Source organism: Dipteris shenzhenensis, chromosome 28, assembly GCF_047967505.1.
Source record: "Dipteris shenzhenensis isolate YYH24624 ecotype China chromosome 28, Dip_SZ_1.0, whole genome shotgun sequence".
Classification (NCBI taxonomy): domain Eukaryota; kingdom Viridiplantae; phylum Streptophyta; class Polypodiopsida; order Gleicheniales; family Dipteridaceae; genus Dipteris; species Dipteris shenzhenensis.
The window spans coordinates 40,199,189-40,271,277 of NC_141623.1; the positions used below are offsets into that span (position 1 = coordinate 40,199,189).

The window sequence follows — 72,089 nt, forward strand, 5'->3', positions numbered from 1 at the left end:
GATTGAGTGTAAGTTGCAGCTGAAGTAGGTGTAGATTATGGAAATACATCTCCTCTCATAGTGTTGAAGTATCAATGAAGACAAGGATCCTCATGGAATGGATATTGATCACAAAAATATATCTCTCTCAGAGTTAGTAACTAGACAGATGCTCTCTCACACTCTCAAGGAGAAGGAATCTCTCTCTTTCTCAATGAAATTGAAATTGCCTCTTAGAATGGATTTCTTTCTAAACAACTCTTAATAGAGACATGTCTATTTCTCCACAAAAATAGAATGGAAGGATCAATAAATGAATAGAAATATCACTTACATTTCCTCTACTCACACACGACTCAAAGAAGAAATCCTAATCCAAATGAGTTTCCTAATTCAACACAATCGTTTCCTAATGAATTGAACCTAAACTAGGAGAGCTAGACCTAAGCTTTGATACCATGTGGAAAACAAGGATCATATCTAGTCTAGACTAGATACATGAAAAGCAAGATGATCAAGGAGGATCAAAGCACCATGAGAGAGACATAAGGTGGGAAACACTTGATCTATTGCAATGTGTGTACTTCGACAATACAAGAAGGCTTCTTATATAGAGGGATCCTTTAGAATAGTCAACCCATGTGGGATCAAGGTTTGGTAGCATTTGTCTAGGGGACACATCTAGTCTTGCCCATGGTCTTAGGAGAAGTGGGAGCACCAGCCCATTCTCTAGCATTTATAGATTTTAAATGTTATAGGTTTGGCTCATCTAGCTCCTTTGGCTATGCATTATCCAACCTCTAGTCTAAGACCACACCAACCTGTATGACTTTGGCTATGTGTTATCCAACTCTAGTCCAACTCTAGCTTGTTTGACTCTGGCTAGGTATTATTTGACCTCTAGTCTAAGACACCACTGGACATGCCTTCATGGCCATACCACTACCAAAATAGCTAGGTAACTAGAAACCCTCGCCCCAGGTGCTTACGTTTTATTTAACATTCGAATGCCAGTTAGTTTGAATTCTTTGCATCATCACACAACATGGATGACCGTTGGTGGGAAAGGGCAGATTGCCCTATTGCAAAGGTTATTAAAGTCTCAGGCATTGAGTAGACCCGGGGGATTCACAGGGGGAGACTTATGATATCACGTGAGTGTACAATAGGGGTTTTTTTTGAAATGAGGCATAAGCTTATACATTAGGGGTGGGGGCCCTTTTTATTTTTTCCCAATATTGAATTGAAGTTAGGGGGCCATGCCATATTTAAGAGGGGGGGGACTTAGTATAGCCTACCTTACGTAACTAGTCCGAACAAGTTTGGTTTTGTTTATGGTTTTAAATAGTCATAGGGAAAGTAATCAAAATTTGCTTTTTGTGTAATCTAAATGCTTGAGAAATAATTTAGATTTAAGGAAAGGGGGGGACATAATAGAATTTTTGTGGTATCTTATAAGCTTAAATAGGGGTGTTTTATCATCCTACATGGATCTTAAATAGGGGGTTTTCTTGAAGTTCATGCACGCAGGTGATGCCCCCCTTTAATGAAGAGTGAATCCCCCGGGTGAGTAGAGAACTCTGCAAGAGAATGAGCCTTGCATTCTTCTGATGAATGTCTGGCATTTTGTTTTTCTTTTACTCTTTTTTTTCTACCATTTGTATATTTGAGTTTCAATGTTGTCTATCTATGTACTAATCCCAACTCATGGCTGTCCAATTAAGTACAACTATGCTCCTGATACATTCGATAGTTAATGTGGGAAAATAGTGTTAGCACTTTGGCAACCATTATTTTCACAAGAACCCGCATGGTATATGTCTCCATGAGATGCACATTATTATTGTCATGAGAAAATACATTTGGTTGAGCCCCTAGTTTACTCTTGACAAGACTTGTAGTGGCACTTTTAGTAATGCCAGTCATTTTGAGGGCTTATTATCCTCGTTTCCCCATCTTGGAACTTGGAAGTTAATCCCAATGTTAGCAAACTTACTAAGATGGAGGAGAATTATGAGCTCGAGCTCCTATAGTCCTAATGAGTCAAGGAAGATGACTTGTTTGTCCTCAAGCTTGGGATGGAGGCCAACCCATGGATTTTCCAACTTAATTCATGCCTCACCCTAGACTTCTAAATAGAATAATAGACCCTGCTCAGCTCCTTGTGGCTAAGCTCACCCTAGAGTTCCAATTAGAATAATAGACCCTGCTCAGCTCCTTGTGGCTATAACCATCTAGAGCTACATAGATATCCCATAGATATGAAGGGCATAGATATCCCATAGATATGAAGGGCTGTGATGATGGAACATCATTGGCATGGATAACTCTGCGAATGGTGCTCCTATTTTGCCCTGATGCTGACCGTGACAAGCAAGCGACTCTTATGATCTTCTATATCATCGATGGCTCGTTTTTTTGATGGTATGTGTGAGTTGTAATAAACTCCAACAAGCTCCATAGAATTGCGGAGATGCAGATGAATAAATGCCAATCATGCTTTTCTTCTTCCCTACTTCCTATGTTTCATGCTAATAATTCATTCATTATTCCATATGATAATCACTGCGATTAAATCGTGAATCACTTGCATACAATAGTTTAATTTGGTTGATTGAATGTACAGTGGAATTAGAGCAGCTTGGAGACCTACCTACGATGATGAAAAACAAGTTAGACCATACCATGAAGCTGATTGCATATATTGGAACTAATTTCTAACTTGGCACAGCTGATGCTTCGACTATACTCGATGAAGAAAGGATTTTGGTCACTCTTCTCAAGCTTGGAGAAAAATCCCATAGGAAAGAAGGCTCATGACTCACCCAAAGTAGTTGATCGATGGGAGGAAAGAAACGAGAAAGCGAGAAGGCTCTTGGAATTTTGGAGCGAGCACTTAGTGGAAGATAAAATCATCATCTCGATTTCTCAAAAACAGCATGCGAGAACGTCTACAGTGGTGTTAAACAATAAATATTTGTCTTGAAGATGGGAGATGACCTAACGCTTGGTGAGCATCTAAACCACATGCATTCGATCCTTCGATAACCATCAAATCTTGGTGTTCAAGTGGGGGATGATGATAAAAGGCTATACCACTCTCTAGTCTCCCTCCTACCTATGATGATATTGCCAAAATCTTGTGAGTAAACAACGAGATTAGTCTTGCAGAAATGGCTTCCATGTTACTGGATGAAGTGACATAAGGTGCTTACCATTGGCATAGAACATGCATATACAAGAAAAATGGACAAGGGTATGGCAAAGAAAGGTGAGCATAAGTGTGCTTACCGTGGAAATTAGGATACCATCAGGAATATTGCTTCAAGAGAAGAGACAAAATTAGTCGGAAGAACAAGGAGAAGGGCACTGACAATGCACATTTTGTCGAGAGACCACGCTCAACATCATGTGATTACATTTGCATAGCACTAACACATATAGAGTGCTATAAAGGATAGGGTTAGATGCCCTAACCCTAACCCTAAATGGGTTTGTATATATTCTACATTTTCAACTAAATCTAGTGTACATTTAGTCATTTTTTGTGTGCTCGCTTTTCCCTCTCTCCTCATCTCCACTCTTCTCCTCTCTCCTATATTTTGTCATGGTATTAGAGCTTGGTTCTACCTTCTACTAAGGCGCCATCCTTGTGAGAGATTGAGAGATTGAGATTTCTCTTGAGTGTTTTCCAGGATAGTCCACTTCTGGTGAGAGATCTTCATCCATTCTTTGATAGAAAATTTCCGTCCATTTGAGAGGAATTTCCGTCCATTTAATTATAAGAGATTTCCATTCTATCATTGTGAGATTGTGAGAGTTCTTTGAGAGAGAGAGTCTCTATTCTTTGATTGAGAGCTTACATTCTGTTGTTGAGAGATTGTGAGAGTGAGATGCTTTGAGATAAAAATAGGGAGAGTTTGAGAGTGATTCTCAGAGAGAATTTCTTCTTCTTCAAGTGAGAAAGAGAGAGATAAGGAGCCGACTCCTATCTCTAATGCACAAGCAATGTCTTCAAGCTCCAAATTTCTCCGTCATAGTCTAAGAAAGTCTCCTGCAACTCCAAAGCCTCCGTTGATGACCTATCTATCTAAACGACTACAACTCAAGCCCTACGACAGCAAGCATAGCGAGCTCTAGCGGCTCCTACAACTTCATCAATCATAGGTTTGCTACCTCTCCATACACAGGCTACCATAGACCTCCAACGACTCCTTCACAAAATCCATCTGTTGCATCGATTGTACCATAGCAACTCCTTGGAAAGTCTATGCTTGAGGTCTAGAGCCCCCAGCAACTCCTCCAAGCCTTCTCAAGACTGGCTATCAGCTCCAACTATGACACCCCAGCCACGAGTAAGGCCACTTTAACGCTCATGCAAGCCTCACGCAAGCAGATCTACAGACGAGCGATGCCCTTGACTCTACCCTGAGACCCAAGAACTTAGCCAACCACTAACTCTCGCAACAACCCGACCTCACAAATGTCTGCGACTCTCAATGTAACTTGCAATGTACACCGAAGCTCTAAGGCCAACCGCCATCAGCTGCAGCCCTTCAACTACAAAATGAGTTGCCTCCTATGTGCAGACACTGAGCTCTAGCTCCATGGCTAGATGACAAGCAACCTCTTGCACCAGATCTCATGGTACTCCCATCTGTCCATGCTCATCTCACCAACAAGGCTCAGTCACCAACAATAGCACCACATAGCGCCTTCATGGGATGGATCTCCAAGCTCCTCCATGAAATGTTCAGGCGGCTACTCCATGGGCAGCTTACAGGAGTAAATGGCACCATAGCCTTCTTCTACGTGGATGTCTGGCCAACTATTAGCCCACGAGCTCCACCTAAAGCTCTACAACCGCCCTCGCTAGCCCTTGTTAGATATGCTCAATGCCCCACCCTCCTGGTAACCACCAGTGGTCCAAGGTGCTCAAGTTGTAAAGCCCCCATATGAGGAGAAGCCATGTGTGAGCCCGAGACACTGGATGGATCCTGACTTGCATGTCAGATGAGGTCTATCAATGAGACTGTTAATAGATGTTTGACATGTTGGTCCCTCATCCTTGGAATCTTCCTTGATTGGAATGATTTCCTCTTTGTTGATTTTGATGTTGTTGAGGATGATGTTGATGCTGATTCTCACTTTGATGATGATTTTGCTGCTGATGATGACCACTTTGTTGAAATGATCTACCTCTTCCTCTGCTTCTATATGAAGTTGTGAATGCTTGATCATTGGAATGACCTTTGTGTGCATGAATGGCCTAAGTCCCGAGTTGTTCACAAGTAAAACTGACTGAAGTTCTTCCAGTGTCAGAATTTGCTATTTGATGGCAATACTCTGGACTAGATTCTCGTATCCCTTTCCTAGTCCATTCAAGATGACTTGAACCATTTCTACTGAATTCATGGTCTCTCATGCTGCTGCGAGTTGATTGTTGTAATCTTATTTCTTGAGTACATAAGCATGACCGGTTTCACTGCTGTTGCAAAAACTCTAGTTGATTTGGTTTCTCAGTGTGAGAATCCTGGAAGTGTTCTTGGACTCGTAGAGAGCTGCGAATATATCCCATGCTTCTTTTGATGTCTTGACTGTGTTGAGCTGTCATAGCATGACATCTTGCACATTCTTCTTGATCAGATGATATGCATACTTGTCTTTCTTGTCCTATTCTGCCTATGCTTAGGCAATGGCAGGATCTGCTACAGGTGCAAAAACTATTGGTGTAGCTGGAGATCCCGCTGTAGATCCTGCTGCTAGTGCTGTGACAAGAGGTGGAGTAGAGCTACTGCTGGCTAAATCATCCAATGGTCTAGGACTAGAAGTAGTATTCTCTTACTATGAGAAGCAAATCTGGTTTCCTCTCCTTGCTGCGTTTTCTTCTTCCCTACTTCCTCTGTTTCATGCTGATAATTCATTGTTATCAAAGATCTGATCTTCAATTTCAGCATTCGCAGCCTCTGTTTCAAGGTCCCAAGGAAAATCTGAGTCATCATTGGTATTGGTACCTTCTTCAGGTTAATTATCCCACTCGAGGTCAGCCATAAAGAATGGCACCTCTAGATCGATTGGTTCTTCATGTTGGAGTGGAGGATCTACCTGTAGTGCCTTAGCATCGATCTGTGAGAAGATGGGGTCTAATGAATGGCAGTTGTTGATGGTTGCCAATGTTTGTATCCAGTTATTGACATTGCTTTGTGAATCACCTGCTATGGCATGCTATTGCAAGGGAGCTGATTTGCTTGAGATTGTTGTTGAAGATGTGTCATCCAATGCTCTAGGCATAATTGGTTTAATAGCTCCTGTCCCCACATTCACCCTGACTGCAGTGTCTCGATTTTGGATTGTCAGTCTATCAGCTCCCCAGTCATGGAGGACTGATGCTTCCCGTAACCAAGGACGTCCCAGTAACATTTGATAGGATTTTTTGGGGAGATCCAAGATTGTGAATTGAAGGGAAAAGCGGACTCCTACGATCTTTATGGACATGCCATTCACTATTCCCAAGGGTTTAGCCTGTGAATCATCGGCAAGGCGTATGTTAAAAGAGTGTTAAAATTAGCCTTTTGCATTGGTGGGAGACCCCATTCTTCATAGAGCTCCTTGGATAGGACATTTACACCTGCTCCACCATCCACTATGGCTTGGACTTCATTATATGCCTTGTGGATGAAAGGCATAGTAATGTTGCGGATGTCATCTCTCTCACCCATCCGCACAGGGATATCTTTAATTTGATGTGATAATGACTTCGATTAATTTGTGAATCACTTGCATGCAGTAGTGTAATTTGGTTGATTGAATCTACAAATATTGCCTTTTAATCTTTCTTTATACAAGCATGCACTCAATCTATGGTAAGAAATCCTGGGATTTGCACTTGAGTGAGTTGTGCGATCTCCTCTTTGAGTGTTCCATATCTCTCTTGTCAATGAGCACTTGTGGTTTCATTGGTATAGCTTTCTTGATGACTTTGGATTTATAACTTCAAAGTACTTCATGTTGCAAGCACAATCACTACAAAAATTCTTAGAAAGATCACTTTGCTTTCTCAAGAGATAGCGACCTTGTTTTGCAAGCAAGGACAAATTCTTGAACCAAAAACTTGGTCCCCACATATCATTGAGCTTCACTTGAATAGACAAGTACTCTAACCTTGGTTGCTATTGTTTTCATTCAACTTCCTAATGTTAATCTAGATTATTATAGAATATAAACAAAACAAGAATATGTAATGATAAGAACAATGCCATTAATAATGAGACATAAGGAAAGGCCCATCCAAAGAGGAAGTGTACTACCTCTCCAATTGTATTCACAAGACATTAATGCTACATGCCAGTGTGTCTTTTATGGCTATTTAATTGGAGAAAAACATGAGCTAGACATTCATTAATTTCATCCATGAGTTGATATCGTGTGACTTCAAAATATTTCAAAAATCATTGGATGGCCTTTTTTAAATATGGTATGCATCAAACTAACATGGTCTCTATCCTTATGTATGATCTTAGATCGGCATTGATATTTGATCAACATGATGGGCATAAGATTGTGCAGGAAAGATGGCGGGGGCATCAAGCCTTGAATATGGCTTGGCAAAGAGTCGATTGAAGAGCAGCAACATGGCAGGGATGCTCCTGGTAGCAGGCGCCTTGATAGCGAGATTGTACAGTAGGGTATTGGGCAGACACATTGGCTGCAATAGGCCTTGAATGATGGCACAGCATACCAGGAATCTGTGGGCAGGTGTACGGCTTGCAAAAGGGACCCTGACATCAACACAAAAGGGGCTAGCAAAGGCCTTATATAGGGCATGGAGCTAGCCAACCAGGCCGACCAGCAAGTCGGCTAGTTAGGGTTGGTCTAGGCAACCAAGTTGGCCAGAGGGGGATTGGTTCATCCCCTTGTTGTGGATTGGCCTTTTTGTAGGGCCCTTTTGGCCTATAAAAGGGGACACTTGGGCCCCCATTACTCATCACTTAGAGCGGTCTTCCAAGGAGTAGTAAGGAGCAGCAGACCAGCATCTTCTAGGCCTACATCCAGGAGGAGAGAAGAGGGATGGAGAGATGCAGACTAAGCTTGAAGGAGTTGCCCACCTAGGCTGAGGTTCTAGATAGCAAGGTGGAGGGATCCTTTGGAGAAAGAGTCTACATATGCTCAATGGTGCATGAGGGCTCAGAGATCTAGAGGTGTTAGGCATTTAGTAGGAGAATCTTTTGGTATGGTATCTTGTCCAGTTTGTGGAAGGTGTTAGGCATTTAGTAGGAGAATCTTTTGGTATGGTATCTTGTCCAGTTTGTGGACAGATGAAAATATAAAGTGTTGCTTCTATAGTTTTCTCGGAGCACAGTTTATTTGCTAGTCTAAACACACACATGAATGTTGTAAAGTACACATACTCGATGAAGCATTGATTCCATAGTGAAACACTTCCACATGTAATTCATGGGCTAACTATCAATCTTCCCACTGTGGGATATCTGAGAGTCCACTTTTCCAACAAAGATTCACAAAAACATCCAAAATTTTCAATTGATCACAGTACCAAAAGTACATATTATAAGCTTATTTTGTCATGCCTTATTAATGTAATAATGAGATTTCTGTTACAGTGATTGCCCAAATTTGGCCTTTATTTATTCCATAATAAAACACCACCTTGACATTAGTAGGGGAAATTGGGTACTCATGGATCCTATGTAGTGCCTCATGATGTTGCTATTTTGGTTTAGGTTAATTGATCTTATGGACTCATCATTAATGATACACGAATATTATCGATCTTATGGGTGCATTATTATCAGTTTATGTTTATTGATCTTATGGGTGCATATTGATGACACACTAAATTTATTGCATATTTTAAGGTTGAATCTCTTAGAAACTTAGACATGATGATGCATAGATACTAAAGAAATTCATTGTGTATTTAAATTTGAATCTCTTTGAAACTTAGAGGTGAGATATAGATTTTGGTAGCATTAAAATAACTTGCATTATGCATGAATTGCCTTTTAGGCCTCATCTAATTAAAGTAAGCAATTGATTAGAATGGAGATCCAACAAGGTGCATGTGGGCATTGCCTCCTAATATATTCAGAAGTGTACATATCTTGCGTATATAGAGCACCTCCTAGTCTTATTTAGAGTTTTTGATTTAATTTAGCTTCACACAAACTTACCCTTATTTAGAAAATAATAATCAAAGGTGGAAATTCACAAAAGAGGAATTCTTTTTTGGGTGGGTAGTCTTCAATGGGAAGGGGGGTTAACACAACCAAAGTATAAAAAGGTAGCATCTAATGGGGAGAGATCCTCTACTTGAATTTGATCTATAGAGCAATGGGTGCCCAAACTTGGGCAACTTAGGTTGCCTGCCTAAGAAATCTCTTACGATGGGTAGGACATGGGAGTTGACTCAACTTTTGGAATCACCCAAATTTTTATTTTGTGTAAAAGTGGTTGCACCCATCCACCCCAATGGAGCATCCTGATTGGTTCCACCCATTAATGATGGGTTGCCCACAGTCCATGGTGTGTGAAGGGCAGTTTTTTTTTTTTTTGGGCTTGCCCTTGATGGGTAGGTGTTTTGCTCAGTTTACAAAAGGGAAAATTAGGAATTATTTTATTTTTATTTGATTTTTTATGATTGGGCTAAGTTGCACTTGCTATTTGTATCCCTTGGAATCCATCTCTCTCTCTCTCTCTCTCTCTCTCTCTCTCTCCTCCTTTTTCTTCATCTCTCTCTCTGTCTCTCCGCTTTCAATTCGCCCCCTTTTCCGTGCAACATCTTGGGGAGGTCACATGAATGAAATTCATCTTACTGAAATTGAAAGTGTCCCCATACAAGGTAGGCCAAAGATAAAACCAGCACATACACCCCCACACGTTTTTAGCCTTGGTCTAAACGGTCATTCTATAGAATCGCTAGGAAGTGCTTGGTAGCATGACATTTGAATCCATTTGATGACTCACAATAGCACGATCGAATAGCGAACGAAACCTATTTCTGTATCGGAGGAAAGAGAAAGAGCTCCTTGTTGTGAGTGGAAGTATGCAGCCATAGTAGAATTATCGTTATCGCTGGTACGGGTTTCCCCCTCCATTCTGTGAATGGTTTTTGGTTGCTTTTCTGACGCGCTAAGCGTGGGTAGTGGTATGAAGTATGTAGTTTCAATTTACAGTGAAGCGACACACGTGATATTACGTGACGCCATTAATTTGCAACGGAGACCTAACATCAAGATTGCAAGTGGAGCTGTATAGGGTACCTATGAACAACACGTACACCGTGTATTTATACGTATCTTGGTGCCTGATGAAGTGCTCTTTGTGAAATGCCATTTTGGCGCTATGTGGCTGCATCGACGCCACTCGAGTCCTCTAGATGTATACCTATTATTTTGGGGGGAGTTCGTCAATGGACATGCCCGGGAAAGGAACCATCTAAATGTATACATATTATTGTGGGGGGAGTCCATGGACATGCCCGGGAAAGGAACCATCTAGTGGCCCGCACATTCCAACATCCCTTATCTTCATCAGCTGCAAGTTCCATAGATGATGAGACAGACATCCACTGTGGTCTGTGTCTGCTTACATTGTTGTGGTCATACTGTCGAACCTTGTCAAGCTATGTGACGTGTGTGCGTGTGAGAGAGAGAGAGAGAGAGAGAGAGAGAGAGAGAGAGCGAGAGCCATTCTCATTCGGATGTGTACAAAGTTCTTTGGAAAGTCATAGCTATTTGATGTATCATCGTTGCACTATCAGATGGCAACATGTGGGTTTTTGAATGAACAATACTTTTTGATTTATTGGATTTGCCAAATTTGATTACAGCTATAGTTTGTTTGGCTGGTTAGAACAAAAATCAAGTTGCCTAGTTTTACTTGCATGGGTGTTACATTGACATCTTGTAGGCTCTCTTTCTTTTATGAGAATTCACTTGGGAAAATTCCCTTGCTTGGTTTGGTAGACTAGGTAATGGTGATAGCACTACAAACACAACAAGGTCAAAGACTTGAAACATAATCTAATCAGCGGTGGTGAAGATGTGAAAGGAAAGATCTCAATAGACTCGATGTATTATTTCATACTTTCTGACCTCATTGAGCATCTCTTTGTGAAGTAACTTCATCATTTTGTGAAGCTCACGAGCAAAGCATGGATACTTTTATTGGAAGGGGTCTTATTGTGGAGCTCATGGACCTTTCACTTTGGGAGGAGAGTGAAGAGTGGAGGATGAAGCTAGGATTCTCTACCTATTAAAAGAGATGTATGATTGGAAGATATAAAACAGCGAGTGTTATAGGCATACCTAGATCAGATACTCCAAAGAGTAGCTGACCTGTGTCGATGAAGCTGACTTTCCATTTCAACCAGCGTTCAAGTCTCATGTCAATTGTGAGCTCATGGTGTCAGAATTTCAAGTGCTGAAGCATGCACCTGTGCACAGTGGATAACAAAAACCAATTTTCCAATACACACTCAACAATAAATCTGAACCTACAAACTGTAAATAAATAAATAAATATAAATAAATAAATAAATAAATATAAATATATATATATAGAGAGAGAGAGAGATAGAGAGAGAGAGCAGCTCAGGTACTTCAAAAAATACTCAGTTTATATAACCACAAGAGTGGCAGAAATGCTTCAGGAAGAAGCAAACATCCAGCAGATTGCTGGACAAGAGACAGTCAGATTGATGTATGTAAGCCAAGGAAGACAGTGAGACACCCTATTTCTGTTCCTGCTTGCCTTCTAGGAAGGGCTTCGGTGGGATAAGAAATAGGAGCTGACTGCTCTCCTTTAAATAGAACCTGCCCTGACCAGTCCGACCTGGTGAGTAAATACCCCGACTAGGCCGACCCTGGTCTGTAAATACCCCTACCTGGCAGCAGGTCTGCCGACCTTTTGCCGAGCTCTTTTGCTGACCTGCTTGCTTCTCCAGGCCTATAGCTAGGGGCACTCCTTGCTGCTGCTGTCCTGCAGGGTCATGGGGATCTAGGCTGGTGTCCGTACATCAGCCTGATTTGGGTGGCTGAATGCTTAGCACAATCGCCACCACGAAAAGGCCTGCCCCAAAGACACATCTCCACAAGGGTATCATGAATGTGATCAGGATAGTTGGTGATGGCAAGCCTCCCATCTACTCAACCAAAGAGCGCACATCCTCTGTTGCACACTCCTCGTTTTCACCTAAATATGGTACACGTGCGCGCGCGCACACACACACACATACACATATATATGCTGTGACTCTGACTTTGCTGCAGCAAGAGAACTTGCTGCTGCATAGTCTGCATCTAGTGGAGCAACTTTTGCTGCACCTGAGCATTGATCTGGACAACCTGCACCTGAGGTGGTGCAGAAGTTTGAGGAGTATCGAAGGGCTGTGCTTACTCTCCAGGATTCATATTGATTTTTATAAGCTATTGCAAGCAAGAAACATCAAATAAACAAATAATTATGCAACGACAAATTTACAAAATCATACATACGAGAATTCACAATAAAAAATTGACAAAATCCAAGGTAAAAAGATCATGCATGAAATGATTGCATGTGTGTGTGACACATGCTTCTCCAATCATGCAAAGTGGCATGTTCCTGGACTCATCTAGGTATATAACTTCTGCTGTATTAGTGGACATGCAAATTTTACCTTGTGAAGTTTTCGTCCATGTTGTGGCTTGCTGGTTTTGCACTAATTCTTTCTATCTTAAGTGGTGCATTGCCCTATCAGCTAGATTTAGATCCTTTAGTGCTAGCCTTCGTCATGGCTGAGTCTCCCCTTCACCTCCGGATTGCTGACAAAAACTCAGTACGAAGACTTTGTATAAATGGATGCTCAAGTATGTGTGGGTGTGTGGATTTGTATGTGTGAGAGCATATGTTTATACTATGGTCTACACCCACTGTTGGGCGCTGATGACGTCAGTGGGAATGTCATAGTAGCTGGTTCCTACTATGCATGATGGAGTTTATGGTTTTCAACCTTATGAGTGACTATCATGAGTTTGAAACTGCACTATGTTGTGTTTTTAGAGGATGAGTTTGGGCATGTTCTTGGACTCATCTAGGTATATACATGAAGATTTTCACACGAGAGAGGATGAAAAGAGGAGAGTAGAGGGCTACTGTTGCTTCACGAGAGAGGATGAAACTAACTTTTTGAATAAGGGATACCAAAGGTTAGGCAAGAGCAATTTGCAGAGAGTAGAGGGCTATTGTTGCTTCATGAGAGAGAGGATGAAGCTAACTTTTTGAATAAGGGATACCAAAGGTTAGGCAAGACCAATTTGCAGAGGGCAAAAGCTTGACTAGAAGTTGTCAAAAGCAAGTAGGCTTGGTCAAGGATTAGGAGTTGTAGTACACAAGAGTAGTACACAAGCTAAGAGACCAGACAAAATAGCTAGCCGCTGAAATAGGCAAGGTTTGAATTCGAAAGAGGTGGCCAGCAGTTTTGGAAAGCACACATAGGGGTTGCATGTATACAAAGAGGGCTTTGGCACATGTAGGATAAGGTGGCATGCAAACCACGGAAGTATAGGGGCAGTCTTTATGAGTTGAAGTCCTCAAAAAGTACTCCTAGAGGTACTTGTAGAACTTGTGTTAGGTGTTAGAAAAGGAAAGTTAAAGTACTAATTCTTATGGATGGTTTAGAGCATGCATGTAACTGCATGGAACGTTGCATGCACACATGCAGGTCACAAGTGCTCCGTGCACACATGCATAGAGCCATCAAATTTTTACATTCTTCTGTCAAGAAGCACCCTTTCATTGATCTTTTGGTCATTCGCTTTCTCAGATGCTTCCTTTGGCGTAGTGGTCTCTTTCGGTTCCTTGAACTTGAGTCATCCCCTTATCTTCGCATATTTTTTAATACCATCGCCTTGAGCACCTTGTCCTTCGATTCTTGCACAGCCATGGTCCCGCTCGCCGGCATAGCCTACATAAATAGCAAGTGTCTGGAAATGTATTGAATTTGACTTCGACAAAGAGCTCCCACCCATTTGTTTTTTTTTTTTGAAAAAAAGGGTGTTAATATTATATATTGTTCAGAAGATATACATTCATGTCCAAAAATAGAGTCTTAAAAGCAGTAATGCTTATACAGAGTGTGACAACAAGGTAAGTAGCAACAAGAAAAGAGATCATTCTGAGTCTGACTCAGACTTGTAGTAGATGGTTCCTTTGAACTGGCATTCTTCATTGAACGACTAGAGGTGCTCTTGTTCATGATCGTGTATCTCCGAAAAGAACCGTTGCAGGTCACTCAGAGATTCGGGAGGCTTGCTATCCATTTAGTAAAAAATGTTATGCATTAGTAACATTCAGGTTTAACTGATAATCATTTTTGGAAATCCAAATAAACCACAAGGCGTGTGCCCGAGCAAGTGCATAGTGGGAGTGTTTGACTTTTGCTGCATCCCCAAACAGTATGGCTTTCCAATTCATTGGCTCTCCTAGCTGCATCTGCACCATTTTCTAGACTTTTCTAGCGGATGGGCATGCCATGAATAGATGGAAGACATCTTCTTGGGACCCTGGACAGCGTCGACATATGCCATCCCCTTTTCCAATCCTCAGCCCCCTTACGTTGGTTCACACTGCTTTATGCATGATAAGCCAAAGTAGTGTTGACATCTTCTCGAGGATAGATTTTGACCAAATGTAAAAAAACCTCTGCTTCCAGCACTGAGCGGAGTTAGAGGTATTCCATCTAGCATTCAGGATCGGGATCATGTCTCCTATATCCTCATACGGAGTGGGCATAGGAAGCAAGTGAGGGGAAAGGATCCAACTAAACTCTAAGGCGTAGTTAAGAACCGCTTCCTCCTTCCACTGTATGTCTTCTTCCCAAAAAGCTAATATATTAGTTACAAACTGCGCATCATGATTTGTAAGCCTGAATTCCCTTCTGATTTCAAGCATAGTTTTCCATCTGTAGTTATCCTTGCGCCACAGCTGTCCCCAAGATTGTAGACCTTTGTTAGATAGTAAACAAGCTCTGAGGAAGTATTCGTTGCTTAGGATAGCATTTCTGTGAATTGAAGAGGTCCAAATGGAGTCAAAGCGCATAAAAGAGCCTTTCCCGGTAAACTTGAGCTATGCTTTGATTGACTCAAGAGCAGTCCATAGAGAATTCCTCAAGGAGCTTCCCTTTGTAGAACATGGTTCTGGGCAAAAAACTGCAGATAGGATTGGGTATCTTTTCCAACCCTTGGCTCTGACTGGTCTGACGCATTTGAACTTCCTTGCTACCAGCATCGCCCAATCAAGATCAGGACTTAGGAGAACTTTGATTATCCACGTTGAAGCAAGCTTCGCTGCCGCCTGCTTGATGTTCACTAACCCCAGGCGTCCTTTACTCTTAGGTCTAGAACAGAAGCTCCATCTGACTTTTGCAATCCTGTTTGCGCCATCCCAAAGAAAGGATCTGCACTTGGAGAGCAGTTTATCCAACCCTGTTTGACTTGGGTGCCAACAAGATAGGTAAAAAATAGTAATTGGGTACAGGCAGTGATTAAGAACCATTGGTCTCCCAGCCAAGTTGACCTGAAATCCTCTCCATTTCTCGAGTTTGGAGTTCCTTCCACTGAGTGTGCAATATCCTGTTTTGCTATGGTTGATTAGAGACTCTGATGCTGTACTGAAGGTCTCCAGACACTCCACCACTGCACGAACATCTCGAGGGGAATTCGTAGGCGTGAGATTAGTGTCGTCCGCAAATTGCTACATGACAAGCTGCTTTCCAGAAGGCAATTCAATTCCTTTGACCGCGCCATCTCGCGTTTTATCAATGAGCAACCAGCCCAAAGCATCAATGGCGATAGCATACAATAGGGGGGCAATGGGGCAGCCTTGTCTAATAGATCTCTTCAAAGGGAAGGGTGAGGACATCTCAGCATTGATGCACACCTTGGCTGAGGCATTTGAAAGTAGAAGTTTGACAGAAGAAATGAAATTTGGGCCAAGTCCTATGTCTCTCATAGATTGGTTTAAGAATTCCCAATCAAGCCTGTCATAGGCTTTATCGAAATCTACTTTGATAAAGCAAATATCTTGTCTGGACTTCCTAGCATGTTCACAGCCCTCCCAGATGTTGACAATAGCCTCCAAAAGGTGCCTTCCTTTTATAAATCCCTTCTGTTTTTGCAAGATCCATCTATCCATCTTGTACTGAATCCTGAGGGCCAATGCTTTGGTGAAGATTTTGTAGATGCAGTTGAGCATGGTGAGAGGTCTCCAATTTTTTAACGCATCCTTCTTGCCTTCTTTGGGAATCAGTTTGATTTCATATGCTCAGGAAGAGACGAGGTAGATGTACTTTCCAGCCAAACCTCAAGGAGCCTAGGGCCAACCCAATCCCAAAAAGATTTGTAGAACTCAATAGGTAGACTGTCTTCTCCGGGGTTTTGCCGTTCTTCATGTCTAGAACAGCTTCTTTGAGTTCCTTCAGAGAAAGCGGGGCCTCCAAACTCTACAGATCTAGACCAATGACTACTCCTTGTCTGGCAGCATGGCATCTGATTCTCGCCCGTACCACTTTGTCATTTGACTTGTCTGGCAGCATGGCATCTGATTCTCGCCCGTACCACTTTGTCATTTGACCGCATAGTGTTGGACAGAAGGTTCTTAAAATGGCTGCAAACAAAATCATTATTTTCAGTGTCTGACTGTGCCCATCTGTTTTCACTGACTTCAAGAAAGGGGATTTCCTCAGCTGCTCTTTTCCTGTGAATGATCTTGAAAGTTTCTTTGGTTGGTCTATCCAATTTGCCTACCCACCATCTTCTGGTATACAGTCTAGCTGACGAGTATTTTATGTGAGCTCGAAAAGTTTCGGTGGTTCCCTATGTTTGTACCAAAGGTTACATGCTTTTGGCAATCCCTTGACCTTCCATCTCCTCCCCTTGCAAAGCCTCTTGTCTTTCCACCTCCGTTTGTCTATTTACCTCCTCCTTAAAGTCATCAAACTCCTTCTGACACTGGTGACTCTTCTCCTCCACCTCTCTCGTCAACGTGGGGAGATAGACCACTGGAGTGACGATAGCATTTGTCAGACAATAGGCCGATTGCTGAGGGATGGAACTGGACAAGGCCGATTGCCAGCAACGATCTATCACTAGCTTTCTTCCTTGACGCGTCACTAGATCTCAAGCCACTGTAAGACGAGCTCCTCTTGTCTCTCCTCTATCGTCTGGTGACGTTTGTCTCACAGATTGCAGACACAGGTCCCACCACTTGGATGGGCAGCTGACCGTTTGGTAGGTGGCCACATAGTTCCTAGTAACACTGTTTCAAGAGGCCGAAAGAGTACAGTGTTTCCGAACGATTTTTGAAACACAGAACGGCGTTTCGGATAGACTCTTTTTCTTCCCTTAATTTTTGTTGTGCAGTGCTTGATGGACCATTTTTCTATGTTGGCGAATTGTGACTTTTGCACCCGCCGTCTTTGCTTTGCTTCTTGCCCGCTCTCCTTCGCTTCTTCCTCCTCTACTTGTCCTTTTCCTTCATCTGCACCACTTCAGGCTTCTCCCATGTATTTTTTCCTTCACCTGCATCAAGCTTGGAAGCTGGTCCTTTTTCTTCTCTTGAATCCTTCCAAGCTCCTCTACTTCCTGAATCCTCTATTAGCGATCTTCCCATTCCTCGGCCTTGCTACGCTTTCCCTCGTTGAGCTTGATAAAGGATGTATCTTTCAAGCTTTTGTGACGCTTTCCTTAATGATATATTTATGTATAATATATAATCGATATACATTATTAACCCAAAAAACCAAAACTCCGTTTCCACTGTTTCTTTTGGTGGCCGAAACTCCGAAACACCGTTCTTGGCGTGCTCCATATGATGTTTCCGAAACTCTTGGAACGAACAGTGGCCAGGGGATTCCTCCTTGGCGTCTCCCCTTTTGGGTTTCTCTCATAGCTATAGCACGATGTATTACATTTTTCTCATCACATGCATCAGCCTTCCGTTTAGTGGCCCCATCCTTAGCTTTCATTGTATTTGGTTTTTTTAAAGTCTCATCGGCCTTTTGGTCTTTCATAGATGTTTAATAAACTTTCTTTCTTTATTTCATTTTTTCAATATATGCACGGGTACCTTTTCAATGCATGCAAATCTACTTCATGTATCCTTCAGAGTACATGGAAACAGATCAATTTGGTCCTTGTCAGTCATGACGCCGTTCATTGTGCAAACGAATTTAAGGAGAGCAATTCTCATCTTGTTCATCATGTCAAATGTGATCTAGCATTTGAATTGAGATGGAGGCCAAAAGGAGAGGCGAGGAAGAGGAATAAGATAAGAACACAACAAAAAGGAGCAAAATTGAAAGCAAAAAGGAAAAAGCAAAGCAATGAAAATAAAAGGCAAAAATGAAAAATGAAGCGAACAAAGACCATTGGGGAAGAAATACAAAAAACAGGACTGTGATCTCTTTTGAGGGGACGGGCAGTTTTTGTAGGGGTTACGCAACCATAGAAAGGTGCACCTGTGTGGACTGCATGCTGGAAATTGCAAATGGTGAGAGGACCTCAGGAAAGGAACAAAAGCTCAGACTGAGTGCAGCTTAGAAGAAAGAATGGTAGGAGATGAGAGTGAGTGAGGGGAAAGAAGAAAAGGAGGCACAGGGAGAGAGTGAGAGACGTGAGAATATGGGAGAGCAGGGAAAGAGGGAGCAGGTTGCAATGAAGGGGGGGAAGGATCTCTTGAACTGATTCTCACATCTCATGTTTGTACAAACTGTGAGCATTTCCCTGCTCTGTCTAAGCATTTTTTTTGTGGCCTTGCTAATGGTGTGGCTTTTTAACAATGTAGTCCAATGATCAAATACAAGGCATGGAAGAACAGAAGCAAGCAGTGAAATCGTTGCCAGATAAAGATACATGTACAGACGAGGAAGTAAAGGAGCATTTTCGAGGGCCTGACACTTCATCTCTGACAGCTTTTCTCCTATCATTGTTTTCACGCTCTGAATCTGGTCTGCAGTGTTTTAATGATCCTAGCACTTCGGATCTTCATAATGTCAGTGAGCAGCCTATGTCTTCAACTGCATGGCTTCTGGATAGGAAAAGTGAAAGACGAGTTAGGGATTCTGCTGCCCAAGGTTTTCTTTTGCAACAAGGACGCTACACTGCTCATTGTATGAATTTCGCATGTGCATGTGAGCCTGAGAATGATGAAAGTGAATGGCAGCTTATAACAGACAATGACCTTCAGGACTCAGGGAATGGTCCTTTTTCTGGTTTACAGAAGCAGGACATTGTACTTCCAGATACTTCTGACACATCTGTAATTTTGCCAGAAAGTATCCGAAGTTCACTCTATTTGAATCTTCCAACACTCGTTCGGGGACGTGAATGGGTTCTTCTTTACAGGTACAAGTCGAATCCCGATGCTTGTCTAACTTTGAAAGATGGGTTATATCTTTTTTTCTCGTTTCTGATGATATGTTGTGATGACCAGTACCTGGAAGCACGGGATATCCCTGCTTACCCTTTATCGGCGCAGCAGTTATCTCTCTGGTCCATGCTTATTGGTGAGTCCAATTGTCACGATAATAATCGGTTCTGGAGTGATTTGGTTTTTCACCTTCTGGGTTTGACATGGCCATTTCCCAGACTTGCAATTCCTTTCAACAAAGTCTGTGCTTTATTTAGCTTGTCTCACCCTGTTCTGGTTATGAGAGTTCAGCAAGCAACCATTTATGGCGCGTCAAATCTAGATTATGTACATTATAGAAGCTAATGGACTTCTAAAATGTTTTTCTATTGAGTTTGTGCTCCACAAGTGTAGTTTTTGCATTCCACACTACTAAGATATGTGATCATGCCAAGGATATTGGGTGTGCTGTTGCTGGAGGAAACCATAACAGACATGATAACAGTGTGGCACGTGCTTGTAAGGCAAATGAGGTGTCTCCTCAGCTCTCAATGTTTCTGACGTGTTGAAGCAAGGCCATGTCAAAAGTCATTCTAATGTGTTGTCCTGCTCCAAATAGGAAGATCTTTCTCCTTGTATCAGGTTGATTTCCTTACGTTCAGATAATGAAGATGCCTTACTGCCTCTATTGCATGTAACATTTATGCAAGGCCCTTTTTTATTATTCCAAGACAAGGACAACTCAATGACCACAGCATATGTGGGTTGACGGTTTTGAGCAGCCTTGCTATGAATGACTTCTGATAGTATTCATTAAAACTGAACCTGGTTTCCCCTTTCCTTTTTTATATTGGTGTAGATCATGAATACTTGCCATGGTCATATCTTTAAAACATGCAAAGTAAAATCATACATCAACCAGGAAGAGGTGAGCTCGAATCGCAGGGACTTAGAAGACAATGCGCATGAGTTTGAATCTTTGGAAATGTACAAGGCAAGGCTTGCTGTCAAATGCCATGTACAGGCCAAGGGAGTCAATTATGGGGAGACATTTGCTCCTACAGCAGGGGTGAATACCATACATGCGGTCATGGCTTTGGCTACCCACCATCAGTGGCCAATCTTTCAGATGGACATGAAGTTTGCCTTCCTAAATGGGGAGCTTTAAGAGGAAGTTTATGTTGAGGAGCTAGAGGGCTTCCACCATCGAAGAGAAGGAAAGAAGGTATACAGAGTTCGTAGGGCACTTTACAGACTGAAACAGTCTAGAAAAGGGGTAGGGGATTGAGGAGAAGAAGGGAGAGAGAGGAAGGGAGAGAAGGGAGGAGGAAGGGGTAGGAGAGAGAGGAAGAGATGGGAAGGAAGGAGAGAGAGAGAGAGAGAGAGAGAGAGAGAGAGAGAGAGAGAGAGAGGACGGGGAGAGAGAGTAGGCTGCAAGTAGGAGGAAGGAGGAGGGAGAGTCGATAGATTATATAGATGTCACGTCAAAAGTGTGTACAATGGAAGTGAGGTGGGCTTATATAGTCCCTCCCTCAGGTGGGCTTATATAGTCCCTCCCTCAAAATTACAATGGTGGCTGGAACAAAGGCTTCTTGCAGCCACAGAAAGGTCATGCATACCACCCGGCTCAAAATGGAAAAGTAAGATATGTCTTGTTCCCATAAGCTCTAGCACCACCGGGGTCATGTAAGTGTTGATCCCACCTAGCATGCTCATCATGAAGAAGCTCCAAAATCACATAGAGATTGGCTGTCCCCAAGGCAGTTATTTTGCGGACCTCTCTGTGCCATGCTGTCCACTTTTCCCCACGACAGAAGCATCCATTTGTTTTGCCATTTACCTTGCAAGGCAGCTTTGATGAGCTGTTGTTGCGTTGCATTTTGGTCTGTGCTCGCCTGCCCAAATGCTAAGAACTGAAAATCATTCTCATTATAGCTGCTGTATTTAGGCTCCAATGGCTCCAAAAGCACTCCATCATAAAGATTCTTGCCCATTTGATGTAATCTGAAATATCCTTCCAAAGCTGAGAGCCATTCTTCCTGGTTATTAGGATTCTTGGTTTCTCCTTTGAATTTGTGGTCCATCGAAATATCTTTTAAGTGTCTACCACACACTTGTCCAACCCGGCCCCTACCATAATGTAAGAAAGACAAGTCCTCCCTGATCACAAATGGTAGGCCCTACATAGGCATGGTGCTGATTTGACCAGGCAACATCAATGTCCCACTTGGCCCACAAACTCATGTGCGTATTGGGCATAAGACCGCCTCAAATGCAGCCTGGACAGATTTGTGTGGAAGGATGCCACAGGACATATTCTCACCCCCGCTGTCAGTGTAGAGAGTCAAGAGTTTGTTCCCACTTTCATTATCAGCCATGGCAAGAAAGTGCTTGAAACAAGAGAGACATCTGGCCTTCATGCCATAAACCCTAGTGAATCTAGTGAAGTCATTCACAAAAGTGGAGAAGTATAAGTCACCCCCAAGTGATGCTGTCCGCATCGGCTCGCATACATCACTACACACGAGATGCAACTTCCTGGATGCACCAACGGCCCCATCTTTGGGAAATGAGAACCGATGCATTTTGCACGATAAGCAGCCCTCATAGACATGTTGGGTTGGTGCATACATGGGTGGGAGGTCTACCACTATATCCTTTGAATGCATTTTTACCACACTTTTGTAATTCAGATGCCCCAATCTCTCATGCCACAAATGTGAATCTGATGGTGTGTAATAAAGCTGTTCCTTATGCTAATTGTATGCACGTGTGAATTCTTGTGTGTCTCATTGCTCGAAATGTGATGGGGAGGCTCGGAAGAAGGGTCTATGAACTAGGCTAGCTCCCTGTAGGATGGTTGCAATATGATAGATATGGTTGAAAAATGTTGATGTAGAAGTTTCAGAGAAAGGCCGACGAGGAGGCTTCGAAACGGAGCCCAAATGGCCCAAATGGGGTTGAGAAAGGCTCTCAAAAGAGGCTGGAAAAGCTCTCTTTCTCATCCACTTTTTTTTTCGTTTGGGGGGGGGGGGGTTAAAGGGGTCCTAAGTTGCTTGGGAGTCTTAGGACACTACCTTCTAGGACAATTAGTACGTTGAGTTAATCTAACTTAACGAGATCTACTACCTAACCTAATCTAATCTTAGGTGTTAACTTGACCAGCTAGCTAATCCTAAATGATACGCTAACCTAACTAGAATTAACTAGTTAATCCAAGCTAAAACCAACCTAGCCTAAGGTTTGGAAGATAGAAGGCAATGGAATGGTGGTGGCGATGGCGATGGTGGGCAAGAAATTAGCGCGGGTAAGGGGCGTTGGCGAAAATCAGAGATACACGGCGGCTGACGACGAGGGGGGGACCGAACCATGGCGGGGAGCAATGCACGCCGTTGATAGATGCAGGTCGTCTACTTCTGGTCGATGGACTTCTTTAGTCACAATCAAGGCAAGCAAAGTTGTTGGTGCTCAACTCAGCGCTAAAGGTCTAATTTGCCCTCAGCCACCACTCAGTCGACACCTAGTGTGGATATCCGTTGATGGAGGGCTCGAGGATCAAAGATTGTGGAGACAAAAAATGGTTCGACGTAGAAAAGTCTCTGCTTCAGCTCTGATATTGGAGAGAGCTATTGGAGCTACTTGTAGACCTGCGTTAGGGGGTGTGCATGCGTGCGTTGGTTGGAAGTTGTGGACACTAGTGATTTTTGATGGGATATCTCAAGGTGTATGCCCCAGGCACACCTTGGGTTCTATGTGTGTGTGCTAGAGGCACAGTTAGGTGCCCATAAGCACTGTTAGGTGGTGGTAGATGCCACATAGGATGATTGAGAGATCCTAGGAGCTGATTGAGGAGATGATTGTGGAGCTTGGTGGCTCATGTAGAGGTGCCTACATATGGACCTCACCTTTCTTCATTCCATAAGCAAGCAAGCATTCTCTCATTTTGTGTTCAGCTTCATGCCTTCCTTTCACTTCTTCAACATGGTATCAGAGCACTATGATCCTCCTTGAGCCCATTTATGCCATGTCATCTTCTTCTTCTTCTTCACCTTCCTCTCCATTTTGTCCCTTTCTACCCAAACACTTGGAGGGCTGAGTTCTCTACCTACAAGCAACCATTCCCAGGGTCCTTCTGGCTGGAGAGACCCTTCATATGGGCGGCCTTCCACGTCAGAGGAATTAGACAACAGTGCCCACAAAACCACGCAACAGTCACCTTCTTCCTGACGCTATTTCGTGCAATACGGCTTGCTGGAGCAGCCATTCCGAAATTCCTCTGAGCCACGCTTGCACAACAGCATGAGCTAGCCCCTGTCCAGATTTGAAGTGAAATGGTCCACCAGGGAGGGAGAAACAGACGAAAAACCAGTCAATATTCAAGCTGCTGGCTATGGCGACGTGACGCGGCATTTCGCCTCTCTTCTTCAGTGGCTCTTCTCTGGTATACCAGCTTTATTTCTACCTAGAAAGCCCTCTTTTCTTTGCTTTGAAGAGTGAGATACAATCCCTCCAAGATCAGGCCTCTGTTTTGGACAGTTTTGACAATGTTGTGAGTTTGGTGCTACATTAGATGCTACTTTAGCATTTCTGATGTTTTAAAGTGTTGAATAGCATCAGTACAACTGTGGCTACAACTTCCCTTTAGGTTGCTCTATCTGGATTTGCTTGGAATACTTTCATTTAGCCACCTCTATGAAGCATGCAAGTTGAAGTATCATTTCCATTATGATTTTTAGTATGGAATTTAGTTACAAGTCTTTGCTACACTAAATGCTTGTACTTTGAAGCTTTTCAACTCTTTCTAGCCTTGTAAGAGAGTAGACACTGCCCATTTTGGGTTAGACCCTCTCATGGCTACCTTCTTGAATATGGATAAGTTCAATGGTAAAGGCTTTCACACATGGCAGATGAAGGTTAAGTTTGCATTGATAAGGGAAAACCTCTGGGAGCTTGTCAAACCTGCTTCAACTTCTTCTTCAACAGCCTCTAATGCTGGAGAATCCTTAGCTCCTACACGCCCGGCACGAGATCCTGCTAGAGAGGAGAAAGCCTATGGCATTATTGCTCTTGGCTTAGGAGATGACTATATTCATCACATTTCTGATTTGGAGTCTCCTTCTGAAGCTTGGCAGAGGCTTGATATTATTTTTGGTGCTAGCTCTCACATCTCAAAATTATCACTTAAGATTGCTTTCTTTGAATTGAAGATGGCTAGTGGCACTCCCTTGGCTGCCCATGTCAATCACATGCGGAGTCTCATGACTCAACTTGCTTCTATCAACTCTCTAATCACTATAGATGATGCAATGGCAGTATTGCTCAAAAGTATGCCTGAAGATTATGATCATGTTGCGGAGAGGCAATGACACAGCCTATGCCATAAAAACTCAAATGGGCAAGTTTCAACCTTGCAAACATTGTGGGAAGACTAATCACCTCTCAAAAGATTGCTTCAAGATCAATCCTTGCAAATATTGTGGCAAAAACAATCACCATGAAAAGTTTTGTAAAGCCAAAAAGGACAACTACAAAACGAGAAACTGCCAATTTACTTTCAGTTGATGTGCCTCCACAAGATGAGGCCTCCTATGATGATTATGCTTTTTGAACCATCTCCATATATGCTCCAGATCTCTCTTTTATGTTGAGTCAAGGTACTCTGCCTGGATAGTCCTCCAAAATGAATGGAATAAACTATTGTGTTCTTTGTAAACACCTGTGGTCACCATATGATGTAGGCCATGTGTATGTGTTTTGCTCCATGGTACCTCCTGCAGACATTGTGTGCATGTACATGCAAGGGAGATAACCATTGGAAGGTCTTATGTATCCCTTTGTTTACTTCACACCCTTGGGAACCCTTGCTAGCATGAGATCCTAGCCATAGATTTATCCTTGACCACCATGAGATGGCTTGAGACACTATGTGACTAGATGTATCCTTGACATAGCCTGAGGCATTCCCTTGAGGGGGGGTTTGATGGGATATCTCAAGGTGTATGCCCCAGGCACACCTTGGGTTCTATGTGTGTGTGCTAGAGGCACAGTTAGGTGCCCATAAGCACTGTTAGGTGGTGGTAGATGCCACATAGGATGATTGAGAGATTCTAGGAGCTGATTGAGGAGATGATTGTGGAGCTTGGTGGCTCATGTAGAGGTGCCTACATATGGACCTCACCTTTCTTCATTCCATAAGCAAGCAAGCATTCTCTCATTTTGTGTTCAGCTTCATGCTTTCCTTTCACTTCTTCAACAATTTCCAGCTACCACTTTGGGAGAAGTGTCGTTGGAAATAAAGTCTTACGCATCATTTTGGGTTGCTAGTTCATCAGAACGACTGATTGTAAGATTGGCAGCGATGGAGCAACGCTGAAAAGTCTCGCGTGAGGATCTTCTGACATGGCTTATCAAGCATTGATACGTTTTCTGCAGTTGGCTGGTGCTCTCCCTCGTTGCGTGATCCTCGGCGTTGATTAGGATGAAGTGAAAGGGGAAAGCAATGGTGCCAGGTCGGAGCTCTGATAGCAATGTAGAACAGGGGGTAGGGGAAGATTAGAGGGCAAAGCATAGTTGAGGCAAGGGGAGTTGGTAGATCAACTCCACGTGGAGCTGCATGGAGGAATCTAAGTGTGGTCTTGCTATGACCTCGGCTCCCTTTGATGGCACGCTTGTGATCAGCTGCTGTAGTTTCTTCGTGATGGCCAGATCGTGATGAGCTTGGCAAGGTCTACCTTCAATCCTCCTCTATATTATATGGCTTGATGTCGAGTAGAGTATGTCGAGTTTGTAGTGTGTAGGTGATAGCTCTTGATATTCTCTCGTGTTGATAATTCTCTGATAACTGTTGTCTTACGTGCATGCAATAGTTTTGTATGATCCTTGGACTATCAGTGGTATCAGAGCGAAGGTTGAGAAGATGGAGAGCAAATTTGAACATGCGGTGAAGCTGGTTGCATACAACGGCATCAACTTTCCCATATGGCTCACGCTTCGGTTGTATCTGATGGAGCAGGGATTTTGATCAATTATTTAAGGCACTGAGAAGAAGCCGATTGGCAAAAAGGCTCATGACTCTCGATGGGAGGAAAGGAATGACAAGGCTCTTGGAATTCTTGGGAGAGCGCTCGGTGGAAGGTATAGTCATCATCTCGACTTCTCCAAGATGGCATGCGAAAACTAGACAACAATTCTTTGACTTGAAGATGACAGAGGATCAAACACTTGGAGAACACCTGAATCAAATGCGCTCCATTCTTCTACAACTCACTGATCTTGGTGTACGTATGGAAGATGATGACTCTAAAGCTGTACTTCTTTCCATCCTTACACCAGCATATGATGATCTTGTTAAAATCCTAGGAGTCAATAATGATGAAAGTCTTTCAGAGATGATCCATGCTACTAGACGAAGAGAGGCGCAAGATACTTACTGGCTGTCGATCAGGAACGTGCATTTGTAAGCAAAGTGTCGAAAGGTAAACACAAAGATGGACATAAATGTGAATATTGTGGTAAGCTTGGACACCGTGCAGAGTATTGTTTTAAAAGACAGGATGATATCACTCAGAAAAACAAAGACAAGTACAAAGAGAGTGCGAATGCAATCGAGGAGGTAGCTGAGCTTTGCATGGCAGATACCATTGATGACCAAGGATGAGCTTTTTAATCAAGCTCCATGCATGATCGATGAAGTAGAGTAGTTTTTTGTTTTATGCAAATAATGCCCTGAGTTAGTCCTATTCAATAGCATATGGACTGTCAGCATTTCGGCAATCTGCCTCAGAGGGTTCTTCTCTTGCTGTGAGAAGAGCATCTGGTTTTCTTTTCTTGCTTTGTAAAGGAAATGTTTTGGCGGTGTAGTTTGAATTCTTGTCTTGTTATGATAGGGAATATTTCGGATAGTTTATGCAGAGCCCTCTCTTTTTATGAGGGGGGTGTTGGAAGATGGGCTAACTCAAGTTAGGGCAAAGCATGGTTGAGGCAAGGGGAGTTGGTAGATCAAATCCACGTGGAGCTGCATGGCGAGTGCATGGAGGAATCATAGTGTGGTCTTGCTGTGACCTCAGCTCCCTCTAATGGCGCGTTTATGATCAGCTGCTGCAGTTTCTCCGTGATGGCCGGATCGTGATGAGCTTGGCGACGTCTATCTTCAATCCTCCTCTATATGATATGGCTCGATGTCGAGTTTGTAGTGTGTAGGTGATAGCTCTAATGTAATACTCCAACAAGCTCTATAGAGCTGAGGAGGTTGTCATGTTGCAGTTTGAATAAAGTGATCATGCTTTCTAGTTCATTTGATACTCTCTCGTGTTGATAATTCTCTGATATCTGTTGTCTTACGTGCATGCAATAGTTTTGTATGATCCTTGGGCTATCATAGAGAAGGGGGATAGAAGAGCGGAAGGGAGAGAGGATGAGGGGAAGCAAGAAGAAGGGGTAGGGGATATAAATATATATATATATATATATAGAGAGAGAGAGAGAGAGAGAGAGAGTAAGCTACAAGGAGGAGGGACGAGGGAGAGTAGATAGGATTAGATGTCACATCAAAAGTTAGTACAATGGGAGTGAGGTGGGCTTATATATTCCCTTCACTACTTAGACCTAACACACACTTAGGCTAGTTTTGGCATGATACCAATGTAGAAAAGGGGTAGGGGACAGATTAGATATGATGTGATATGATTGTAGTAAATTCCACTATGAGACCCTTCAGGATCTCTCGGATTGGCGATAACTATCAACTAATAGTGATCCCTTACAACCAGTGAAAGAAAATATAACAAACTTTACGTAGTGAGTACTTGTTGGGCTAGCTTGTGTGCTAGACCCTATACCTTGTTTTGATGTTCCAATACGTCTTTCAAGTAGATTCCTAGCTTTTTGACTGGCTGTACCAACAGATTTTTCAAATTGCCTTTGTTGCCTTCATATCTTTCTCTGATGTGAGTGTGGGCTCTACATCTTAGGAGTACATGCTGCTCATTTTATACCTCTCTTGTGGGGCTCTTTGGGGATCTTGGGTCTTGCCCACCTACCCCTCTCCACCTCGCGATCATGTGAACTAGTTTTAATTTTGCAGATTAAAGGTCTTTTAGATATTGATATGTCTTCCCCGAGGTATTTCTGCATTCCATAGCTGTCCATTGAGTTAATGTCCTAGCTTTAAAAATCATCTTAGTTAGCACCACTATCCATAGTACAAGGACTGCCATGCATCTAGAGGGTCTTGCCATAGCTTTTGTATCATTTTCTGCGTCACTATTTCCTTGATTTCACATGCATCTTCTGTTGGGATATGTGTGATGAAGGGCTTGCTAGGTGCATGTGTGCATCCACTAGCAGTCATATGATTGTGTGTGTGTGTGTGTAGGAGAGGCACACTTAGTGCCATAGACCATGACACAGGTGATGATGTAATGCAAAGGCCCCCACATGGGGTGGTGCCTATGATTGTGGAGTTCCTATGATTTAGAAGTTACCTCCATTGATGTAGGAGAGGTGCCACTGATTTAGGACACCCTCTCTCCATTTCTATAAAAGAGGGACTTCCCTCTCAAATCAATAGAACACCCATTGCAACATCTTATGTGTTCTCACTGAGTTTTGCCAAAATGCATCTATTCTTCCCCACGTTCCATCATGTGGTATCAGGGCAATGATCCTCCTTGAGCCCCTAGCCCATTCTAGCTTCAATATGCCACCTCATCACCTTCTTCTCCACCCTCCGCCTTCTTCTTCATTTCTGCCCCCTTTTCCATCAGTTTTTGCTTAGCTCTATTCTCCTCCATTACACGACCATTCCCAGAGCCCTCTGAACTAACGTTTCCTCCCCCTGGGGCGCACCTTTGGGTCCAAGTGTTTCTCGACATTTTGCCTTGTTTGCCCGTGCCGACACGTTCTTTGCTCGCCGATGTTTCACGTAATTTTGCCAATAGACTCGACCATTCGTCAATTCCTCTGAGCCACGACTCCAGCAAGCATTTGAGCTCAGATTTCATTAGGAGCAAGCTCATAGTGTCACCTACCGAGGAGAAACAAGCAAAACACCAGTTGAAGAAGGCGCACTTCTCCCAGACAAAATAGTGCATAATTCTGCCTAAGCTCTATGCTGGATTTTCTTTGATATTCAAGCTTTGATTTGACTCAGAAAGCCCTATCAAAAGCGACATATTCAGTAAGATAGAGCTCGTCCAAATCTGCAACTTTCTTTGGCAGTTATTTGACAAATGTTCTTGAAATGCTGAAGTTTTGATGATACTTGACGCTTGAGATACTTGCATTGAAGCTGAACTAAAGTACATAAACTCCTCTTTTAAAGTGCAAGATCAGTTGATGATTGCTTAACAAGAACATCAAGTTCTAGTTGTTCTTTCAACGAGGATTATGTAAAGAGAGTCAAATAAAAAGAGGACTAAAATTCAAGTCTTCAACAAGAGAGTTGAGTATCTTTTGATCAGATATAGCCTTACATTGCTTGCATACTTGTCTACATGCACTATGGAAATCTCTACATGAGAACAAGTATTTAATCAAGTGAGAATACAAAGCTTGATTTGTACAAGCCTAGAGAGTGATTCAGTAGCAGAATATTACTCCTAATCTTGGAGGATCAAAGTACTATTGTATTTTCTTATGCTAAGTCCAACCAATTATACTTGTGGAGAAGGAGACTTCTTTGTAAGGGACTAGACATTGCCACATTAGTGGTAAGATCTTCCTAATATGCCTTCATCATATTGTTTCTCTAACATTGATTATGTATCTCAGAGGAAAGCATTCCAAAAGAAGCCTAGAATGAGAGTAAAGCCCTGTAATGGTGAATATTTCATCAAGGTGAACACCAAGAAAAAGATATGTGCCTTCTGTGGAGTACCCAATCATACTACGGAGTATTGCTACCTAAAAAGGTTTTCTCTACAGTTGCTCTCCAAGAGTAAAGTCCAAGATGAGGAGAGGAATGACTCCCAAGTGAATGAAGCATTTCATGTGAAGAAGAGCTGCATCAACAACAAAGAAAATCTTGCTGAAGAAAAAATGAAGAATCAAACTATGTGGTAGAAGATAAAGGCTTTGCCTTTTGAGCACTTTGTCTTTTGAACTTTATTTATCATCACTTGGTCAAATTTTTGAGATTCTCTGCCTGAAATAGTACTCTAAAAAGAATGTTATGTGTTTTGTCTTTTGTAAATCACCTCTGGTCACCATATGATGTAGGTCATGTGATAAGTGTTTACCCCCATGGTACCTCTTGCAGACATGAGAAACTAGGTCCACACAAAGGCCTAAGATTAATCCTTGTATATGCAAGGGAGAACCATTTTGGGGGGTTTATCCCATTTTTGTAAACCTTGACCCTTGGGCACCTTTGCTAGCATGAGATCCTATCCATAGATTTATCCTTGACCATCATGAGATGGCATGTGAAACTATGTAACTAGATGTATCCTTGACATAGCAAGAGGCAAACCCTTGAGGGGGGGTATGTTGGGATATGTGTGATCAAGGGCTTGCTAGGAGCATGTGTGCATCCACTAGCAGTCATATAATTGTGTGTGTGTGTGTAGGAGAGGCACACTTAGTGCCTTGACTATGACATAAGTGATGATGTATTCAGCCCATCTTTCTTCTTCATTAGATCTGAGGTTTCTTTAGTAGTGTTGTGATTTCCATCCCATGATCTTCTTTGATTGGCACACCTAGTAGGAATATGCCCTAGTAGGATTGCCAAAACTGGTTGAGATGATAGATTTACGACTTCTTTGTACTTTCTTAAATAGAAGCTTGGCAGAAAAGAAATAGCATTGGCATTTGTCAAGAGAAGTATTTCAAGACGTGTTGAAGAGATTCAATATAAGGAAGCACCAACCCCATTGGAGGTTGGGAAAAGATCAGCAACAAGTACACATTTCAGGTTGTTGATGCAGCATTGTATCGAAGGTTGGTTGGAAGCTTATTGTATCTAACCAACACTTGATCGGATATAGCTTTTGCTATCGGGTTACTTTGTCAATTCTCATCGAAGCCAAGAGAGAATCGTATGAAGGTGGGATTCAAGGTTTTGAGATATATGAAGGGTACACATAGTTATGTACCTCATCGGAAGTGAACTCGGTGGGTTCCATGATTCAGATTGGGCTGGAGATTTGACTCGACATCAGGCTATTACTTAATGCACGTCTCAGTCATGGCTCAGGTAGAAGCAACCCACAATTGCACTCTCTTCTAGAGAGAAAGATTACAAAGTGGCATATTTGGCAGCTTGTCTCAGATGGAAACTGGAGGACATGGGAGTTCTTCAGAAGGAGGTGATTGTGATCATGTGTGACAAAAGGCGATTGCAGAGATCTTGGTTTAGGGTGTTTACACACCGAGTGCCACCCAATACGTGGCTATTGTGCATGAAAAAAAGGAGCGTCCGTCAAGTGGGGTAGGCGAAGGCCTCTGCCCAGCACTTGCCCATGCTCTAATAAGAAAATTAGAACCCACGACCTCAATCAGAAACTTCAAAGCCTATACCACGCAGGCAATTCCACATGCTTATCATTTTTACTATCTCATGTGTGTAATCCATAAATTGCCCATGCTTTCCCAAGCAGCTTGGGCGGGTCCTTAGGCCCCTCCCTCAAGCGTTCTATGTGGGGGAAAAAACCGGGTCAGGTTGGAAAGTGCTTTGAAATTTGGCTTGCCAGATTCTGACTCCTTTTGGAGTTGTATTGGAATTGAAAGTGCTCCCATATGGGGCGGCGCCTCTGAAGAAGCTGATGATTGTATGCTACTTTTATACCTGCCTTGATTTTTGTGGAGCTTCACCACCAGAGAAGTTGAGCTGGTGCAGGGGGTGGCTAGGGGCACCAATGATACCCACTCCGCGCTTTTCGTGCCAATTCGAGTATCTTCAACCATTGTAGTCAGTCCAAAAAATACCTCGCACTAACTCTTGTGCTCCCTACTCGGACAAAACATATCGAGGTTAGGTACCATTTCATCTATGAGTTGATTATGGACGAGATCGTGGAGCTGCTTTGTTTCCCTACAGAGGGTAATATTTCCTACATCTTCGCAAAGGATTTTCCTAGAGAGCAGTTGGAGCATCTCATTTGATGCATGGGTATTCGGCCACATATGCGTCCTTGAGAGGGGCTATTAGAAAAGGTCACTAACCCATTAGTGAGCCCCCATATGAGGAGGAAAAAAGGTTTAGATGACCTGGATAGGGATGATGGGCTGATTCAAGGCTTGTAGCATGGGCAGATACTGTCCGTGGGAGTCAGCTAAAGCTCGCGGGTGTTTTACGCAGGGCTGCAGCAGATTTGCAGTGCCAGGGAAGGTCTATTTGTAGACCTTGTTTTGCAACTTGCCTAGGAGCACGTTGGCATAAACAGGTCAGCACATTTGTTAGTTTGGTCACGTTCTACAGATCCAGGTTGGCCTGGTTCTGGTTGGTTTATTCTCCTGATAAGGTCGTACTGGTCAGGTGATTGCTGCCTATATAAAGTGGCCTTTGTTGGCTCAGTTCTCTCCCACAGAAGCCCTTCATACTGCATTTACACAGCACATCGCTGGATGTTTCTTGCTTTCTTTGTGAGCAGTTTTCTATGCCTATGGATGAATAAAATCTGAGCGTTTCTTTGCTATCTTCTGCTGAATTTCTGTGTGGGTTCAGCGTGGGTGTATGCACATCACCAGTGTGACAGAGATCTGTGAGATGTTCAGTTTTATTCTGCTGCGTAGGGTTACTTTTTCAGTAGGCCCTCAACTCTAATAGCATGATGGCTGTAGAGTTCAATGGGGAAATCTTCAGGAGCTGATTTGCTGACAAGGTTGACACAGTTAAATACTCATGCATGATGTTGGAGATTGGAAAGTTATAAGAAAATGAGAGTTTGCAATTGACCTTGGTGGACTGAGGATCTAGATTTAATGGGGCTTTGCAGGAGCTCAATGCCAAAGATAGTTGGATGTAGTTCCAGGGTTTTCACAGACACTTGGCGAAGGGAATCTGTGTGGGGCAGCCACGACGCACGTGGATTTCTCTATTCAATGGAGTTTATTGAGGGTGCCAGATGGTTGACAGGTTGAAGCAGACCCTTGATTCTTGGTGCATGGTAGGTTCCTAGTTCATGAGGGGGATCGTTGGATAGTCATCTATCATTTGGACAATGGCTCGTTCATTAGTGGGTGTGCATGATGGTGATTGATTAACCGTACTTAGGCATTTGGAAGATTCGTGCGGGCTCAAGGACTTTGTTTGGCAGTGATACATCCAATGTAATTCTATGATGCTTGTGATCCCAGTTGGCTTGGAGGGTTTGTGTGTTGGGGTAAAGGCACATTGCCAACCCTTAATTAAAGAATTAAAGATAGGACACCTATGACTGTCTTAAGACAGTCATAGGGTAAACCTAATCCTAATAAAACACAACTGAGTTTGTGGTGTGGCTCATCATTCTTCACACCCGCACTAGAGTGTCACTCTCTCTCACTCTCACTCTCTTGCTCTCTCTTCCACTACTCTCCCCCTCTCAACTGGTATCAGAGCCTCCTCTCCCAAGCCTCCTTTTCCTTGCCTACCCCTTTCCGTACGGACAGATCCGTACGGACGTACGTCGTCCGTACAACCGTACGGACGGACTGTGACAGCACAGGCGGCGCATTTTCGCCTGCAGGGCGACGAACAGTACGCAGGCGGCGGCGAACAGGGCGACAGCGCGGGCGCGGTCCAGATCGAGGTCACGGGCGTGGTCACGGTGGTGGTCGCTGGTCGCGGGTCTCCTTGCACAGGAGCTGCTAGCTACAGCTCGAGGCGCCGCATCTAGCTAGCAGCCAACAGCTGCTACTAGCTGCTAAGCCTCTCGAGGCATTGTGAGGGCGCAGTGTGAGGGCGCAGGGCAGCAGATCAGGGCAGGGTGAAGGCGCGGGCTGCAAGGCGACAGCAAGGGCGTGGGCGTCGTCGGGTTGCGACACTGCATCAGGTAGCTCCATAGCTGCTCGGCGCAGCTATTCCACAGTAGCAGCTGCTCGGCGCAGCTATTCCACGGCAGCCGTACGGACTGTCCGTACAGTCGTACGGACTGCCGTACAACTGTACGGACGACAGTCCTTCATCCACCTGCAGGTACAGTAAGGTTGGCGTCGATAGCAGGGTACAGTAAAGTACAGCAGGACTTGTTTGTTTTGCTGCAAAGACTCAACTCGATTTTTTTTTGGGGGGAAGCGTGCTGCTGCGAGGACAGAAGTACAGCAGGTACTCTGCAGGGACAGAAGTACGCATTTTTTTTTGGAAGAGAAATAGTGCTGAAGCACTCTGTTTTGTGCATGTGCGCGCAGTACATGAAGTATTTCTGATACATTCCTGAAGCATTTTAGCAGTATATTGTGCATTTGTTGAGGTACATCAGGTACTCTCGTGTCACTCACGCTTGAGGTGACTTGTGCCACAGTGGTGGTGTTTGCGCAGCTACTTGTCTTTCAGGAAGGTCAGATGCTTGTTTTGCAGAAGCTTCTATGCATTTACTGAGTGCAATTCTCAGTTTTGGGTGACCTTATCAAAGGGCTTTTGCCTGGATGTGTTTGCAGTATATGCCTTGAGGCAGTGTGTAGCCAGGGAGCACACATTTGCTTTGTTTCCGCAGTGCATTTGGTGACATTTGTTGCAGGTCACATTCTTTGTACGCACTTTGAAAATCTCAGTTGAGCCACGCTTGGTCAGGGCGCATCGAGTTTACTCGGTCCCTAACTGCCCATCGTTGACAGTGCTCAAAAGATTTTCTTCTTGGTGTCTGTACTTTGTGATTTGTGTTGTTACTGAGTACACAGGGGCAGTCTATGCATTGCACATTGTCAGGTACAAGTGTCAGAGAGATTTCATATTGCATGCTACCTCAGTGTTGAGGTGTTCTCCACTTGATTCAGGTGTCAGATCAAGGGGCTTTTGCCCAGACTTTGTTTGATAGCACTTGGGTTACCGACAGAGATCTTCAGATGCATTTTCTCCCCTTGGTATAAGGGTGATTGCTTGGGATTTATCCCATTTACTGTTGCAGGTTTTGTGACAGGCTGAAGGATCATTTACTGTTTTGGGGTGTTTGTCAAGTGGTTTCTGCAATTTAACTCAGTGCAAGACCTCATCTGAGGTGGGAGAAGTGATCAATACAGTCAGTACAGCAGTGTTTACAGCAGTATTGTTGGTTTTGTCAGATGATTATGCACTGTTAAGCACTTGTTGAGCAGCAGCAGCAGTCTGAAATTACTGTTTTTTATGCCTTTTTGAGCTCAGAACAGTTTGTCAGAAGGTACAGTATTTGCAGGGTCATTTACTGTTTTGCTGCAGATTTTACTGACAGTAAAAACAGCACCATTGAGAGTGCTTCTGGCTCTTGAATAGAGCAGGTTTTTTCTGAGAAATCAGAACTTTTATTCAGTCTTTTTACTTCCAGGGTGTCAGGTACTTTCCTCATCTGATATGGCATCAGGGGGAAGTGATTCTTCAATTCTGAACATAAAGAAACTGGAAGGAGCACACAACTATCCATTATGGGCAGAACAGTGCTTGAATGTACTTCTGTTAAAGAAGATTGCTAAGCCCATAAGGGTGAAGGGTGTCAAGCCATCTGACATGGCAGCTGATGACTGGGAAGAGCTTGATTTGTCCGCGAGGGCAGCTATCATGCTCACTATTTGAGACACTCTTGTGTTCAATGTACAGGCTGAAAAGACCTCTTATGGTCTATGGCAAAGACTAGAAGAATTGTATGCCCAAAAAGAGCTCAGCCAGTAAGGTTTATTGGCTGAAGAAGCTGGTTGATCTTCGCATGAAGGAAGGTACAGCTATGACCTCACACTTGAGTGAGTTCAATGCTATCTTTACACAGCTGATTGCACACAGGGGTTGAACCTTGATGAGGAGTTCAAGGCTACTTTCTTGCTGTGTACCCTCCCCGAGAGTTGGGACACTTTCAAGACCACCCTGTCAAACTCGAATGCCACTCTTATTTATGCTGATGTAGAGAGCTCTCTCCTTATGGAGGAGATGAGCAGGAAGAATAATGCGGGCAGCAAGTCTTCAAATGCTTTGCAGGTACAGGACAGAGGCAGGACTCAGCAGAAGGGGAGATCTGCTAGTAAGTCCAAATCCCGCAGTCAGTCCCGTGGCAAAAAGGACATTGAATGCTTTTATTGTGGCAAGAAGGGACATGTGAAGTCGAAGTGCTTCAAGTTCATACGGGATCAGAAAGCCAAGAAGGCTGAAACAAAGGATGCAGGAAATGCAAGCAAAGGCAAAGGCAAGGCCAAGGCAGATGACTTGGATGCAGTGAATGTTGCAGCAGAGGACAGTGACAGTGACATACATGATGTTTTATGCTCTTCTGCTGTAATAGCACATGCTTTGGTTATTGATGGCCATGACATGCACACCTGGCTCTTGGATTCAGGTGCTTCTTTTCATGTTACTCCTCATAGGGAGTGGTTTACTTCCTACACAGGTACTCATGGAGTTGTTCATCTTGGGAACAACTATGCATGTCAGATTGCAGGGATTGGCAGTATACAAATAGTATTTCTTGATGGACAGTCATTTATGCTTGATGGTGTTCGCCATGTGCCGCAAATCAAGAAAAATCTGATTAGCACTGGCTTATTAGATGACAGTGGTTACCACACCACATTTGGGGATTCCAAATGGGTGATTACTGATGGCCATACTGTAGTGGCTGAGGGTTTTAAGAGTGATACCTTGTACCCTCTTTATGTTTCCAGTGTGGGTAATCATGTTGTTGCCATAACCGAGCTGCCAAAGGTTTCATTGTGGCATAGCCGGTTGGGACACATGTCTGTTAAGGGAGTGCAAGAACTGTCACGTTTGGGTTATCTGCCGCCTCTCTCCTTTTCAGATTTGCCTACTTGTGATCATTGTATTTTTGGCAAGCATTCTGTGACTCCTCATAAGAGGAGAACTCCCCAGAATAGAGCACCACTTGATCTAGTGCACACTGATTTGTGTGAGATGCCACAGTTATCACTAGGGGGTGCAAAATATTTTATTACTTTCATTGATGATGCCACACGTAAGGTGTGGGTCTATTTCTTGAAGCATAAGGGAGATGCCTTAGATGCTTTCAAGAAGTTTGTCGCTCACGTTGAGAATCGGACAGGTCGTAGGCTGAAATGCCTCAGATCCGATAATGGGGGTGAGTATGTGTCACATGCTTTTGTGCAGTTTTGCCAAGCTAAGGGCATCAAACAGGAACTCACAGCCCCTCATAATGCATCTCAAAATGGTGCAAGTGAGCGGATGAATCGAACTGTTCAGGAGAAGGTTCGATGTATGTTGTCTTATGCTGCATTACCCCATGGCTTTTGGGCAGAAGCTGTGCAAACAGCAGTTCACATTATTAACAGGTCACCAAATAAGGCTTTGGAGTTGAAAGTGCCAGAGGAGGTGTGGTCTGGCAAGCCACCCTCATATAAGCACTTACGTGTATTTGGCTGCGAGTGCTTTGCTCATGTACGCAAAGAACTACGCACCAAACTGGATCCAAAGTCTATCAGATGCATCTTTATGGGTTATGGTGACGAAGGTGAAATGGGGTACAGGTTATGGGATCCCGTTAAACGGAAGATTATACGCAGCAATGATGTCATCTTTAAAGAAGATAGTGTACACAAGGAACCCTTGCAACCTGTGGAATACAGGAGGGTTATTTATGATGATGTTGGACAGCAAAGAATGCCCATTTATATGCAGCAGCAGGCTGCTGCAGATCACCCTGTTCAAGAGGGTATACAGGCTGGAAATCAGCCAGATAATTTTGCCAATGATGTACCACTGGATATGCCAGCAGATGGAGCTGTAGCACAGCCAGATATGGTGGTACAGCCACCTGTCATGCATGAAGAACAGGCTGGACAGCAGCCTAATCCGGAACATTTTGTTAGGAGGAGCTCCCGTGCACAACGGCCTCCTGCCAGGTTTGTTCCAGGAGCCAATAATGTGGCTGATTTTATCATGCTGACAGATTGTGGTGAGCCTTCCAGCTTCAAGGAAGCTATGGGAAGAGCAGAGAAAAAGAAGTGGGAGAAAGCCATGTTGTCAGAAATGGACTCCCTACTTCAGAATGATACATGGGACTTGGTGCAGTTACCTGCAGGCAGAAAAGTTTTGCCATGCAAGTGGGTTTACAAAGTCAAAGTGGATTCAAATGCTTTACCGAGGTATAAGGCCAGATTGGTTGCCAAGGGATTTAAGCAGGAGAAGGGCATTGACTTTGATGAGATTTTTTCCCCTGTAGTCAAAATGACTACTTTGAGAGCAGTGTTAGCTCTTGTTGCTCATGATGACATGGATTTATGTCAGATGGATGTGAAGACAGCTTTTCTTCACGCAGATCTCCATGATGAGATCTATATGAGTCAGCCAGAGGGATATGCTGTTAAAGGAAAAGAGCAGCTTGTGTGTAAGCTCAAAAGGAGCTTGTATGGACTCAAGCAGGCGCCAAGAGAATGGTACAAGAAGTTTGATGCCTTCATGCAGTCCCAAGGGTATCATCGGTGTGAGACCGATCATTGCTTGTACACCAAACGGGCAAAGGATGGCAGTTTGATGCTACTCATTCTATATGTGGATGACATGCTTATTGCCAGTAAATCTCAGCATGAGATTGGTGCTTTGAAGAAACAACTGCATAAGTCTTTTGACATGAAAGACTTGGGTGATGCAAATCATATTCTTGGCATGCGTATTACTCGTGACAGGTCCAAGGGACTTTTGTTTCTGTCACAGAAAGAGTACATTGACAAAGTACTGCAGAGGTTTAAAATGGAGGGGGGGAAGTCCATTAGTACCCCGTTGCCTCCACATTTAAAACTCAGCAGTAAGGACAGCCCCAGATCAGATGATGATAAGGCTGAAATGGCCAAGGTTCCATATGCATCTGCAGTTGGATCTTTGATGTATGCCATGGTTGCCACTCGTCCGGATATTGCTTTTGCGGTGGGAGTCATCAGCAGGTATATGGCAAATCCAGGCAAGCGGCATTGGGAAGCAGTGAAAGGTGTCTTGAGGTATCTCAAAGGTACCAAAGACTTGTGCATATGCTATGGTAGGTAGGATGCATTGGTGCATGGTTTCACAGATTCAGACTATGCAGGGAATGCAGATAACCGGAAGTCTACTACCGGTTATATTTTCACATTTGCAGGAGGTGCTATATCATGGGTGTCTCGGTTGCAGAAATGCGTTGCACTGTCAATCACAGAAGCTGAATATGTTGCAGCCACTGAGGCTTGCAAGGAAGCAATATGGCTTACTCGGCTGGTGGGAGATTTGGGCATTACAGGAGATATGCCAGTTTTGCATTGTGATAGTCAGAGTGCTATCATGTTGGCAAAGAATCCGGTCTTTCATCAGAAGACCAAGCACATAGAAGTGAAATATCATTTCATCAGGGAGGTACTGGAAGACAAGCGACTTGAGCTTGTGAAGGTACATACTGATGATAATCCTGCAGATTTGCTCACTAAGAGCTTGCCTACAGAGCGGTTTGCACATTGCCGCCACATCATGGGATTAGGATGAGACCATTCTTACTTTATGGTCTTGTATACAGTAACTGTATATTGCTGTAATTTTTATTCTTTTCTCCCCTTTAGGCACATTGGCCTGTAGGTGGGAGGTTGTTGGGGTAAAGGCACATTGCCAACCCTTAATTAAAGAATTAAAGATAGGACACCTATGACTGTCTTAAGACAATCATAGGGTAAACCTAATCCTAATAAAACACAACTGAGTTTGTGGTGTGGCTCATCATTCTTCACACCCGCACTAGAGTGTCACTCTCTCTCACTCTCACTCTCTTGCTCTCTCTTCCACTACTCTCCCCCTCTCATTGTGAACTTTGCTTGGAGGAGCAGTCCTTGGACCAGTAAGGGTGCCTTTGGTTTGTTCTCGTGAGCTTTGCTATCATCCCACACATAAACATGTATCGGATTTGTGGCACCCTCTTGACAATCCTGAGTGAGCACTCCCCATCCTCCTTGTCAAAGGGCAGATCTGTAAGTGGTGGGAGCTAGCCTTTTGATCTCTTCTCATGCAAGGTAGCATCCTTCCTCATCTGCTCTAGCCATGGCCCAATGAGGAGGCTACCATGCGCCACCAGCCAGAAGGAGTAGACCTTCCGTGGCTGAAGGCTGGTCCAGAGCAGAGACCAGAACCTAGTCATGTGGTATCTACTCCTCTAGCCAATGCCTCTCCCTTGACGGTGGCTAGCTACTGGTGTCTACCAATGCTGTGATGTCCTACCAATGCCTCGCCCTTGAGGGGTTCAGGAGGGAGGTCGCTAGCTATAGGTGTCTACCAATTTTGGTGGTGTACAAGAAGAAGGGCATTGCCTTCGTAGATTGCCTTGCCCAATGCTTGGGTGGGCCTAAACCACTCCCGTGGATCCCACTGTATCTGAAAAGGGTTTTGACAGTATATCCCTCAACCATCATTAAATGACAATATTTGAGCCCTTTTTAACATGGACCAATGTGGCTCTGATAATTGGTGAGAAAACACGATGTTAAGAAGCTTACATAGGTATCACAACTCTGAGACACACGAACAAAAAAGATTCCAAGATAAGTGAACTGAAAACTGATCCATGCAAGGCATCCCACAAAATCCTGCAGCTGCAAATTCCATCATGGATACTTATTCAAAGAACATATATCAAATCCTATACCTCTTTGGACTTTTCTTAGGTGGCAAATCTGGGCATCTAATAACTAACTTAATGAATGGTCATCTCCCTTCATCAAGGAGAAGGATCCATAGCGCAATGTTCATAATATGAAGGATAATTTTCAGAAAATTGGCTGGATAGGTTTCTCCCCAATATTTATAATGGTAAAGCTGCCCAGTGTCCAAGTCGTCTCGCAGAGTTCAATTCGGTTATAAAATATTTTCTAAACAGTAGTTGGGGTGAAGTCAAAGAAAAGTCTACAACTTTTTGGCTCTGCTGTTTAAATATATGTTTTTCCAAGGCATGCAATTATATTTATTTGGTATCAAAGTAGTAGTCGTGTTTATTTCATAAGGATCTTCTGCCTACTTATGGAGATTGACGATGTAGTAGAGATATGTGAGCATGCTGTCCACAGTGTCCACCATGATTCACATGATTTGAAGCATTGTGACTGCACTAAGTCATGGATGCAAACGTTTCTAAGATCTGCTGATTTTCAGTCTGGTTTTCTTTTCATACTTACGAAAACTCTTTTACAATCGTGACTTCTTTTCATAAGTTTTCCAAGGACAACACATTGGTCAATGAGCAATTATATATAACTATACAAAATTATCACATCTTCTTAGGTGGCTGAGGATATCAGAGGCACTATTTTTGGCGGCTTGTTATCATCGCCTTTGACTCCCACAACAAAAAGGAAGTTTCAGGTGGGACATCTTCAGTTAAGATGAGAAAGTCAAAGCGTATTATTTTAAAGTCTAACGATGTGCTATTTTGTGCATTTCCAGGGAACAACTGAAACATTTGTATTCACAAACATCTCCAGTGAGTTGAATATCTTTCGTCCAACAGGTAGCACATGATTGGAAACAATGCATATGAAGATGTACACTTATTCATTGTGAATGTATTGGTGAACCTTTTTCAATGTAACACTCTTGGTGTGGTATGTGGTGATGACAACATGCTAGGCCTGAATCGTTACTTTTTACTATGTACAAAGGATGCATTAGCATTCGGAGGTGGAAGCTCCTTTGCTTTGTACTTGGATGGGGACCTGTGAGTATTGCAGTCCCACTTTATGAACCAGATCATTACAAAAAGCATCTTAGTCTAAAACTTTCAGGATGTGTAACTCTTGTCATTTTTGTCCTGAAGTTTGCATGGATCAAGTGGTCGTAGTGAGACTTTTGGCAACTGCTGCTTGGCACATGCAGAAGAATTTACTGTAAGAAATGTAGAGGTACTATTCTTGGGCTCATATTGATTTGGTATTTTCTTGGCGTTGTAAAGGAGTCTACAAAAACATTGAAACCTGACATATCCAAATGTTGTTAATCAGCTTTGGGGTTTTGCGCACACTTCCAAATATGTGTCAAGGGAGGCTTCATTTAAGGAACCAGTGGAAGCCCCAGGCATTTGTAGATGGTAATGTAAGTACATAGTGTCTGCATGTGTGTCTGGTTTGAGGTTAAGATTGTAATTATTGATCAGATGCAAATAAAGTTAACCTAACTAATATGAGAACAGTAGTGCTTGGAAAGTAAGTGGAGGCTCTTTCCTAGTTAGAGGATAATGCTCCGCTCAAATTGGCAGACCATCCAAGAGTACTTTGTACCCTAGTTTTATGTAATGGATATTCTATTATTGTGGTGTTGCCATGTTATTGCTTTATTAGGAGACATTGAACGGTTACAGTTTCAAAATGAGCTGGTTTCAAATTGAGGAGAGTCATATTTCTGGCAGATTAATGCAGACATGCTCTGAACCCTCTAAATTTTCATTGTTTCTCTTGTATAACCCAATGTGCATAAGTATTGTTGTTGCTTTGCTGTTTCAGTGTTATTTACTACATCCTCTACAGCTAGAAGCCATTTAAAAAAGAAAGTGTCCTGATGTTTATATCACGTGGTAACACGAACTAGATTTCTATTGTCAAGTCGCTTGTATCCTCTCTTGAGATCATGAAAATAGATGGAATTTCTTTCTTGTTTCAACTGAAAGTAGTCTCCCTTTTGCCTTGCATGATCTTATCTTTTGAGTGGCTGTCTTTTCAAAGTTTTACAGATTTTATCTCCTTTTCACAATCAATCTCACATTATATCGGCGACTCCAATGGTCTCTCGTAAAGGATTTTGTTAAAGCCCACATTCATACAAGGATTGAAAGAAATGGCTAAGTCTTTATTTATATACTTTGTGGATTAATTTTCTAGCTTGTCCAATCTCTCTTTTGTGTAGGCTACCCTTTTACTGTTTGAGAAAGTTTTCAGACAATGAGAAGTGTGCTGATGTTTATTATTAGGGCACTTGTTACCGAACTTGTATTCCCATGTAAAGAAGTTAATACTTGCTCTCCATCCTATCGATGGAGAAAGGTGTTGATCCTTGTGCTATGCCTGAATCATGGTTGGATGCAGGTGCTTCATTTTGGTCTAGACGTGCAGTGGCTTTGCATTTTCTCTAGATGTGCGGGGTAGATGGCTATTTCCAGATGGTGCACTTCACCATGAACAAGTGCTAGTAGTATGCAGTGCAGAATGAAACATCGAGGCAAGGTGGAGCGTGTTACTTAGAAATGAAATGGCAAGCAAAATGAATTGGAAAGTTCTTCTTGCATTACTTAGCCTCTGTAGGCAAACATAATATACAATTTGCTCTTTAGTCGCACACTACGTATGGCAACAAGATGACTCTACTAATTGTATGACCTTATATATAAGATTTTGATGGTGTGTTGTGGTTACTATCCACCGCATTTACAACCATTCATACTTGCCTGTTAGAAGGGTAGGTGTCATTATTGGAGTGTCAAAAATCTTGACACTCCTGGCATGACCGTCGAATCTTTTGACAATTGCAGCCTCTACCATCTTGCCTTGTTTTTGTCTTGTCCTTTGTGAGTCAGTCTCCTACGTGTCATTTACTACCCGGCCTTTGTCCATTAATCCCTCGCATTAGTTAAAGCCGCATCACTTTGCCTTGGGGGTCCAACATTATTGCCAACTGATGCTCAAGCCATGCCTTGGTGGCTTGGATCTTCCTTTGCTCCATCATGTATGAGACAATCGATAAACTAAGCGGTGAAAAGCAAATGAAGCAAAAGAAGTCAACGGGGAAAGTGAGCAAGATCCTTTTACGTATTTCCAATATAAGCATACAGCAAGCAATCTATTATAGGAATCCAAGAGACAAAATCCATTAAAGAGGAATATCCATCCTTTCGAAAGGAATTTTTTTGCATCTTTTAAATCATAGAACTGTCGAGGAGTCGTCCTCAAAGAAGCCATGTCTTAATTATATATATTTTAATTTTTGAAGTACTTGATTCCACGCATGCATGTTACATGCTATGGTCATGTTTGTTTATCTTATATACACCTTGATTTAAAGTCCTCTAGTGACTTTTGCCTCCCTCAAATCTTTTTCTCTACCTCTTATACCTAAAGAGTGATAGTAAAGCCTCTTAATTCCTTGCATTGAAAGGACATCTAGAAAGCATAAAGGTCCTATCAGCTAATCATATCAATTTGAGAAAGCTGTAAGTTGACAAACGAATTCTTCATGGAGGTGATTTTTATAAATATTAGAATCAAAGTATATTTTTCTTTGTAAGTGAATACAAGCTTTGAATAAGTAATATTTGCGTAGTATAGATTATGGAGCTAAATCAATTATATTTCTTTGCTTTGCATTCGTGATCAAAACAAAAGGCGATGTCGAACAAGTACATGGATTGAAGACCCGAACGCATCCATCAACATAAAGGTTGAACTAATAGAAAGCTTGAAGCTGAAAGTTTATCATTGTTGCTTTGGTAACCAAGCTCATATAAATGAATCTCTTAGCACAAGGGATCAAAGACAAAGTCGAACATGTAGCGTTACAATGGGACATAAGTCAAGCTCTTTCTTAACTCGATGAGCAATCTTGACTAAGAGGACGTCAAAAAACCTTTCACCAATCTTGACTAGGAGGATGGCAAAAAACCTTTCACAATAGATAGAATGGATCTGTTTTCTCTCCTTCGGTCTTCTATCAAATTTCTCTCTCTACCATTTTCCTTGCCATTGCTTTAGCATAGCATGAAAGTTCACTACAAAGACAACACAAATCACAAAACAAATGCATTGTATGCTCGTTGTGATTCCAACATGTAATTTGAAACTTGATGCAACATGCTTATACTATTAAGGAATGTCACAAGCAACATAAACTTCGATTTTTCTCATACTTTTCAATTATTCATGTGTCATATTTAGCAAAGTATAAAACACCAACCACAAGCCCTTAAAGATCCTCTGGCATATCGTGCTAAGAATCACATGAAGAGTCATAATAAAAAGTCAAGCTACTATCTCACTATGAGTCGTATGGATTGCCGAGACAGGCGTAACCGCATACTTATCTCCCTCATGTCACTCCTTATCTAAAACATCTGCTTGAGCTCTCTTTGTAGCACCACTTTGCATAAGAGGCTTCGCAATAGTCTCGATAATGGAGTGTCACTATTAAAAGAGAAGAATGCGGACCCTCTAGCCAAGCATGCTCCCATGAGTGGTGCCACACTACAACTAAGCCACATGTAGGACATGGGGGCCGAAAATAGCCTCAACAAGACAAGATGACCACTCATGTTGAAGAATGCCATATTGTACTCTTGGCCACTAGCATGTAGTGATTCCAGTGGTCACACATGGGATGAATTTTCAACCTCTAAAAGAGAGGTTTACTATCTGCGTAGAATAATGGCGGTCTATGGGCTACCTGTTTGCAAAATACAAGCATGCACGACCACATCTAGAAGAACACGACATTCATATCAAAATCTTTTAATCACTCATGTGAATTGAATGAATGGAAAGATATCGTAATGCAACGCACCATGATAACAACCCCATCTTCTTTTTGGTGACCGTAAGGAAGTTTATTAAGTGAGAATATACGACGCGTCACCTCCAAACCTTGGACATGAACATACTGCTCCATCCAAGGAGTATACGGTCTTTCATTAACAAATCAAGTATTGATATTATATTTACACGAAGGGTGCAAAGACAAATAGTAAAGTTACATCTAAATTCATGCGACAAGGATAAAATAAAAAATGAAAGCTTGTGTTGTGTACTTGCCAATGGACAAACAAGAGCTAGCCACCCATCATCACCAGTGCGGCTTAGCTACATCTATGTCGTATCTCATATGCTTCTCTGTGAGCTTATTCCATGCAGGGATACCAACTTCCCCCTCCACCTTAAAGCTCGTCGAAAAGTCAAGTAGCACGAAGTTGGCCACCCACTTGATATTCTTGCCTATCCTCTTGTGGACCCTATCTTTGTTAGCAACCTTCAAGAAGAACTCATGTGCATACGTGTAAGAATCGTTCTTCTTTCTATAGCAATGAAGTCCATGCCCATAGAGAGACAGTCTCTAATAGCACAAGCACCTAACAAGGTATCTCGATGGCTAGCAATCTCATCCATAGGTGAAGAAGGATAATCAATAAAGGTAAATTGCTCCTTAACAACAATCTCCCTTCCTACGTTTTCAACAATTACAATACAATGAAGCTATTTAGTATTACTCACACACTTGGAATGACATGCATTAAAGGTGTAACACAACAACTATGGAGGAGAGCTTACCATGCCCTATCTTAGTAGAACCCTCATCCTTATCCAATGGGGGCATCTCATCTTTTGGTTCGTCTTTAATGGGTGGAGTCAAATCAACAACTGACAGTTTCATACAACCAATAAAATTTATAAGAGATAGATTCATGAGACTTTTTGACAGATCTTGTCATATAAACTTTTATGAGTTTACCTTCTTTTTCTTTGCTCAGAACATTTGTTCGTTTCACTCTTATACTCACAGGCTTGGGACTCCCTTTCTCCATTAGTTTTTAGACGTTGCCATACTGCATGTAGTTGTCCCTCTCTTTGGTCAGTACCTGCCCCTTGTTGTTGTGAAGTCGATCCACCAAGGACAATGTGCAAGCTCCCATTCTAATAACCTATTCATGGATTCGGTATACATGCATGTTGTAGGGTTACCAATCTCTAGCCACCCCTTACACAGCCTTGGCATGTCACGTAGTTTACCTTGAATAAAGGTGGGACAAATACCTTCAAGATAAACATTATGTTTTTTAACTCTTATCACATAGAAAAGCATGTGCAACCTAGTAAGACTATCAGTCAATAATACTTGTACACCACATGCTGAGATTCTTGGACTAGTTTAGTTACCTTCTTGTGCTCCATCCCACCATCTCCTAGTTTTTGGCTCTTCAGCTCGGCCCTACTGTCCCTAGTTCTGAGGGATGAGAACATGTGTTTTTGGCCTCCCACTTAATGTCTTCAATGTACAGCTACAGCATGTAGTCTATAGGCAACTCCAGTGGATGGTCTAATGCACAAAGTGCAGTCAAGTCCTCCAAAGCCATCATTGAAGAAACCTCCACTTTCTCAAGGAAGGCTTGCTTCAATAACCACCTAGAGGATGAACCACCAAATTAGTGACTTGATTATTATCACCACACTTAAGATCATTCTTACAACCATAAGACATGAAACATGCACCCTCTATACTCATTATCTTCGGATGGCATGTAATAGGTCTCTCGCATTCGCTTATTTGCATCCAGGAGAGCAAGGAACATAAGCTTCTTCTCATTCCTTGACTTAGCATTGGCAAGATATTTTAGCTTTGCTAATGTGACAATGGAGTCGTACTCATCATAGTGCAAAGACAAAACCTTGGATTTCCAAACATCCTATTTTTGGCATCAAGAATATTGAGAACCTTAAAGTCCATTGCAAAGACCAATATAAGTATGGTATGTAAAACAATAAACAATGAAACAAGATCACAAAAATAGACATGAATTCACCATTTCAATTTTGTCAACATACATGAGATTGGTAGTGTACTCCAACTAGAAAAAAAATCATTTGAAGAGTAAAACTTATTTTGAGAAGTTCAAGTAAAAGAGCATAGTTAAAGACTAACACAAAATAGCAGCACATAACCAGCCTAGTAAGAACCCCCCTACTCCATGGATACCACTTTTTTTTAATTTTAAAGTCATTTGATCTCGATTTTTCTATGACTTGGTAGTGGGATGTACTCAAAGTACTCATGAACACATTTACATCACACTCATAGATGTTGTTTGTATTGATGAGGTGTGTCTCGGAGACTTGCCTTGATATTTGCATGCTCATTCAATCCACAAATTCACTTTATGTTTCCAAATACCAAATACATACGCACCTCGTAATAAACAAAGGGAATTACGAGTTCATTCTTTGCAATCCCGCTAGCAATGCAAGTTTACAGGTGCACCGTGGGTCTATCACCATGCACATAAATCTTATGTGCCTTGACTTTGTCTCCATGTATGCTTGTGAAATCTGCTACATAGATCTAACCAGTGGTATGATGGTCACCTTCCCAGATGTAACAAATTATCCTAGACATAAAGTTGCACTCTTTTTATGGTTGCCACCTCCTTTTCAAATTCAATTTCCACCTCACTCCATATAGGATTCCTAAACTAAGCAACCTGCACTTACTGATCACATCACCCCCCTTCTCCATCTCTAAATCCACCTCTGCTAGACCAATGTCTAGCTCCTCATCCTCCTCCCTATGTGAAGGCTCTCCCTCTGACTTAATATTGTCCAAAAGGCAAAGGATTCTCAATATTTTCCAAGGGCACCTCATTATCACCACCTTCAATGTCTTGCACTGATCCTCCACTCTCAGGTTCTTTTCCTTTCCCCCTTGTCACCCTTGTAGGGATGACAAGAGAGGGCTTGTCTCTCTGAACCAGTTTGAGAACCCTCTTCACGAAATCCAAAAGTTCAGTAGTAGACACATGTATACTTAATGGAGGCCTTCATTTTAAACAAATCAAAAGTTCTACAAATTCAATTAAGTCCACCTAAAAGCTCTTGCAAGAAATGAGAAAATGAATTTCAACGAATAAGTAATGCTTATGCTCTCGCATAAGCCTCTTATTCTCTTGCAAGACCATCAAAATATTATTTTCCATGTCCATGTGAGATTTGGGTTATGCTCATACTTGAGCATACTGCCTTCACTCACATACCTACACCTTATGAGATAGACAATTTCAAAGGTCGACACAACTAGATAATTCCACTTGAAGAAATCATTGAAGAGTTTAGGAAAAAGATTTAAATGAATTGGTGCAGTACATGCTTGAACATAACCCTCCTATTCTCTTCCAAGACCACCCAACATATCCTTTTCCATGTACTTGAGATCTTACACATGCTCACATGCTCATAAATCTGCATAGCTCTCTCACTCACATACATACATCAAATAAACGAGGCTTAAATTTAATCAATTCAAACGTTACACAATGAAATCATTAAAGAGATTATGAAAAATAGTTAAATTAACGAACAAAGCCTGAGCTTGATCATGAGTCTCTTATTCTTTTGCAAGACCATTAAGAGATCCTTTTCTATGTTCATGTGATTTTGATTTATGCTCATAAATCCACATATCCCTCAACCTCACATACACACTGGCCAAAATTGATATTAAAAATTGAACAAATTAGTAGTTCCACAAAGCTAGATAACCTCATGAATAATACTAGCCCATGCTTGAACATAATCCTCTTATTGTCTTGCAAGACCATAAAGGAGATCCTCTCCCCGTCCATGCACGTTTTGTTCATGCCCATAAATGAGACTCTCTCACATAAATACACACAATTACAAACACCTAATACCCAAAAAGAAAAGCAAAAACTAGAAGTATAGATAGATTATCTACTCAATGTTCTAAGCATACATTGAGCCTCTATCAAAAGTCATGCTCAAAAGAATAGATAGATGATAAGTGAAAAAGAAATGGCAAGAAGAGAACCTACTTTGGATGCTGCCAGGAGTGCAGCCAAGAACCTGAAGTAGTAAATAGAGAGAATGTATTAGCCCTAAGTAGGAAAATCTAGATATGATTTTCTAGAACATAAAGTTCATCAAAATGAGCAAAGATAACTTAGCCAAAACTATAACCCAAAGATTGCGTTTCTTATTTGCCTACATATACAGAAAGGCTATTTCTTTATCAATGCATAGCATAAGGTCTTCTATGTAGCCCTACATTTCTATATGAATGCATATCTCCAGAAACATAAATTGAGAATATCTTTACAGATCTCAACAAGAGTACCAAAAATATCTATATAAATCCTAACATAGAAAGTATATTTAGCTATATATATTTTTTCATTATACATTTTATATTTATTTATTTTTTAATGTATATATGTATGTATGTATGCAACAATATTAAGGTATATACAAATCTCTATATAGACACACACAAATATCTATAGTTTTGGGTCATGAAACAAATGAATATGTTTGTCTCCATCATCAACAATTTGTATATGCCCAACATACAAATGCATACATCTCCATCTTATTAAAAAGAAAAATTTAATAGAATGAAAATTAATATAAATAAATAAATATGTATCGAAAAAAATGAACATAAATAAATATATTAAGATTAATAATATAATTAAATATATAAAATAAAATTGTTGAGTATTTTATCAAATAAGGAATTGAATGTGAAATATATTATTATTAAATATAGAGGCATCCCTATTGCAAAATTGTTCTATTTGTTTGACACTTTTTGGGCCCTCGTTTCAGGGGTTCATTCACATGGATGGAAATTTTCCAAGGTGTCCAAAATTGGTCCAAATAATCCCCCTAACATTGTTGGAGTAGCATGGAGACAAGATGGAGATACCAAGATGATGAAAAGGAGAGAGATTATTAATGATGTGTATGGATATACACCATACATATAGTGCTGTCTAATTGGACAAGCATGCAAGAGTCCTCTCGGGAAGCTTTTGCTAGGAGGGATACATTTTCTAGAGAATGGAGGGGCTCCCCCTTTGTCTCTGAGACTACTATAGGGCTGATATGCCCTTGATATGGAACTGTTAGCCTCAACCTTGGTTGCTCTATACCTTTGTTTTAGGAGTGCTTTTTTCATGCCTTGCATGATGTATTTCTGCTTTGATATTTATCTCAAGCAAATTTTTCATACTTAATAGAAGTCTTTTTTTTTCTCGCAAAAGAAAAAATCCAAAGATAGAATATATCATTTACAATGAAAGCCTTAGTTGGGCATGTTGCACATGTGCATGATCAGGAAAGGGTAGCATCTTTAAGCACCAAATAAAAGTGAAGATACTCAAGGGTTTTGAAGTACACACAATTGTGCAATGATCCTATCAATTATATGCAACGGAACTAGCCAAATAAAAACCTTCTATATTCACTCTGTGTACATTCACTTGTGATGGTTTTGCTATGTGTTCAAGTGTAAGGAATGATGACAGTATAATTCTTTGAGGTGCAATACCTCTCGATAAATTTTATGTTTTTTCAATTGAGAATCCTAATGATTTTCTTATGTTGCAATCGTGGGTCCTTGTGCTGCACTTGTGGGTCCTTGCCCTAACAAAGCACAAACTCAAATACAAAAGATCAAATTAGATTCCCAAGAGACCATATCACTAAGACTCAAATTCAATTCTTAGGTGGATTGAATTAGGTAGATTTCCCAATTAAGGTCCATTAGTAGCTCAACCAATCTACGATCATGAGAGAGAACTACCACTTCTTTGGAGACAGCTAGGAATAAGAACGGAATCAACTAAAGGTGGGACATAGTCTAAGGGTCTCTAAGAACAAGATCAACTAAAGGTGGGACATAGTCTAAGGGTGGAGACAAGGGTGGAGCCAGAGGAGGGTGGAGTTGTGTGAAGTCATCAAAGGTGGTAGAGATGAGGGTATATTAGTGTGAACTCAACAAAGGTGGTGGAGATGAAGGTGCGAGATGATGGAGGAGATGAGGGTGGAGCTATGTGAAGTCGACGAGGGTGGTAGAGATGAGGGTAAACTAGCATGAAGTTGACAAAGGTGGTGGAGATGAGGGTAGAGCAATGTAAAGTCGTTGAGGCTAGATGGCACTTAAATAGCCAGTATCCACCGAGCCACCTCGACGAGCTTGTCATTCTTCTAGTTAAGCAAATTGTTAGCAAATAATTGCCTAGTCACTTTTGAAGGGACATCATAAGAAATTTGTTCTAATGAGGCACTTCATTTTGATGACGGGAAAGCACAAAACACAAAACCCATTTGATTAGGTGGCCAAGCATGTGATTAATTGTCGGCAGCTCATATTTTGATTAATTGAAAATAGCTCATGATTATTTGGATGGCACCATTGGCCCTCCAGCCACTACGCTAGCTTGGATTTTGATTAATTTAAGGTGGCTTTATAGGATGGTTCATGATTATTTGGATGGCACCACTAGGCCTCCAGTCACCACGCTGGCTCAAATTTTGATTAATTTAAGGTGGCTTATCATGATTATTTGGATGGCAGCCAATCATCACACTAGCTTGAATTTTGATTAATTTAAGGTGGCTTATTAAGATGGCTCGTGAGATATGCCAGATGACAGACTGCCTCAAAGGCGACATCTGATTGTGAACAATAGCTATTTGCAACATGTTGCTTTCAAGGCAATGGTTACTGAAGCATATCAATCTCTGTCTTCTCAGAGCCACTTTGATATTGATAATGCATGGGATTCTTTTGTTTGCAAAATGCACGTTGTAATTAGATGTTATGGTAAGTCTTACATGAAGACTCTAAGGAGAACTGTTGCTCAGGCTAAACTGACTTGTCAACAAGACCTCATTGAACTCAGTCATTTTTGTCCTTTGTCCTTGCATGAGCAAACAACACTATGCCAAGCTAAACATTGTCTCCAAATCAATGATCACAAGAAACTTGCTAAATGGGAGACCAGAGCAAGACAAAGAGCTTTCACAAATAAAGGCTGCTCTTCATAAGAAATTTTTAAAATCTTGCATCAGAAGAGATTAAAAACAAACATTTGCAGGGTGCTTATGCCTGATGGGTCATGGACTACATCACGATCACAGCTTGCTTATGTCTGTGTACATCATTTCTCTCAGCAATTTGGTCATGCAGATCTTCCCTCACATTGGTCATGCAGATCTTCCCTCACAGCAGGTTTTGTCTACAAGAAATTTACTTTTACAGCATGTTTCTCCTATTATCTCCACTACTCAAGCTTTGGAATTGGAGGAACCTTTTACTGAAAGGGAATTTTCAGATGCAATCAAATCCTGTGGTAGATGGAAATCTCTAGGATGGGATGGTCTTATAGTTGAGTTTTTTTAAGAATATTGGCCCCTTTTGAAGCATACCTTGCTGCATATGGTGAATTCTGCTTGGCAAAATCAGAAAATGCCAGACACATGGAAGAGAGGTATTGTTAAACTCCTTCCAAAAAAGGAAATCTGTGAATCTTTGGCTGATTGGAGACCTATCATGCTTATGCCAGTCATTTACAAAATTACTACCAAAATGATTGTTGATCGGATAAAAGGCTATTCACCGCGTGAGCTTGGATTTTGAATAATTTAAGGTGGCTTATTAAGATGGCTCGTGATTATTTGGATGGCACCATTGGGCCTCCAATCATTGCAGTGGCTCAAGAGAGTTGCAAACTTTGCTGATCAGACAGTCATCCCATCATGCAACGGAGGTAGCTATTTAATTGGCTACAAGCCCGATGGCTAAAAAGCAGTGACATTAAGTCATCACACTTAATCCTAATTGATCTCTAAGGGTTGCCACTCAATCCTTACCATGCCATCATTTCGCTCTCCACTCCATCATTATTATAAGTCTCCATTTTTTGCCTATTGAAGGCTAGCATGGTGGCAATTTATGACCAGCTTAGTGGTGTTGTTTCCCAAGTAGTTAAAATTAGTTTAGTTTACAAGTAACTAAATTAGTTTAGTTTAATTTATGGACTATTTACTAGAAGTTAAATTAGTTTAGTAGTTTAGTTTCTGGGCTGTTTTGGGTCATACATGGAATGGCTTGGACTGTGATCATCCAAAACCAGCCTGACAGTTTTAACAATAATTTCTAATTCAATTGGTTAATGTGATTACCATCCAGGATACCACATCCTATTTGTTCATTCTCTCAATGTGACTTCCTCTACCACAAAAACTTGTAATGCATGTATTTCTTGGCTGTCTCAATTAAAAGGAAAACCAATATGGCATCAAACTTTACCTTTAAGCAATCGAAATGGTATGAACATAAGGGATGACAATTCTATTGTATCCGTACCAAAGAACAATTAGTGAGAACTAATTGTTCCTCTAGTCTCATGTTCCCTTTGTGTAATGCTGCTACTCTTGAGCCACATTTAAATAAATGAAAAGTAATTGTTTCCAAAACCAGCATTATATACTGAGACAAGATGTGGGCATTATTTGCTTCAAAAAATCACAATCAAAATGCATTGAACCATAAAACATCTCCATCCACAACATCAGTTACATGCTATGGCTTCATGCCCCAAGTACGTAAAGATCACAAGAATAGAGTTGATTAAGGCACTTGTTCCTTTAGTACAAATAAACAAAGCATGTGGGAGAGGGAGGAAGAGAGGAAGGGACCGACTTATTAGTTGGCCATGAGGAGCTAGCCAGATCTAGCACCATAGAAGGGGCATGAGGAGGTTCCTAGCAGTCATTCTAGCACTCGTCTCAAATTGCTTGGGACACTACGGATTATTTGAATGCTAGTGTTATGATTGCTCTTATTTCAATATGCCTTTATGACCATTCAACCAATTGAACCATCAGGCTAGACTTAGTTCTACCACCCCCACTTTGTTATATGCACAATGTGCTTGCCAATGTGATTCCCACACTCCAATGCTTCCATAATGCCATGCCATGTATGGTGCATGAGCATATAAAATGTGATGTCCAACAAGAAAATAAATTGGGAAGTACAGGACCATTCAAAATGTACATCTTAGTATGCAAATTAGAGATTACCATGTACTGTGTCACAAGCAATCCCCATATTCTGGCTAAAGCCATTCAAGGCATTGATGAAACACTCTGCATCACCATCTTCAAACCTTTTCTTTTGTAGCAAGCTATCAATAACTGACCAAACTTGAGTTTTTTCCCATCTTTTTTTCCCCTTCCCCCCTCATTCACAACATGCATTGTGTAACTTTATCCATGCATCAAATTCATCAACACATTTGAGCTTGTCATTCTTTTTCTTTGCATAAAGAAAGTTTAAAGCCTTGACACTACCAAAGCTTGGATCACAAGGAACATTTCTTGTTTTTTCAGATCTTTTCTCATCTTTTGTAATCTTAACGTGCCTAGAGTGTAGACCCATATCTAAAAGGACCTCTCCAATTCTTGCAATCATCCTCTCACTCTCTTGTTGGGACTTCAAGTTATATGCATCAATGATGTACAAGTATACCAGCTTTTTAATTATTTTGACAATAGTATGAAGGGCACAAATGTGTACTCTCTCAAGAGAAAATTTAAGAATTAAGTCTTTAGTTTTATCATCATACCACATGTCTAGCAGCATGCACTCAAACTACCTTGATATCAGATAACTTCATCAACAACATCATTCCGCTAAGTCTAAGACACCAACATCATCAAGCAACAAGCAAAAGGCTCCAAATTCCTTTCCATGAGAACTCCCTCTCTTTCTGTCCAAAAGGATTTCACTCTCCACCTGGACAAGCGTTCACTTGAATTCAACATCAATGAGAGAACATTCCTTGGTTCTCTTTATTCCTGTTGCTTGCTATTGCAATAACCTAGGACCTCTCTGAAGTACCCACCAAATCAACATGAATCTCTTAGCTCTTCATTAGTCGAATTGCTAGTTGCCACACTTTGCCTCATAGTGGCCTTGCACACCCTCATCCGCCTTCGTGGAGTTGGCCTGGTTCTCGGTGCAATATGAGTAACCTTCCAACTATTCCAACGTCCTTGTTTTAAGGGTGGGAACTTGTTTTCTTGACAGTGCATGCACTAATCATCCCTTCTCTTCTCTATTTAATTGAAAAAAACATGTACACCTCCCATGGTTGCCCATGTCAAGCGTCAAAATCACTGTGAGTTGTCATGTGCTTGCCAAAAAATCCATGTAATAATTATACATCAATATTGTTTTTTGAGGTTTCAACTATACACATACATGCAACTATGCATGAGAAATTAATGTCGATGATCTAATCATGAAGAACCAAGATTTTCTATCAAGCTTACGCCCAACTATATGTCTCTCAAGTGCTTTATTCACAACAAATAGCCCAAGAAAATTCAAAGTCTTATGTATTGGATGTAGTTGGCTTCACCTAAAAGCACTTGAAAGGGAGCTCAATAGTTACTCAACAAAGCTGATGTTTCTGTGAGTTTATATGTCACCTCGATTTCTTGCATTCTATGGCATGGCTCCTTTCTTAAATAACGTCTACTGCAGCTTTGAATATCTACAATTACATTGGAAAATTGCAAAGAGTTTAGCTTTACAAAATTCCTATTGGAATAGAGGGTCTCATTGTCTGACCTATAAGCCCTCAATACAAGGAGAGCATTGGGCCATGGTACCTACATAGGATTGGCAGGCATTAGAGACATCCATGTGGGCATGAGGTATGCATGCGACATGGGCAAATGATCATGGAGCTATTCCAACTCAAGTACTTCCATGTGAGCAGCTAAAGGGTGGACATATGGGCAGTCACATGGGCTATTTACAGCAGCACTGCGAGACATGATCCACATGGGGAGGTTAGAAGATCTAGAGAGGAGGTGAGGAACATCAACCCATGTTATAGTGGAGGAGGTCCAATGTGTGGACAGAGAGAGACTCAGCATGTGGCACACAAAGTGGCTAAAATGGGCTATTTACAGGCACATAACGGGTGGGCAGTTTGGCTAGTCTATAGCATCATCAATGGGATTAAAAAGGGCTGCCAAACTAATCCAAAAAAGGTTAACACCTCGTTGGCAGCAATACATTGATAAGGCACTTACAATCTATTGGGATTCAAAGCAGTCTTCTGGAATAGGGATTTCTTCCACTAAGAACACATGGGAGGGGGGCATCACTCCTGTAGAAGTTTGAGATGGTTCAACATCCTTATGTCTAGTAGGCAAGCATGTCTTTTAGTAGGGAAGAGGTAGAATGTTATATAGAAGGTACGGCCATAGAGGACAGGAGAAGTGTAGGGGGTGATCAAGGGCACAGGGATCATGAGGGTGGAATGTGGAGGTTAAATTATTCAACTCAACATATCGCAACAAAAGAGCACACCAGCATTGAATTATTGCACAAGGAACACAGACTGTAAACCATTGCAAAAGAACACAGATTGTAGACCATTGTAGATTAGCATAAGAAAGAATCTCTGAGCTCTCCATCACCACACTTTGCCTCAGAGTGGCCTTCCACACCCTCATCATCCTTCATGGAGTTGACCTCGTTCTTAGTGCAATATGAGTAACATTCCAACTATTCCCGCGTCCTTGTTTTAAGGGTGGAGGCTTGTTTTCTTGATAGTGCATGCACTCATCATCCCTTCTCTTCTCTATAAAATTCAAAATAATATGTACACCTCCCATGGTTGCCCATATCAAGCGTCAAAATTACTATCGGTTTTCGCATGCTTGCCAAAAAATATAGGTAATAATTAAACCTCAATATTGTTTTTTGAGGTTTCAACTATACACACACATGCAACTATGCATGAGAAATTAATGTCGATGGCACGTTGATAAATCTATAGAAAAAGTCCTTTTGTTTAAGTCTTACATAATCCTTTAGTGTTGATGCCTATATAACAAAGGCATTTTTTCTTCAAGATGATGAAAGTGCAACACTTGGTGACTTCATTTATTTGCATATTATAGTAATAAAAATTAGTCATTTTTTAATGGACCATAACTCACTATCTTCATAAGCTCTCATAAAAATGGTTTCCTATATACATTTGGATAGCTTTCCACAAAATTTGCATTGGAATTCAAGTATTTGTTGCATGTTGTTGTTCGATTGTTGTATTCATTGCATGACATAAGTCACTATATTCTTTGGTTGTCATAACAATGGTTCCCTATATACATTTGAATAGCTTTCCACAAAGTTTGCATTGCATGTTGTTGTTCAAATGCTTTCTTGAGTGCGAAAGTGTCTTGAGCATCTAGAATATGAAAACAAGTCATGAATAATCCACATAGCCTCATGGCCAAGCTTTTCTGTCAAGCTTATGCCCAACCAAGCTTTTCTATCAAGCTTACGCCCAACTATATGTCTCTCAAGTGCTTTATTCACAACGATTAGCCCAAGAAAATTCAAAGCCTTATGTATTGGCTGTAGTTAGCTTCACCTAGAAGCACGTGGAAGGGAGCTCCATAGTTACTCAACAAAGTTGATGTTTCTATGAGTTTATCTATCACCTCAATTTCTTGCATTCTATAACATGTCTCCCTTCTTAAATAACGTCTACTGCATCTTTGAATATCTACATATTATTTTTTGAGGTTTCAACTATACACATACATAGTTGCTATGCATGAGAAATTAATGTCAATGATCTTTGACAATATGAAAACGAGCCATGAAGAACCATCACAGCCCCATGGGCCAAGCTTTTCTATCAAGCTTATGCCCAACTGCATGTCTCTCAAGTGCTTTATTCACAACAATTAGCCCAAGAAAATTCAAAGTCTTATGTATTGGCCGTAGTTGGCTTCACCTAGAAGCACCTAAAAGGGAGCTCAATAGTTACTCAACAAAACTGATGTTTCTGTGAGTTTATCTGTCACCTCGATTTCTTGCATTCTATGACATGGATCCCTTCTTAAATAACGTCTACTGCAACTTTGAATATTTACAATTACGTTGGAAAATTGCAAAGAGGTTAGCTTTACAAAATTCATGTTGGAATAGAGGGTTTCATTGTCTGACCTAGTAGCCCGTAATACGAGGAGAGCATTATTGTTTTTTGAGGTTTCATTGATACACAAACATAAGCTATCCTTTTAAAAATCTACTTGAAACAGGTCCAAGACCACTCACCAAAAGGGTCGACCAGCAAGTAAAGGAAGACATAAATCTTCCAGCGCCTCTCACAGTGGAGTCTAGAATCTTCCGTTGGTGTGTCTTTCAAACCCTAAATTTTTGCGTTGCCTCTCACTAGGAAGACATAATATTCCATCGCCTCTCACAGTGGTGTCTAGAATCTTCTGCCCTAGCTATAAAAGCTTTAGGAGTAGGGTAGAGGCAGTATGCTACAGAGAAGGAATGGCCAGAGAGGACAAGAGTGAGGCAAGGGCACAGGGATCGAGGGGATGGAGAGTGTAGGTTAATTTATTCAACTCAACATATTGCAACAAGAGAGCACATCGGCTTTGTTGCACAAGGAACACAGGTTGTAGATCATTGCAAAAGAACACATCCACGCAAAGATGCGAGCCTCCAATCGAACAAGAGATCCTATCAAATTGCTGTCTAAGGATTCATATGAATGCAAAAGCACAGAAGAAAGATAGGGAGAATTCGAACCTAGAATATAAATGAAGATTACAATGCGATAGATTATGATGCCTCCTAAAGATTACGATGCGATAGATTATGATGCCTCCATCAAACATGGAATATGAATGAAGATTATGACGCTATAGATTACCTGCCTCCATCCAATGCAAAGCAGCATCTTCTCATCCATGTCTATCAAGAAAGGACTATAGTGTATTTGACAAGAAGATGTATGTGGTGTTTTCAGTAGCCATTGATAATTGTTTGGAACAAAATTTTCTTTACTCCTTTACGAGTTTGAATCCAAGATTTATAGAAGGACAAAGCGAGATGGAGATAGATGGAGACTAGCTAAAGCGAGATGAAATGCAAGACAAGTAGAGAGGAGACGTTTTGACGATTTAGCATCTTCTTGTCATTCCCAACAGAATTAGATTTAATAATATAATTTGAATTTACATGGCTCAATGAGAGGAGAGAATTTCTTTTCATGGCACAATGCTACCTGCCTAAAAATTGAGTCCACACCCATGGGCACTCCCTTTACACATCGCCCAATGACGGTTTTGTCATTTGTGGGACTTTGAGAACAAATATGATTGGCAGATTTGAAGGGCGCCCATCAAGCTTGACTGCCCATGAAAACTTGGAGAAGCCAGGACGTGGAGTCCATGTAGGATCGGAAGGCTTGATCATAGGCAGTGTGTGTAATAAGATGGCTACCCATGAAAAGGCTTGGAGAGGGCAAGATGCGGAGTCCATGTAAGACTAGAAGGTTTGGTCATAGGCAGTGTGTGTAACAAGATGTATACCCATCCTTCGCCTGAGGCTATCTACCACACCGCCTCAAAACATTCATGGGCAGACTGAAAATTTCACTATCCTTGCGTGGGCGCCCAAAAACATTCATGAGCGGGTTGGAATGGGCGCCCTCAATTACACACCAGATGCCCATCGTGAGATCATTAAAGAAATGAGTGCCCATGGATGTGCACCCCTTTTATACGAGAGTAGGCCTTCTCTTTGAACCAATGGCAATGTAATGTTGATTGATGGGCTATGATGCCTTTGGTTCAAAGGAGTCAGCCTACTCTCACTGTAATGTTGATTGATGAGAAAAATTCAAAAGATGAGAAATGTTCAACAGCTAGATGTATGCAATTTAATCGATGATAGTGGAGGGAGTCCATTGCCGAATTGTGGGAGGATGGATTTTCTCAAAGTACTGTAAAATAAATAGGAAGAAGAGTTGGGGAATGAATCGGGAAGGAGGAGAAGAGTAGAAACTTGGCATTCTATCAAAGCATATCATAGGAAAGACGTTGAAGTAGAGAGAGAGAGAGAGAGAGAGAGAGACCCTAAGCCCATCCTAGGTTGCAAGGAGTCTTCTTTCTTCTCGTTGTTTCTCCCTCCGCAAATGTTGCAAAAGTGTCTTCCATTGCTCTTTCAAAATTGTGCCATTTCTTTCCTTGCTAATCTATTCCTTGTTTCTTGACCAAGGTTTTCAACTTTCCTATCTTGCAGCCTTTGTCTAGTTCTCTTGCAAGCCATGACGAGCTGCATCTTGCCGTTGACGCCATGGAGACGATCAATGAACCACCAACCGAATTGATACTAGCTAGCTTGTGAGGCGAGCAAAGAATAGAAGATGACTAACCCGAGTAAAGACGATAATGTCAAACCAAAAGAATGAGGTCACGTCGAGCTAACTCTTCATGGGGCACGTTGCACGGCAGTAAGAGGAGAATGTACTTTGCAAGGTGGCAGGAGGTTAATGTTCGAAGATTTGAAGGGTGGTAGGAGGAGATGTACTTTATAGGGTGGCATGAGGTTAATGTTTGAAGATTTACAGGGTGGGAGGTGAAAAAATTTGAAAGTGCAAGGGGATAGTGAAATTTTCAACTGCTATGATTTTCCCCCTCCGACGATACACGTCAGCAAAATTAGATTTACAAGTTGCCCTCAAGCAAGTGCAATGTGGCCCAAATTGCTTCAAAATACAAATAGGTCGAAGGGGCATGCTGTTGGGTTTGATGCTGTATATTATGAAATGCAATGACCTTTAACATGCTTATGAGCCATATAGCAAGGAATTACATGGAAAAAGAACCAATATAAATAGTGTTGGATTTATTAAAAGATCTTTACATATGCACAAATTGCACATTTTCAAATTCCTCCATTCTAGAGTGAATCTAGATACCAATATCACCAATTATCAATGTTTTAAGACCACCATGCGCTAGTCCCACTAGTTTGGCTTCTATTTTTTCAATTGGTTTTGGTTTTCAACAAAACATGAAAAAGTGAGGCCCCTTAAACCACATCTAAGGTTCTCAATTAGGTGTGTCCTTTGGTTGAGGAGAAGCTCACGTAGTGTACTTTTGAATGATTACTTGGTTGCATGTATCTGTAGAACATAATTTTGATGTTTTTGAATAATTTGTTATATCCTATACACTTTAGGATGCATGCTTCACATGCAACATAGCACTTGTAATGCTTTAATAGTCTTGTTCCAAATCTTTATTCCATGTGCTTTTGGTCTCATGTTCAAGATTGGAATGTGTACTCCAACTTGAAGACAAAGTTTGTCGAATTCTATTGAGTAATGCATAAGTTATGGATCAGGCATGCAAAAAATGCCTTAAACCTCACCAAAAATGGATACACCTAAGCAAACATTGACCCATTCCCCCAAAAGAAGGGTTTGACTCTATGCTATCGTGTAGAAGATAGTAATCGGTCCAATGTAGTTCTTTATTTCTTCTTATGCAAAACTTAATAGTAAAAAATATGTGCAAATATCTTATGCTCATGTTGCAGGTAGACTAAATTCTTGTCTAGACTAGGTGTTGATTTAGAGTAATGGTGCAATGGTAATCATTTTTATGTTCAAGGAGCTCTTGATTATGCGTTACAATGTAAAGCAAGGTATGGTTTTTAAAAGCTATGTTTACATCTTGATTAGTTAGAGGAGAGATGGTGGCTCATTTAGTTTATTATAAAAGGTAGTTGAGAGTCCAAATTGTCCTTGAGCATACATTATACATGTAACCGACACACAAGTTATGGGATAGTAGGATAAGTTGGGGGAGACCTCCTCCATTAGAGGCATTGCTTCGCTCTATAAGGATCCATTGTCTATAAGCCTCTTGCGAAGTGAGGTAGCCATCATTTGAGAGGTATAGCCTCTCCATTGATTCTTTGTAGTGGGGAAATAAGTGTAAAGGGTAAGTAGATTCCAATATCGATTTCCTCTCCTCTATCTACTTTCATATTCAAAAGGTAAAAGTTTTTGTGCTTCATTCATACATTCCTTTTAATTTTTTACTTAGGTCCATATTTCTAAAGTTATGAGTGGGCTCATAAACCCTCCCTTTGCATAACGACTCCTTAAAAGCTCCTTCCTTCTTACGACACTTACAAGTTCTTGTTGAAACGGAGACTCATGGTGGTAAAAGTACTATCTCTTGCCTTCAAGCTAGACAATAATCAATCTTATTTATGTATTGAAAACTATGTCCCCAAATATTTTGTCCCTCCATGTGGACCATTAAGTAGGAGGGACAAAAGTGTGTTGGTTTCCAAAAGTGGTATGAATCCATTGTGAGAGGATTGTTTGAATTGCTGAGCGCCCACCACTAGTTGCATTCTTTGCCGATGGGCACACACAACCATGGGTGATGGCATAGCTGGGCCCTGGTGTGAACCCATCCCTCATCATAGACACCCCACCTCCTCTTCATCCTCCTCATCATCTTGCTCACTTTGTGAACTAAGGTTGTTTACACGCCGCCAAAGGTTGCTCAAGTAGAGCCCAATGTGTGGGCGCCCAAAAAGAGTTTTGGGCGACACAACTCATTACACACTACTACCCATCGTGGGTTTATAAAAACTGAGTCCCCACCCATGGGCACCCCCTTTACACAATGCCCAATGATGGTTTTGTAATTTGTGGGACATTGAAACCAATGTGATTGGCAAACCTTGAAGGGGGAGTCCACGTAGGATTGGAAGGCTTGGTGATGGGTGGTGTGTGTAAAAAGACATAAGGGCCTCTTTCCACACCACCTAGGTGTGTGATAACGACAGATTGGCCATGTGGGCAGGCACAGGTGCACGTGTCGTTATCACGCGGGGCAACTGGGGGGGTGTGGGAAGAGGCCCTAAGCGGAATGTGAAGAGGCGAGCCTACCATGGGGTGAAAGAGGGGGCCTAAGAAAGAGTGAGTGATGAGCTAAGGGGTGTTTTGATTTGAAAAGAGAGAAGAAGAAAATAGATGAGAAAAGTGGAAGGGGGTAAGGAGGGGGATACTAGAGGGGGAGGAAGGATTTGGTACAGGAAAGACTGTTGAAGCAGAAAGAGAGAGAGGTGAATTCTAAGCTTTCGTGCAGCAGCCGCATCAGGAACAGCAGCAGAATGGAGCTCGGAAGCATCCATGGCCTCGTTTCCCATTCACAATTTTGCTCTCGTAGTTTTGGTCTCCTCATCATCCGCCTTCGCTCTGCTTCCTTCCCCATCCTCATCCTCATCCTCCAAGCCTTTCGATGCTTCCCTCGCATCGCCTTTTGCTTCCAGATCGTGACTCGCCATCCACCCATATCCATCGGATTATATCCACGCTCCTGCATCTCCCTCTGCACTTTTGTCCTCTCTCTCTCTTAATATATTTCTTCCCTGTTTCTTCGTGAACCTCGCCTCCCCCAGCTCTACTCCATCCGCCTCCCCATCTCACTCACCTCCCCCCATCGCACCTTCGCACTCCTCAGCCTCCCTCCTTCTCCTCCTCCACCTCCAGACTCGGGCCTCAGTGCAGCTTCTTTTTGAATTTTTCACGGCTTGAACATGGATGATGTCAAGGACAAGCTCAAAGGTTTTGTGAAAAAAATCAACAACCCGTTCGTGCCTTCTACGCGATTCAAGGGAGAAGGGCACAAGTTGGGTTCCGCCCAAGATCTTCCTTCGTCCACCGCCTCGTCCAGCTCGGTGAACGGTGCAGATAAGAAGCAAGGGAAGACGCAGGCTGGTGATCAAAAGCAGCAGCAAGGCGATTGGAAAAGATTGCAGCAAGAAAGATGGGAGAGAGAGAGAGGAAGTGGTCCGCGATCTGCACCTTCTGGATCTCAGCGACCCAAGGCTAGCAGCGGCAACGTCACTACTTTGCCTTCCGGATCGTCGAACGTCTCTGTGAATCTTCCGAAGGACGGGCAGGTTCGTAATGGGTCTTACGACGGGGGCATAACACACGCTTTGCAAGAGCAAAACCTTGGACACGAAGAAGCATCCGCAAGTAATCTGCATACCGTACTAGATGGGATGGAAATCGCAACCGGCTTCGATCCATTCCGCTCACATATTGGAAAATCGTCTGATCGGAACGTCGGGGCATTGGAGATGTTTCAGTGTCCAGTTTGTGGAAGCTGGTGGAAATCCGAGAAAGAAGTTACCGCTCACGTGGAGGATTGTCTGAACCAAGCAGACTCTGCAACATCTGAGGATAAGAGAGAGACCTCTTGCGAGAAGAATGTCGAAGAATTGACGAAGGTGTCACTGGGAATACTCTTGTCTGGTGGTCCGTCCAATGCGACTTTGGATGTGATGGTGCGGATACTTCGCAATATAGTAAACAATCCAGAATCGGAGAAGTTCAGGAAGATTAGAATGAATAATCCGAAAATACATGATACGGTTGGGATGGCACTCGGAGGAGTGGAATTGCTGGAGGCTGTGGGTTTTCAATTTGAGACCAAGGAGGATGAGATCTGGGCAGTGACGGAACCACCATCGGTTGATCAAATTAGAGCAATGAAAGCCGTGATCACTGAGCTAGAGACCCAGGCCCTTGGGCCTGCCTTGGCAGGTGGATCAAGGGAAGATCCGAGTTCCAAAGAGTCAGCAATGGTCAACAGAAAGGTGGACAGACAGGTAAGCTAAATGGTTGGATCGATGTAGACCTCTCGAACCATTCGTTCCTTTATAATTACTTTCTATCATGGTGTATGACTTCGGGACTCTTTAGCGAAGTCGAGTCAGGATTAGGTGGTCTGTTGCTTGAACTTCATTAGGGTTCAATACACTCATTTTCTTGGTATATGGATTCAACCACAGTGCAAAATAGGTCACCATCATGTGCATATGCTTGTGTGTCTTCTGTGACCGCTTTGTGGTCATTCAAGAAAGCTTTCTGCTTCATCAGAAATTTGCTCTCCATGCTGTGAGTGTTGTCAAGTAGAGCCCTTTTTAAATACCTGGATGGCTTGCTTGATGTCTAGTTATAGAATCCATGCTTGATCATGTTTTAATTTGCGACACAAGAGGCAGTGCACCCATAGCAATGTCTAAACCAGTAGAGGTCATTGAAATAGATAGTATTGGGGAAACCTCAACATTCCTGCATATCTAAGCAAATACCTTACAGTTGAATCGTGATGCTTCAGGTCCGGGTATTTTTTGCTGCCCCTGAGAATCTAGCTGCTAAAATGGAGCTTCCAGATTCTTTTTTTGAACGCTCAGCTTCTGAGTTGAGAGAAGAAGCGGCTGCAAGGAGGAAGAAGTTGGAGGACTCCCAGCTTTTGATTCCAAAGTCATTCAGAGAAAAGAAGGCAGCAGCACGTAAAGAGAGCTATAAAGCCGCGATCATTCGCATACAGTTTCCTGATGGTATGATCTTACAAGGCATGTTCCTGCCCTGGGAACCGACGGCTGCAATCTATGAGGTCAGTCCATTTCAGCGCTTATGGTTATTGAATGGCTATCACCTGACACATGTATCTATCATTTTGCATGTCTTATTTCCTGACCACTCTCTTAAAGAAAGCAAATAAAGTAAGTTAGGTATGGAAGGGACAGACAAAGAGGGAAGACGAATAGTTATGGGGCCTTGCTTGCTAGGCCAAGCCCAAACCACTATACACAGGAAAAATAGTAGATGACTAGCCCCCAAGATCACTTACTGATATGGATGCTACTCGGCGTATGTCCACAAACAAGTATGGAAAATCAATGTTCAGATCTGCGATAGACTGCGAGATATAGCAACCAAATCCTTAATTGAGTTTTCTGTAAATAGGACCAAAGATGAATACATAAGGTGACTCAGCATTTGCTCCACTGGTGCTAGATCTGAGATGTCGCTCAACCTCCTGTTCTTCCTTTTGCTGTGCGCCTCCAAGTGAGGTCTTATGTGGCTTAGGGAGGAGCCCCAAAACCATCTTCTTAGATACGTCCTGGTGTACATGTTATGTCCCACTGTGGAGCCCTGCACCGGTGGCTAGAGCCTGTAAACTCTTTGACTGCTGCTGGTGCCTTTGCTGCACCCTGGTGCTGCCAATCTCCACCTTTGGCACTGTCTGGAAATCCTCTGCAACTGGATGTAATGAGCTGTTGAACCGGTCTACTGCTGCCCACTGTTTGTGCCTGGATTACACCCTGCTGTGAATTTGCCTATGCCTCTCCATGGGGGCTTTACATAGGGCATGAAGCCCTTCTGGAAATGGCAGACTGGGCTAATAACTGCTGACCAGATCTGTGAGAATCTGGCTGACCTGGTGGTGCTGACCCCCACTAAGTAGTGGCCTTCCAGGACAGTCCTTGCTTATAAAGGGAAAATGATTTGCAATTCATGCAAGGTGATCAGCAATGGATATTTATGGTGCGACACTTGATTGTACGTACACTTGTCCAGCACAGCTTTTGGCAGTTGGCAGCCCTCCCACTGGGACTTTCTTTTGGGAAACATTGATGGTAGAGTAAAGGGATGCCCTATCTTAAGTGGTGCTCTGCCCTATCAGCTAGATTTAGATGCTTGTCTATTAGAGACTAAAATGAAATCGTTTAGTCTTCACAAGCAGTTGTAGCTTGAATGAAAAGATTTTGGACTGCCTTTTGATTAGCCTTCTCCTTTAGTGCCAGCCTTTGTCATGGCTGAGTCTGCTCTTCACCTCCGGAGTGTTGACAGAACTCAGTACGAAGACTTTGTATAAATGGATGCTCAAGTATGTGTGGGTGTGTGGATTTGTATGTGTGAGAGCATATGTTTATATTATGGTCTACACGCACTGTTGGGCACTGATGACGTTAGTGGGGATGTCATAGTAGCTAGTCCCTGCTATGTGTGATGGAGTTTATGGTTTTCAACTTTATGAGTGACTATCGTGAGATTGAAACTGCACTGTCGTGTTTTTAGAGGAAGAGTTTGGGCATGTTCTTGGACTCATCTAGGTATATAAAGGGATGCCCTTTTTTTTCTCATGTGATTTCTGATTTGAAGCATATACTCTCCCATCTCAAATAGAATGGCAGAAATACTCTTGCAGGTAACTCCTTGCGTGCTGAGAACCTTCATTGGTCGAAGGTGTTCTCGCCATCATTGGCTTTGCAGGAACCTCGCTGCTCCTATTTTCTTTGGTTCAAAGGTGTTTGTTGTGTGGATGATGTGGCTTATCTCTTTCGTATAGCTGTCAGACTCTATGCATTGGGACAGCATTATAGGCCTCCTTGGTCTCTATTGTCGCAGATGCTTTATAACTTTCTGCCCATACCCCGTCTTGAGATACTGGACCGCCTTAAAGACTGGGTTCTCCAATCGGATGATGATGTTTGCCGTCCTCTACCATTGGCAGATATCAAGGTTGCATCTGTATATAAGGTCTTTTTGCCTCCCTCTTGGGTTTCTCTTCGTGCCAATGACATCTGGTCTGTCATAGGCTCCTCTCAATGGTGGCATCGAAGATTGCAGTATATTTGGGCTTCCAAGCTTCCTCTTTGACAAAATTTCTTCTTGTGGTGAGTTTTTACTTGGAGCTCTCCCGTTTGGACAGCTTTTGGCTCGTCGTCATATTGCTCCTGCCACTTGTCAACAATGTCGGGCCTCATGGCAGTCTGTGCCCCATGTCTTTTGGCATCGGCCTGAATCTTATGATTTCTGGCTTTTGTTAAGGCAAAGACTTCAGGCTCGTTTTCCGAGTGCTTGTTTTGATAAGCGATTCTGGTTGTTTGGTTTTCATCCAATAAGGCAGGGCTATGATCTTCTTTTCTATTAGGTTCGTTATTGGGCACTATGGACTCTATGGAAGGACCGTAATCATTGAGTCTTTGGTGATCCCTCTTTGGCATTCTTAAGGCAATCATTTTATGATTGTCTTCATGTGTGGGATTTAGATTATTCTTCTTTCTTGTTATATAATGATATCTTCTGATGCTTTGTAATTGGCTGTCCATGTCCTTGGGTGTAATGTAGTGACAACTGGATTCACCCCTAAAAATGTGTGTGTGTGTGTGTGTGTGTGTGTGTGAGTGAGGGGGGGGCTCTTTTCATTGTATCGTCCTCATACCATTCGATTTAGTGAATGTATTCCTATACTTTCATGCTTCTTTGCTTAGGTCTCTACAGGATGCTTATTCCCTTGGAGACCTTCTTGAGGCCAAGTTGGAAGTTTTTTATTACTGTTTTTAGTTGAGCAGTAGCTGTCCCACTCTAGGACAGCTATGAATCTAAATGCTTTCTTAATGCAAAATGTCATAGTAGCTAGTCCCTGCTATGTGTGATGGAGTTTATGGTTTTCAATCTTATGAGTGACTATCGTGAGATTGAAACTGCACTATGTTGTGTTTTTAGAGGATGAGTTTGGGAATGTTCCTGGATTCATCTAGGTATATGCTTTTGCCGTATTAGCGGACATGCAAATTTCACCTTGTGAAGTTTTCGTCCAAGTTGCAGCCCACTGGTATTGCGATAATTCTTTCTATCTTAAATGGTGCGTTGCCCTATCAGCTAGATTTAGATTTAGATGCTCGTTTAGGCTTCACAAGCAGTTGTAGCTTGAATGAAGAGATTTGGACTACTTTTTGATTAGCCTTCTCCTTTAGTGCTAGCCTTCGTCATGGCTGAGTTTGCCCTTCACCTCCGGAGTGCTGAAGGAGCAGCGGAGAACTCTGCAGGGTTGGTCTACACCCATTGTTGGGCGCTGATGACGTCAGTGGGGATGTCATAGTAGCTAGTCCCTGCTATGCGTGATGGAGTTTATGGTTTTCAATCTTATGAGTGACTATCGTGAGATTGAAACTGCACTATGTTGTGCTTTTAGAGGATGAGTTTGGGAATGTTCTCGGATTCATCTAGGTATCTACCCCCCCAAAAAAAAGTGTGTTCATTTCACCCAAAAAGTATGCGTGTTCATTTCACCCAAAAAAAAAAGAGTTGTGTAGGTTCATTTCACCCAAAAAAGGGTGTGTATGTGTGTTCATAGAACATCCAATAGGATCTATGTGACACTACAGAGGATTTAAACTAATCTTATTTATCAAAGATTGTGGCTTCGACGAGTACGTGGCAACAACCTGTTTTCTATGTCTTTGAGTCAAGGTCGAGTCTGGCCAAAGTGTGAGTCCCTTGATTGCATCATCCATAACTTGGCTAATGGTTTGCCTGGCTGCACGGTGTTTGCCCTCTATGTTGCTTCCAAGGCACATGTTCCATATTGTCTTGGGATATATTTCCATTGACCTGTTCCGCTTTAAGCTCATGTGATCTGCCCCTCATTTTGCATACCAAATTTCTCTGTAGAGGGAACTTTTCTCTTCAAGGTCTGCTGGCCCTAGTAGAAAGCCCTATTCTTCTTTGGATTATGCCGTATCCTGTCTATGAATTTTTGTGTTACCCTCCACTGAACGTTAATGCTACGCTGCTATTGTAACAGACTTGTGAGTTATTTTGTCTCTTAGTAGTCTGCTTGGGCTATCGAACTTTAGGGCTGAAGCGTAAGTAAACTACACAATTGCATGGATAGTGTCCGAAGGAGCACTGGGTGCAAATGACCGCCTGCCATAGTGTATGTGTGCATAGATGCCAAAAGGCTGAGCTGAAAACCTATAGATGAAGGCTGAAGCCTTCCTGTGAGGATGCAGTGGAGAGAGGCTGATTGCTCCGTCTCTCCTACTCTCTATGGTGCTGCAAGGGGCTGCTTGCTGATCGTGCTTGAAGATCCGCTGAAGGTGTGAGCTGATGACGTATGATGAGGGAATTGCCTGCCTTTTATAGGCCCATACGCCACTGGATTTGACCTGACTGTAACAGGCTACAGGGCAAATTGGCAGTCTGGGGATAGACTTGTCTGCTGACCGACCCCTGCCGACATGGCCTGTTCTGCCTGCACTGCTGACCGGCTGTCTGACCTCTTGGCAGTTTGAATGCTGATCTGCTCCATCCATGTCCTGACACTGTCTTGATGATGTGGCAGCATGCGTGGACTATCTTGGTGGCTGCTTTGGGCCTGATCTACTGCAATGACATGCCTTGGCCTAGGTGGAATGCAGCCAGGTGCCCTGAAACAGGTTAGAGAAGCTTGAATATATCCCATTACCTGAAAGGAGGTGTGGAGAAAATCTACCTCTACCCATGCCTTGTTAGTGAAACCTTTTTTCAAGTCTTCAAAACTACACCTGGCACTGATTGGCAGCAAAGAAGGGAGTTGGAAATCAAATTGCAGCAATTAGAAGGGCTCCCAGGTGGGCTCGAAACCTGATCACAGCAAGGGTTCTCCCTTTGGAACAGGTCGCACATGCAAGAAGAGTAGGGACTGGTGCTGGGATTAGCTGTACAATGCTTGGAAACCTGTGCAGGGGCTGGTGGAGTAAAATTGCAGCAACGAGGGTGAGCTGTGAGAGGGGGGAAAGAGAAGGTACACAGCACTAGGGGGCAGAAAGAAGGGCTGCCCAGTGCCAACTCCCCCCTTCCCCCCCTGCGTGGCCCCCCCCGCCCCCCCTCCTCTTCCCCCTTTCTCTCCCCAAAGGCTCTTCTTTGATAGAGTTGGCCTAGCAAAATGCTAGACCTTCTTTCTAAAGCTACTTTTTACAAAAAGTTGGCTTTTCTGCTCTTGCCCATCTTTAGGGCGCTTTGAATGCCCCTCTTAACCGTAGTGGCCCCTTCGTTAAATGGGGCGCCATTTTCTAGGAGCTCATGGTGCTTTTTTCCTTGTGTGACCTACTTTTTGGCACTTGCCCCATTAATTATGGGCCTTTTTGCACTCATCCAAGTCCTACAGATCAATTAAACAAACACCAACACTTTTAACCCATTAAAGACTAGTCAAATGCATGCATTCTAGTTCTTGGACTAATCCTAATCCCTTGTGAGCGTACCCACAGTTCTCTTTTACCAATGCAAGGCAAAGTAAAAACTTATTCTAGTTTACCAAAGTCAACGTGCTTTGACCAAATTGCGTCACTTGAGTACGGATGTACGGCTGTTTTACTGAGAAAACAAATTTCGGAACAGATACTATTATTTCACCGTCACTTTGCAAGACAGATTATCTTCAATCTCCAAATTAAGGTTGGAGTTTAGTCAACTCAGTCCGATTGTCCAGCTCTCCAAGTTTGGTTTAGAGATAAGCATATTCGATTCAGTGCAATATCAGTAACTGCACTAACTAGTGGTCCAAGCCAAGGTGGTAATGCAGGGCAAAAT

The 72,089-nt window shown here is 42.2% G+C and overlaps 2 protein-coding genes across 4 annotated transcripts in view; both read left to right on the forward strand.

Moving 5' to 3' along the window:
* The first annotated feature begins 9,900 nt into the window (after positions 1-9,900).
* Positions 9,901-43,816, forward strand: LOC147883564 (uncharacterized). 3 transcript variants are annotated; one of them, XM_087400062.1, is made up of 9 exons: positions 10,220-10,572; positions 18,823-19,382; positions 19,471-19,543; positions 41,744-41,824; positions 41,906-41,969; positions 42,089-42,176; positions 42,276-42,360; positions 42,460-42,550; positions 43,537-43,816. In XM_087400062.1, the coding sequence occupies exons 1-8, from the start codon at positions 10,549-10,551 to the stop codon at positions 42,547-42,549; spliced, it is 1,065 nt and encodes a 354-aa protein (XP_087256188.1). In that variant the 5' UTR covers positions 10,220-10,548; the 3' UTR covers position 42,550; positions 43,537-43,816. The 3 variants fall into 3 exon arrangements, with proteins under 3 accessions (XP_087256190.1, XP_087256188.1, XP_087256187.1); XM_087400064.1 differs by lacking the exons at positions 10,220-10,572; positions 43,537-43,816 and adding an exon at positions 9,901-10,074 and having other exon boundaries at positions 42,460-42,947; XM_087400061.1 differs by lacking the exon at positions 43,537-43,816 and having other exon boundaries at positions 10,223-10,572; positions 42,460-42,947.
* A 20,173-nt stretch (positions 43,817-63,989) lies between these two features.
* The window catches only part of PUX2 (plant UBX domain-containing protein 2), a 15,204-nt gene continuing 7,104 nt past the window's right edge, over positions 63,990-72,089 (forward strand). Inside the window, exons 1-2 of the mRNA XM_087399944.1 lie at positions 63,990-65,548; positions 66,061-66,339. Coding sequence (XP_087256070.1) covers positions 64,469-65,548; positions 66,061-66,339 — 1,359 coding nt within the window. The 5' untranslated portion in view covers positions 63,990-64,468. The remainder of the gene's footprint in view (positions 65,549-66,060; positions 66,340-72,089) is intronic.

Excerpts from the sequence above, each read along its gene's own strand:
- LOC147883564 (XM_087400062.1), top strand. The coding sequence starts at position 10,549 with ATGATGAGACAGACATCCACTGTG. Across the intron at positions 10,573-18,822 it reads TGAGACAGACATCCACTGTG|TCCAATGATCAAATACAAGG; the intron begins GTCTGTGTCTGC and ends TTAACAATGTAG. Across the intron at positions 41,825-41,905 it reads CAACAAAAAGGAAGTTTCAG|GGAACAACTGAAACATTTGT; the intron begins GTGGGACATCTT and ends GTGCATTTCCAG.